The sequence below is a fragment of the Leptinotarsa decemlineata genome, unplaced genomic scaffold (assembly GCF_025532065.1).
Source record: "Leptinotarsa decemlineata unplaced genomic scaffold, Ldec_3_MD MMD2_tig00000133_RagTag_RagTag, whole genome shotgun sequence".
Classification (NCBI taxonomy): domain Eukaryota; kingdom Metazoa; phylum Arthropoda; class Insecta; order Coleoptera; family Chrysomelidae; genus Leptinotarsa; species Leptinotarsa decemlineata.
This window is the reverse complement of record NW_027412542.1, coordinates 9,007,574-9,061,301: the sequence shown is the minus strand read 5'-3', so window position 1 is coordinate 9,061,301 and position 53,728 is coordinate 9,007,574. Positions and strand designations below refer to the sequence as shown.

Below are 53,728 nucleotides of genomic sequence, written 5' to 3'. Positions count from 1 at the left end.
TATTCCATCTAAATTACAATAGCTGTCTCGTTTTGTTTTGGACCTGAAGATGGTAATCTATCAAGCATAAAAACACCACGAAAATGTGGAATTTTCATTTTTTGTGCATAATAAATGAGATCGAGATCAGTAAGAGGCCTCTGAGGTAGGGGTTCATTAGTTTTTTGTTTTGTTTGTGGCTTTGTATGGTTTAAATATAGTCCTAAACCTTTACGGTATGTTTGAGATATATTCCACTTCCGCGTTTGCCTAATGCTACAGCCTCCATGGTTTTTATTGTGACGATTGGCTTCCATTAAAGCCGCTCTGCTGGCTTTTGCCGAATTCACGGCCTTGGTAATACCAGCAGCGGCTCCGCCAAACTTCCTAGTGCGGATAGTCCAGCAAAAATTGGTATCAATGGTAAAGTCCACCGATCTTGGGAACAGGAATTATGCGTGGTGTGCGGATTTTCTTCTTTCCACCGGCAGCTTTAAGGTATTTACGTGCCGCCGCAATGCACAGTGATAGCTTTTTTGCTATTATTCGTCACAAATTGATTCCCAGCTTTCTTCAATACATTTCGCACTTTATGGACTATCCCAGCACCAAATGCAACTTTTTAATTTTATTTTTCTTCGTTTGTTTCTCTTACATTTTTTCTTATTGGTACTACAACCCATGCCCATATGTCTTTTCGCTTTCATAATGTTGGTGACAAGTAATGCAGCTGCTCTTTCCCCAATACTCGCGCGTTCTTCGATTTAACCCTATCCCAAGCGCTGTATTCAAGTTCTTTGTCGGCTAAATGTCTTGCTGCAAGATCGGATGGATGCTTAGAATATTGAATATCGTGTTTTTTGCATTCAATATCTAATTTATTGATTCCAGGGTCGTTACGAGCTAAACGTTGTTTGTACCCGGTCCACAGTATTGATAACCTCCCGGTAGATGTAATTCGAAAGGAAGTTTGTTTATTAAATCATTAACAAAACCACAACCTCTTTTAATTTTACGATCACTTTCAATACGTCCGTATCGTTTGATGTTACACATTGAAATGAATAAGCTAATAACATTTATATAGTCTCCAACCACGGCACGATGCGCATTGTAAAACAGAAAGAAAAGTTTGCTGTAGATAATCTAGATGAGAAATTTGGTTGTGGATTGAATGGACAAAGGGTATTCAGACATGGTCCACTACTTCCATCATCAGTTCGAGGACTCATTATAGGACCTTCAAATTGTGGAAAGACGAATGCAATGATATCCACTATTAACACATCCACAAGGACTGAGATTTAGAAATGTGTATCTCTATTCGAAATCACTCAATCAACCTAAATATCAGTACTTGCGAAGTGTTTTGGAACCTATAAAAGGATTAGGTTTTTATACATTCAGCAATAATGCAGAAATAGTGGAACCCTCCGACGCTAAGCCTAATTCTGTTTCATTTTCGATGATGTGATATGTGAAAAGCAAGATATTATTAGATCATATTTCTGTATGGGACGTCATAAGGATGTTGATTGTTTTTATCTAGCACAGACATATTCACGGGTACCCAAACAGTTAGTGCGTGACAATACCAATTTCATTATAATGTTCAAACAAGATGAGACGAATTTACATCACATTTATTCAGATCATGTTTCACCCGATGTAACATTCAAACAATTCCAATTGATGTGTGTTAAATGCTGGGAGGACCAATATGGATTTCTAGTCATTGATAAGGATAGAAAAAATAGATGAAAGGTAGATATCGCAAAGGATTCGATAGTTTTATATACCATGATCTTGTTTTGGAACTTATTCGATCACTGAATATTGTAGTGGTCACTTCACCAACGAATTAAGCTTTAATTCAAAAAAAGGGCATTATGAATACAAAAAAAGATCCTGAAATAAAAACAATGAAATAAATTTGAAACGTCAACTAGTAGAGACAACAGAAGCTGTCAGGCAGAAATTCAACTCTATCAAGAATGATAATATTGAAAATCGTACGACACTTGAAAGATTGTATGAGCCCATAATGAAACCATTGAATGTTTTATCATCAAACGCTACTTCTAAATCACCAGTGTTATCACCAAATCATGGAACTGTTCAATCTACTTCAAATTATCCCATGAGTACTCCAATAGGAAGAAAACAATCTTTTGGTAGTGTATCATCTGTGAATAGTGACACGAGCACACTTCAAGACGATATGAGAACAACTCTATTCGAAACACCATCATCGTCCCACATCGATTCCTCGGATCCTGACATCTCACCTGTTATGAATGAAAGTGGTGAAGATGTTTTGATGAAACATTTGAATAATATAAAATCTAGAAATCCAGCATATGATGGAACATTTGGCGTACGTATGGATCCAATTACACAAAAGCTGAAAATGGGAAGTCTAGTGGTAAATTCAAAGATGGAAACATTTCATTTTGGGATGTAATAAAGTGAAAAAATATGAATGCGCAGGTAGTCCAGAATTGTATGATATGATTTTTTTGAAGAATCCACAAGATGTTGATAATGAAGAACTCGTCAAGTATATTCCAAAATATTGAAAATAACGAATGCTCCATATAAACAATATCATCTGAAGAATGGTTTTAAAAATACAAATTCTAAAAAATTTCGTGAAGTTATCAAACCTCTATTAGACTCACGACAATATCCAATAAGAAGTAGAAGTAAAATTGTTGGAGCACTCAAACGAGTGAAAATGGAGAAAATATATAATTCTAAAACCTGTGAATTATGTGTACTGGAATTCACCGAAAGAGTTAGTTGCTCGCCTACGACTATTGGTAGCTTCAAAGTCAGCCGGACATACCGGACATGATAATGAAATAATTTCAATAATTGAAGAATTACGTGAAGAAGGTATAATATATTAACATATTCACATGTTATGATCACTGTCACATCATCATTCAATGCAGTAACATTATCACCTTTTCTCTTTAATCATATTGAAATAGAATGACTAATGAAATAAGTGATGTCAAACGACAAGTTGTTAATGAATTACATAAACCTGCAAGACGTAATTTTCGTAGAAGAATAACCACCATCAAAGGTTTTGCAGATCTATGGCAAATAGATTTAGCTGAACTGCAACCTTATGCAAAAAGTAATGAAGGATACCGATATATACTTGTAGTGATAGATTGTTACTCCAAATATCTGTGGACTGTAGCAGTTAAAGATAAAACAGGTAGTACAGTAACTAATGCAATGAAACATGTACTGAAAGAAGCCAAATACTCCCCCAAACACATACAAAGCGATCAAGGGAAAGAATTTTTCAATAAAAGCTTCTCATCTCTCATGCGAGAATATAATATCAATCATTATTCAACATTTAGCACAAAGAAGGCAGCTATAGCAGAAAGAGTGATTCGTACAATAAAGGCATGGCTCTACAAGGAATTTTCGATGAGAGGTCACCACAAATGGCTTGATATTCTTCCAATTATAACTAGTAGATATAATAATAAAGTTCATCGTACAATAGGTATGGCACCCATCAATGTTGATTCAACAACAAAATTAAAATTCAAGGGTATCAATGGAATTGGAGGAAGACAAAGTAAACCCAAATTCCAATAAATGATATTGTACGTATAAGTAAATACAAACATATTTTTGAAAAGTCTTACACTGCGAATTTTACCACGGAGCTATTCAAGATTGTTAAAATTAATAAAACCATCCCAACGACTTATAATCTTGAAGATATGAATGAACAGCGATTAGAGGATGTTTTTACGAAGAAGAGTTATTACGAACCGAGAATCCTGACGTATATCTGATTGAGAAGGTGTTGAAGAGAAGAAAAAAAAAAGTATATGTAAAGTGGTTAGCCTTCCTAGCGAACAAAATTCTTGGATTGATGAATCAAATATGGTTTAAATGTATATAATAGTGACTTTTATGAATAAAGTAATATTAAAGTTCATTATTGTTTTCATTTCAATTATAAGTATGTGAACTGAAAAATATTGCAGCGGTAAACATTGCCCCAGCCATTCGCAATGTTCTGTGTATACCAAACCAAATTAATTGTATACTCCATTCCCGCTTATATTTTTCAACTCACGATATTGAAAACACATTATCATTCCCAAAACTAATCGCCGTCACTTTGAAATGCAGTATCCAACTCTTTTTGCCAATATCTCTCACTGATAATGCTGTCTCATAAGCTTAGTCGACTCCTCAAGCTCAGCCTGAGCTTGCATTCTCGAACGTTGATGGAATTGCTTATCTTTACCAATTTTTGAACGGAGTTCATCAGCATCTTTAGACATTCTAGCCAATTCAACCTTCGCTAATGCAATCTTGGCATCTAATGCTTCAAGAGTTTCATTATTAGCATTAATAGCTCGCTCACTCTTTTCAAGTTCAGCAATAGTCATCTGTGCCTTTACAAGACGGCATTTTGCTTTCCTTTTCATTTCCCCAAACCGATGGAGGGGACTGAAAGAAGATAGCGGTTCAGCTTTCAAATCACTCTTCATTTCTTTAGGAGTACCTTTTGGCTTCCTCTTCGATCTGTCACTTTTCGTTGGTTTTTTCTGTCGCACAAACACTTTTGGATTCTTTCTTTTCTTTAAAGTCAGTGACAATCGATGAAGATGCCTTAGTAACCTTCCTCTTGATTGTTCTAGATTTCTTATCAACACCAAGAGGAAGGGTAGATGAAGAGTGTTTGAGTGATGATAATTGCGAAACGATCGGATTTTCAATAATAATTGCTCATTTGGTTCTGGCACATCTGCAAAGTTAACGAAGTCGTTAATATCAAAATCATTTATCGAATCTTGACTCGATAAATGTAATACTGGAATATTTTCAAAATCAGTCTGATCGATATCAACAAGTGGTGAACCATCTTCAGCAATCAATAGCGGCATAGAGCTCATGATTATTAAGGTCTGAGGAATGATATGTGATAGCAATAGAATGTGGATAGGAAAGGTGATGATGTTACTGAGACCTCACCATTTATAGAAGAAAATAAACTAGCGCATGCGCTCTTTCATCAACTGGCACATGCGCTCTCTCACTAAACTATTCACGCATGTAACAATCTTTGTCATTTAAGAGGAAAACTTTGTGTTGCATGCATGTATTTTTAAATGTTAGAAAATAATACAAATAAATTCAAAATATATATATATATATTTATTAATAATAGAGGACAATAACGATAATAAAAAATGAAAAATGTTAATATGTCTCTGTGGATGTGGAACGTTCTTTGACTCTATCCTCAAAGTTGTTGCTCGTGCGTCAAACACCAACATTGAAAAAAATGGATTCTCCTATTGGGGTAGAGTTGACCAACCTTCTCACACAGATCCCAAGTACTTCTACATGCATTGATACATGATTCCAACAATTCATGGAATATGTATCACAACGCAAACAACGTTGCAGTGGAGTTGGAACGGCAGCACAGGTACCACAAATATTTCTACAGATACCTATATTGTTAAATATTATAGGTTCGGAACACTTCAGACACTGTAACTGTTGTTGACGATAATCCGATTTTGTTCGCTTCGGTGGATGAGAGGAGGCGATAGTTGAATCCGCAACACGCAATCACTACACATACCAGTACATGGATTGATTGAATCCTTAGGTCTACTTATTTGACAAAAGTAGCACACAATAGCCCCTGCAATCATCATTGGGTAGACACACACTTTGGTTTTTCATTCCACTCTTTTGAAACGGCATTTTACTAATTCGATTAGAAATATTAAGAGATGACTTACAGAAACTCTGAATGCTCTCTCCTATACCTACGATCTCTATTTATACAAATCAACATCATGTGGAAGTATAGTGGGATAACTTCTCCTACTATTCCACTCTAAACGAGTCAAGTGGGAGTCGCATCACCTCCTATATAAGTTGACTTGCAAACCTAGAGTTCATTCATTCACTCTCTACAACTGTGAGCAAACAACAACAACAAGATGAATTCTGCAAAAATAAATGCTGCATTAAATAGAATAGCTGCTGTTGATGAAAACAATTGGATAGACGAATCAGATGATGAGGATGTCAATGTTCCGCTAGAGGAAGTAATAGTTGAAGCAGAAGATGTTGGAGTCGATGAAGATGAGATAGACGAAGTTGAAAACGAGGCCAACCAAAGCGACGAAGATGATGACGTGATGGAGTTTGAGAGGGTCATGGATGAAGAAGGAGATGATGAAGGGATAGAAGCTGACACAACTGAAGGTGATGGTGCTATGAGGATCGGTATGCGAACACTCAATGTCAGTGAGACACTGGAAGATCCCTTGGATTTGTATTGTGCATTGGATGCATACGTATTGATCAGCACAATAGATGGAGAGAACAAAAAACTATGTTGGTGCTGCTTTCGGTTTTATTCGCATAGAAACAATAATGGAGGGTGGTATGCCCATGTCAACACCCACAACACTGTCTCAATTATGGAAATGGGACAGAATTGGTGTGAAGCTTGCGAGAGGCCACTAACAAACTTCACCCGAGTATCTACATGTATTATATGTAATAATGTCCAACCTGTGGCACAATAACCGTGGACCTACTGGTCAAAAAAAAACAAACAGCCCTTTTCAGGGCTACATTATTCACACAAACAGTAGTTAGTTGTATTAGTATTCATAGATTATGTGACAAATGAATACTTTGACTAATAAAAGTCTAAGTTGGAAATTTGTTAGTCTTTGAATATCTATACATTTATGACAAATAAATTACTATTTGTATGATATCTATACATATATGACAAATAAATTACTACTTTGACTGAAAAGTCGAAATTTGGAATTTGATAGTCATTGAATATCTATGCATATGATGAGTACTACTTTAAATGAAAGTTGAAGTTGGCATTTGTCAATCATTCATATGCATATAATGATGAATACTTTCACATACATATATTTCGTTTGAGATTATAATGTTAACATAATGTTAACAATGGTATGAATCTGTTTCTGTTTGAAAGTATAATGGTAGCTCTGAAAAGAGCTATTTTTTTTTATTGTTTCAGTCTTTAATTGTAGCCCTGAAAAGGGCTGTTATTTTTTTATTAATCCATGCAATGATATGGACTAACGCTCCTCATCATCAGAAACAATAATTATGGTATCGTCATCTGAATCAGATGATATACTAATGATATCATCCTCATAGTAGTCATCTGAATCAGATGATATACTAATCACATCATCCGCATTATTATCGTCAACAGCATCTATGTCGTCCTGAATACCTTGTTCCACTCGTTCTGCGAAATCATCAGGAAGATCATAGATTCGCTGCAGAAATTGAGCGAAGGTTGTACTCAAATGATCAGACGTTGAATCTATTTCATGTACTTGGATGGGTCCTGTACTCGACATTGTGGAAGAATGATATAGAACTGGGATTGTTGCTATATTTATATTGGAAGAAATGAAATGGAGGGGGTGAAATGTAGAACAGTGTTTGAGATTCGAAAACATCAAGAATGAAACTCTGAGCGATTATTAGGAGAAATTCTAGTGATTATTATGGAAAAAAAAACTAATAAGAGGGAGAGGAAGGGAGGAAGACACTGCCCCAGCCTCGCAGTGCCTCGTGTACACCAACCAAACAAAAAGTGTGTACTCCGTGGAAGGAAAGGAAAGGAAATGATGGACGAGTAGATGATTATATGTCATCATCGGAATTGAGGACATCATCATCGATTAGGATTGGGGATGGCGGAGGACTATCCTCGATGAGGATAGGGGATGGTGGAGGACGTCTAACGTCAAGCTCGTCATCAGCATCATCATCACCAGAGTCGTCGTCGTCATCATCGTCGTCGTCGCTACTCATTGGGACAATGTCATCATAAGCAGGGTCCCACCATCCGTCAGGATCTGGATATTCCGAGTCATCCAAGTGTCCTTCGTCACTGCCAGTGACATGCTGAACTTGCATCCTGATGTCGTGATCCCGGTATTCGTATGGCGGACTGTGGGGTTCCGTGGTGGAAGAGACTACCTGTACCTGGCTGTTATCCCAGTAATTGAAGTTGTACCCCTGATCCGGGCAGCTATAGGGTTCGGAGGTTGAATCGGGTTCCATCTCGATGCTAGCTGATCAACTGAATGTTTCATCAGATGATTTCTACTTTTATACTTTCGAGAGGGAGTGGGAGAGGAGTGGAACATTGAGTAGGGGTAAATTGTAGTGTGACATAAGACATATTCAATGAGTAGGGGTAAATTGCAAAGTGACATAAGACATATTCAATGAAAGAGATACTTGAATGGATAAAATACAAATGAAATATACTTGTCGATTTCACTATGAAACATGTCTATTTTTTATTTTTTAAATTTTCTTCACATGAAATTATTTACAAGTGATTAGAGAACACAAAAATTGATGTGAGGTATTTGTCTAGAAGAACTTGGAATTGAAATAAAAAAAATAATAATAATAATAAGAGGAAGTGAAGAAAAATGCTCCAACCATCGCATTGTTCAATGTGTACCAAACCAAAAAACAGTGTACACCCTTTATTTCACTTCCTTTTCCTTTATTCAATATAAACTTAACAAATATAAGCTTAAAACTACCATAATTAAATACTCCTAACTAACCTAAAACTAATCTTATATTTACACTTCATCTACAAAAAGAGTGTCCATAACTGTCACTATTTTTTTGTACAGCTTTATCGAAGAGGTCTCTGCTTCACACCTTTCCTGCAGAGATGCATAATTCCGATCTATTTCGGCCATTTCCTTTTGGATTTCCCTCGTCGGTTATCCATTTCAGCCATTTGTCGCTTCATGGTAACCAACGCGGCCTCGCTAGATCGGGCAGCTCGTTCTGCTTTCTTGCATCTCTGCAGAAAAACACTCATCTTTCACTAACCTCTCCGATAGGCTGTGGCACCAACACCTCAGGATCCGCCGGTGTCGCTGGCAGCGGTGGTAGTCGCGTCACCAACGGCGACAATATCACCAACTCCGGAGAAGGACTCCTCGGAATTTCCACTGCTGCTGGTGCTGCTGCTGGTGTGGAGGCCCTCTTACGAGAGGTCGAAAAACTACCTGCATAAGGATTAGTCCTATTGCAAGTAGCTCGGTACTTTGAAATAGGACCAACCTTTGCTGCAGGTCGTTGGCAAACCTTCTTCACAGCCCTGACTTCCTCCTCCTCGAATAAGTCAGGGCTAGAAGATCTGCACCTAACTCGCGAACGCGAAGTGGTTGGCTGGTCAACCGTCACCGCTCTCGAAGATGCTGCCTCCTCCTGGTCAGCGGACACCGGCAGAATAGACGCCACAGCATTATTCACCTCTGAAAAAGAAGAAATAATACAAAGTTAGTTGATATAAAAAATAACATTCCTAATTTACTTACTCAAATATCAAGTTGGTCGTTTGAACGTACTGCCTTGTTGTGGAGTGGACTGCTCTCGATGAGATGACTTCTCGAACTGAATGTTGTGGAGTGCTCTCGGAGGGTATCGACTTCGATGCGTGAGCGGTGGGAGAATGGTGGGCGCGCACATGCGCGATGAGGGTAGGGGTGTACATGCGCAAATGTTGGGAGTCGGGGGGGGCGGGCTTCGGGGAGGGAGAGGGCGGGGCTTCGGAAAGGGGGCGGGGCTTCGGAAAGGGGCGGGGTATCCGAAAAGTTGGTGGCGACGGGGGGGGGCGTGGCCGTTAGGGCCACGCCCACTGCCTGGGCTCCGCCCAGGTGGGTGGGCCTCCGGCCCAGGTAGGCGGGACATCTGGAGAGACATCTACGCCCTCTTCGCGCGCGCGTTCGTAACATAATATGCAACCGAACACCTAACCTAACGTATAAACGTATTAACGTAACCTAACCTAGTACGCTAACCTACCGCTATGCAACCGAACACCTAACCTATCGTATGTATTAACGTAACCTAACCTAGTACGCTAACCTACCGCTATGCAAACGAACACCTAACCTAACCTAACTAACCTAACCTAACCTAACCTACAGTAACTATTAACCTAACCTAACCTAAACTAACTATTAACCTAACCTAACCTAACCAGATATTTTTTATGTCTACATCACTTGTAAGTTTGTCAAATTTACGAGTGAAAGTTATCCGAGCCTCTGCAATTTTATCGTCAAATGCTTGCCGGGCGTCCCGAGCAATATTGCCTATTGTGGATTGTATTGCAGCTTGTAGGGCTAGAAGTATAACTTCCTTTGCTCCATTAATTTCCCCCTCAAGATATGATACAGTTACACAATCACTCTTGTCAATTGGTTCACTTGTATTTTTCAATATTTTCCTTTGCATGTCATAATGACCATCTTTTGTTAATTTAAAACCATTCCCAGGAGGACCTCGAATGACATTACCACCCCATTTTCTTTTTCTACCAAACTTATCGATTGTTTTAGACATTGTGCACTCTACGATGATTCTCTTCAAACTGATATTTCTGTCATTTACATTATACTATATATTGCAGTAATTGATTAGGGAAATAGAAATAATACAAATAAAATTTTAATCATTTTATATTCATTACAGTAATACATATACATACATACATAATACATCAATATCACATTACTTCTATCATATATTATTAATTATAAATGGCTACATAAATATCAATATTGAATTTTCCGGTTTTGAAGATATTGAATGATATTTCAATCATTGATCTCGGCAGATAATAAATTAATCAATTGATCCAATGGAGTCTCCTGAGATTGTGATTGTTGAATAATATTACTTATCCAACGAATGTTCTCATTTGGATCGTTTTCATAAAATTCAATATCATTATGACCCAAGGAAGAGTGTGGGTAGTATTCGGAATGATAAATCGTTTATCGTCGTGATATGATAATGCAACTTTATTTTTTAATTCAGTATACATATCATGTAACACGCTTCTAAATGAATTCATCTTTCTGAATATCATACCACCTTGTTCGACGATTTTTTGATAATCTTCGCATGTCAATTCATTCTTTATTACAGATCGTTTAACCCCTTTGGCTTTCTTAAATTCACCATCAACAGATTTCACATAATATGCTTTAGCACCTGTACCATAAAAACTCATGATTGGATCATTTGGAAATTCATCTTTGAAGTTACCCAAGACTGAACTTGTTACTGGAATATTGAATTGGTTGACTATACTGTAATTGGATGTATCAAATCTACTTATGTTAGTTTTTATGAATTCATAAAAATTTTCTGTGTTTACTTTAAGAATGAGCGAGTCGGTATCTGTGTAAAGTAAAGAGACATTTTCATCAAAGTGTTGTTTGATGCATCCATAGAAAAAGTCATACATGACTGTTTTAGATAATTCTAATATGGAAAATCCCAAATATAATGGTTTATCGTAATGAACCTTCACTCTACCCAATTGAATGGCAACGAAATTATCAGTGAAAATTGAACAATTTTTGAAATTTGGTTTGGCTATGAGAGTGCTGGCACCTATATTTTTCTTTATATTTTCCCAATGTGTAACGAGTCTAACATCAATTCGATTATCTACATTCTCCATTGTCTTTCCATACACCGCATTATTCATTAGTTTATAGAAATCTTTAACAGATTTGTTGTTAGACCTATTACGCATTTCAGTATTAAGATCTATATAGGGTTTCATCCAGCATGATTGTTTGAATTTCAATACTCTATGTGTATTCATTACAATCAATCCATTTTTGACAGCTTGCTGTAGATTCCTATAATGAACAATATATTTTCTTTTATCATTCAAATTTGGAATTAATTTGGGAATTTTCGATTGTGTACGAGGTGGTATTATTTTTTCGACTAAAAATGGAAGGTCAGAATGTTTATCATGCAACTCTTGTGGATAATGAATGTCCACTTCAAATACATACCCATACGGACTATCAGTACTCACATCCATCACATCGAGATTAAGAATTTCATTTGGTGTCAACCATGTAAATTCACTTGTTGGTAGAGGTTGTGACATACTGTGACCGTATAGATTTGTTGCATCTAAATATGTAATGAATGTGGAAGGTTCGTTGGGATTATAATTGGGTAAAAATCTATTATTTGCTATATGTTTCCTCTCGCTACATTGACTAATTCCACCTCGTATACCTTTTTGAAAAAAGTGAATCATATCAATGTCAGTTAGTAATTCCAATTCAACATTAGTGAACTTCAACATGGCATCCCATGATAATCCAGGTGCAGTGTAATATTGTGCCGGGTCTAAGTTATATATCTCTAAACTTGTGGTGCGGAAGTTTTCAAAAATATCACATAGTAGCAATACATCCGACTTCAAATACAAATCAGAGTATTCCCCAAATTCTGACACTCGAATAAATTCCAAACTTTTCTAGCCCTATCATAATCAGTTTCCGATATATGTTCACAATTGAGTGTGTCATAAAACTGATTTTTTGTCGGAAGTAATGGATAATTCAATTTGTCAATGTCATCAACAAAACTATATGGAAATACACCTTTCTGTCTCATCAAATTGAATTTCTCAATTTGTGGGAAATGTTTGTGCATCTCCAAACATTGATCGGAGGTCAAGTTTGCACCCAACTTCTCCAACGAATTAGTCATAAATTTATAACTATCGATAAATCTCATTTTGAGATAATTCTTCCTAACCACACCATCTTTATCGGTATAGCTGTGTGTAAAGAGATGCTTCGTGAAAGATATATATTTCTCTTTAGTTTGCGGGATAACATCAACTTTCTCTTTATTCCTATACAATTCTTTTATGAATAAATGACAATCATAACCACTTAAATTATGAAAAATGATAGGTATGAAGTTTGGTATTTTGAAATTTAAATTACATTTCGAGTGAGCGGCATGTGATCTTTTCTTTCCTGTGACATGACAATGATCTCTTACTTTGACTTCACCATCAGTAAATGCTTTATTACATATACCACAAGTTCTGGCTGCAACAAACTGTTCTTCTTCTTCGACAGTTTGTGTATCCATTGGTTTAGGGTTTCTGAGATGATTTTCATGTATCTCTTTCAAATCATCTTCAATGCTACTCACAAATTTCTGAGCTGCATCTACACCCCTATATGTAACAAATTTTGTCAAATCATCATTATATGAACACTTTATCAAATAAGCAAATGAATATGGGGCATGTTTGAATGTTTTAATCGTGTATGAACTTCCAGGATTTGGCTCATTCACATGAATCGGTTTAAGCACTGATTCAAAATCAGCATACACTACAAATGGCACCCTCATTTGCCTCTCAAAGTTTTCAAACATTAGTTTATTTTCCGCAACCATTCTACCATATTTATTGATCTTTAAATTAGTAGTTGGTGTTGTGGTACTAATGTGATTACAATCATACATATTATGACGTAAAAGCAGAAAAATATATCAAACATCCGTCACAAAAATATTTTTTCTGTCTATGAGCTGATAGTTGATTAGAAACTAATCTTGAAAGATCTTTGATCCAACAATAGTGACCATTACCGGAGTCATCAGTTATAAACAAATGTACTCTCTAAACCGTAAACATTAATTGAAATATCATTCCTATCTTCGAATATTTCGATACTCTTATTATTAACTTTTACCGGAAAATCCATACCTGTGACATCTAAAACAGTGGAAAAATGTGGATATGACGTAAGTTCGGACACTCGACTATCTGCAGGATATAATGCTGATGTTATAGCCCAAGCAAAACAATATTGATCTTCATTACGAACATTCACAACAGCTTTCTTCCATTGAATACATTGAGGCAGCTTCACATATGAACGTCCTTCCAGTGGACTGTATTTATTAATGTTGACCTCGAGAAACAATATTTTTTCACAAGTCCAACCTGAATTATAAAAAAAAAATATTACTATTCAATCTTATTGAAATTTAAAAAAAATAAATACCTGAGTCACGATCCTGGAACTCAGTCGTTTGAGCCACAATTACATCACGGAATCCATCAAAAACAGCATTCAAATCTGAAGATTGGTCCACTATTTTATTTTGGGAATTAAATGACTTCGTGTCCCTCGAATCATCAGTCTGAAGAATATAATTCCCAAAAACTTCCATATTCACCTTGATGCTTTTATGGATCCTGATGGCTGATTCCAGTAATTCAATGACCTTCTGCCTAATCTTATTGAAAAATGACATGTAGTCACTGGTTACAATCGAACTCTCCACCCTGTATGTAGCAATGCGGCAATTGAATGCATTCGTTATAATTTGAACACCGTCAGACAATTGAACACATGCATTATTTTTATGACTCATGGTTCTTCGGTGAGAATTCACTTGGCTCATAGGAATTGTCACATTACAACAATTGCACGTATACATAGGTGTTGCATTATCCACTCTCACCCGTTTCACTGCAGGCCCTCCTTGGCAACTCTGGAGCTGATGCCGACGAAGATTATCACTACGAGTGAAAGATTTACCACAGTCACAGGAATACATTTTATATAATAGTTCTCACTAACTCACTTGATGTAAACTGACATAGCCAACACTCGTACGCTTCTTAAATACACTCTGATAGGACCCGTCAAGACGTCATAGCCAACCTCACTTCTCAACTACATGCGCCAAGATTACCTCCCAACTGAATGCGATAACAGATGTCGATATACGAGCAAGCAGTGGTCGTTGCGGTCTCGGAGAGGGTAGACGCTAGGCAAACGGTCCTCGGCTGCCGTTGTGTCACCATCGATAGCGGGGCTAGAGCGAACCTTCATCGCTTCGGGAGAGGTGAGGGCAGACCGATGAATACGCATTACTCTGCCACACGTCGTGGAGTGAACATGTCGCTCTCTAGCCGTTGAACGGTTATTGCTGTGACGTCACTCCACTACTAACTTGGTGCCCTAACACCGATGGAGCATTTATTACTTGGAGGATCTTCGAAGTATGCAGACGTATGTTTGTACATAGACAAACAAGCACATGATGAAACCCTGTACCGTGCATTCTCCTACACACACACACACATAAACACACAAAATCTCATATGAAAAAAAAATCTGAACGATCCATGCACCAGACACTTCAAGGTCACAACGCCTTGACTTCACTGCACAACAAAAAAAGCAAATAACACGTCATATTGGTGGGGGGAGGATTAGAACCGGGAAAAAAATTCTGAACGATCCATACACCACACCCTTCAAACAACAACCAATAAAAAAAGCAATTAATACGTCATAGTGGTGGGGGGAGGCCGAGAATCAGCTGTAAACAACTACTTGTTTTCAGGCAATAGGAAAATTACTTTGGCATATACATATTTTGAAAATATCAGTCAAAAAGGGACAACAGAGAATATACATTTGGCTGTTTGGATTATCGCAAGCGACGGCTTATGTTTTGTGTTTTCAATAATTTACAGTACCTACTTCGTATTCAGTGTTATCTTTGAAGCGGAGTTGTTTTGAGTCGTTGATCTTACTTTTACCATAATAAATCAAAATATCATTTTCATTTGTTACGAACGGTTTTAGTTCATTAAACCGTTTTAAAGTGATCTGACGCACTTTTGCAAAAAAATCCTCAACAATACAATAATATAGTCAATGTCATTCAGGTAGTTGAACCCGCCATCGGTCGCGTTGTTAGATTTTATCTAACAATTTTACTTTATAGAACACACTGTATACTGTAGTAATTTTACACGCTCAGGTATGCCTTCTTAATTTACCTGACCACCCTATTTATATTATTTCTTGAAGTGCAAGATCAGTTTTGAATAAATCGTGTTCATAGAAGGTACTGTTCAAATGTTAGCTAGTAACTAACACGCGACTGATTGAATAATAGAAAATTGTATATTGTCAGACAAAGTCTAACTTAACGACTAATTACGTTCGTTATTATTTTATCGAATTGTGAAAAAACATTTTGTTTTTGTGAATTTACACATTGTATCATGTGGTACCAAGAGCAGAAGCGGATGCAAGCTGTGTGGGATGAAATGTGGGAGAAAGAAGAAGCAGGAGTATCATATGATCCTGATCTATAGTCCAACGATGAAGCCGCAGGTTCTGAGCACAGTTTACATAACACCCATTCAGAACAATCAAATTCCGAAGGTAATACAGAACAAGAATTATTGCAGGTGATTCAAGCGATTTAGTATACACAGGAAAAGACGGAAAAATGGTTGGTCCACAAGCAACCACATTCCTGGTATGAAGCAAGTTGCTAAAACTTCACGAAAAATAATAGATTGTTGGAAACTTTATTTTCCAAACGAAATTATTGAGTATATAACGAATTCCCCCAATAAACAACTTGTCGAAATGAGACCCTTTATTAGCAGAGAAAGATATTGCCTTGCTACAGATTATGATGAAATAATAGTTATTTATGTATCGGGAATTATAGGGCCTTAATTACCGATGGCAAGTTTGCGTCCCGAGGGCCTCTGGCCCGAGGGACAGCAATTGCCTGAGGTTATTAAGGCTCATTAATTCCCGTGGTACATAGATAATTTTATTTCTGACCGATTTCAATAAAAATTTTGTTCATTTTTGAAACGGAAAAATGTATCAATTCATTACCTTCCCGCTATATTTGAATCAGGTACCGTTGATTATAGTAGAGTTTTCTTGTTGCTAGGTTGTTGCTATGTTACTTGTTTATAAACAGAACTTTGTTATCAAGCTGTGTTTGCGGTGAAAACGTGTTTTCTACCCCAAATATAATGGAGGATATTTTGAAAAAAGCTGAACAAGCAAGAGAATCATTAATTCCATCGAAAAGTGAAGCCGTATACCAAAAAGAATACAAGATATATCTGGACTGGCTGACACGGAAAAATGTTATGCCAAAAGATGTCACTGAAACTGTATTTCTGGCATATTTTCAAGAAGTGGTAAGGAATTTTCTATGAGAAATAAAACGGCGCGTATGTTGTCTACTTTGTCATCAGAAGAGGCAGGTACCTCGACTGTAGTGAACAGAAGCTCCAGCCATACAAAAGAAGAAATTGTTTTCATGGCGGAAGTAATTTTCAGGGAACATTTCAAAATTGTACATTTATTATTTGTAATGACGTGAATAAATAAAATATGGTTCAGTTTTCATTTCTATTATTTTTACTTGTGAAAGGTAGAGGGAATTATAAAATCTATAATTTCCCAAGGGAGTTATGACCCTCTTTATTGATAGCGTAACTATGACGATATAAGCTTATAATATCCCGGTCAGAAATCAACTCATTTATAAAACATCTTTAGGAGATAAAACAGCAGACTTTTTCGGCTTATAACTCTTACTGTTCCGTTTCAAAAAAGCCTGTAGTTCATTGAACTTGGTGATATCTCGTTTCTCATGTATAGTCACCCTCGATTTTAGCATTGACCATTTAGTCCATAAAGAATTTGGACTATACGTTTCTGACTGAAACGAATAAACACAATTACTATCAAATCTACCAAAAAACATAGAAAATTCCTTACCAGTTCTTGAAAATATGCCAGAAATACAGTTTCAGTGACATCTTTTGGCATAACATTTTTCCGTGTCAGCCAGTCCAGATATATCTTGTATTCTTTTTGGTATACGGCTTCACTTTTCGATGGAATTAATGATTCTCTTGCTTGTTCGCAAACACAGCTTGATAACAAAGTTCTGTTTATAAACAAGTAACATAGCAACAACCTAGCACAAGAAAACTCTACTATAATCAACGGTACCTGATTCAAATATACCGGAAAGGTAATGAATTGGTACATTTTTCCGTTTCAAAAATGAACAAAATTTTATTGAAATCGGTCAGAAATAAAATTATCTATGTACCACGGGAATTAACGAGCCTTAATAACCTTAGGCAATTGCTGTCCCTCGGGCCAGAGGCCCTCGGGACGCAAACTTTGCCATCGGTAATCAAGGCCCTCCTCCTTGATACATAAATAACTATTTTGGGAATGTTATATTTAGCTAGTGTGGGCATACTGCATCACTTCAACCGGAAGAGAGACCACGATGCCATTTTTTGCCAGATGTAACATTGTTACATCTGGGGTACCACAAAATTCTAATCTTGGAACTCATTCTTTTTAAATTTTCATTAATGACTTGGTAACCTCTTCGAATATTCCTAGCCTTTTATTTGCAGACGATCGTAAACTATATTATGAAATCGACGACATTATTGACTGCCAACGCGTACAACATGATAGATGTAATCAAACTTTTGTGTAATAATAATCGTTGGACCTATCCGAATGTCAAATAATACCATTTACAACAAAAAAGTGAACTTTAATGTACGATTATTCAATCAACAATACTACAATCAACCACGTACATGAGATAGAGGATTTTGGTATAACATATGACAGTAAATTAACATTCATAACACATATGAGGAATATGACTGCTGATGCAAATAGGATGCTTGGATTCATTTACAGAAATGGCAAATACTTCAAAAGTATTGCCACCTCAAAATTGCCATATTGTGCGTATTCTAGATACAAGTTAGAGTATGGCTCTGTGTTGTGGGATCCAGTTTACGACTATCAAAAAACATCAATTGAGAGCGTGCAAAAAAAGTTCCTAAAATACTTAAGTCTATAAGTTGATGGACATTACCTTACGAAAGGCATCGATCATAACATTTTGTTGACACAATTTGATATGACATCTTTGGAAAATAGGAGAGTATCCTTGATATGAAATTTTTGCATAAATTACTAAACAACAATATTGACAGTACGGTTCTTCTACCCGAAATCAATTTCTTAGTACCAAGAAGTGATGGTCGACACAATCTGAATTTATTGCGAAGCATCACGCACAAATGTTATGCTACCGTCACCATTGAATTTTATGTGCAGTAGCTTCAATAAAATCTGTAAACGTTGTGATTGATATTTATGTCGACTCTCTATAAACGCCTTGGTATCATGTATCCACAATCACTTTTAATAATACTATAAATAACATTTGTGTCAGTACTGCTACATTGCATGATTTGTAACTTTTTGAGTTATATACTCAATTTTCAATTCCTATTCTGAAATTCTACGTAAACGAATATTTTATATATACTTTGTTCTAGCATTTAATTTTATACATTTCTATATTTCATTATTTTCAATATTTATTTTAAATATACTCTGTAATAATAGCTTTTCCTGTAACTGGGTACTCCTTTTGGAAATAAATCGCTTTTTTTAAGAGTGCTTCGAATCGAGTACACTCAGCTATCAAAGTGTCGAAAGCAACATTGCAATACATCCTTGCACCGCTGTGTCTTTGTTTCGACACAAATCCCTCACCCTCACATCATTTCACGACCCTTAGGGCAGAATATCAAAGTCGAACTCAATTCTCAAGGTCAAACTCAATTTCCTCGGTCAAATTAAATTTTCGAGATCACAGGTCAGTTTTCCAAGGTCAGACTTAAATTTGAAGGTCATAACTAAAGCTAGTGTGACGCCCTCAGTCCCTTCAACGTCACATAATGTTCAAGGTCGCGTGACGTCGTCCATGTTTATATTGCATCATTCAAGATCCATATGAGGAGGTTCAGAACCGGTACTTGACAACTAATAACTGTTCATATTCCATTTGGTAATTTCAAAATGAAATTTATGTAGCATATCTTAGTAGCATGAGGTGAAAACAAAACAAACAAAAGCAACCATTTAGTGCTGAGGCTAAGTAGTTTTTTAAATTGGATGACAGCCCTCCTCAGGGATAATATTCATTGAAACTTTTCTTGAAGTGAAATCTGTTGACTTTTCTAATGATATCTATATTTTTTTGTAATTTTATTTAATTGTAAAAATTATTATTATTTTCAATACAAAAAAATATTTTATTTCATCTTCGTTATTGATTTGTTTTTTTTCATTAAGAATATTACAATATGTCAATTCCTATCCATAACATTTAAAAAAAGTGAGATTTTATTTTTGTCCACGTTTTAGGTGCTTTTACCGCTCTGTGCGCTGTCACTGTCAGCGCACTCATTCATCAGATGGCAAATTGATCAAAACTTGATTGTTGAGTTATCCATCGTAATAAACACGAGTTAATATGATCCATGGTCATTTGCAAAGTGTTTACTACGTCGCGGATATCATTGAAATGATTTAATTTTCATTCGCTTTTGCGGGTCTGTTAAAAGTGAAGGGGGAAACTTTTTCAGTTAGTTGTTTGTTGTTAAGATTGGCAGGTAACCAATTTTTCGAATAATTTGATCGTTTTCTTATTGACTTCAATAATGAAGAGAGGGTACACATACTCGTACTCTGTACTCGTACATCATCTTGTAAAATTTGAGTCACAGTCGTCTATTTATTGTTTTTTCCTGATTGAGAAGCTACCATAAACAAAAAATTAACACAGATACAAAAGTTTTAAAAAAATTCGGCCTGTTTCAACAAGTGTTTATTAATTTATACACAGGTCTTGGCCACACATTTTTCCAGAATGAAATTGCGAGATCAAATTGAAATTTCAATAACTTCGGAGTTCAAAATCGAAATTATAAAAGATTTTGTCTTCAAGATAGGAATATAATAAAAATTTCGGATGAAAATTGGAATTCAACAGAAAATAAACTATTTTAACAAATAAATTATTTACTTTTGATGGACTGTTTGGAACCTTTGGTATAGTAATGAATATTACTGGAGTTTTTTCCCAGCACGAACCGTTATTTTACCACCTCAACACGTGTTTAGATCACCAAGTGATCACCTTCAAGAGGAAGATCAAACTGTTCTCTCCTGTTCTTTGTGTAGGTAATGATCCATTCATCAACATTGAAGACGAAGTTACGTTGCTTGTCGATGACACCACAAAATGGCATTCTGAAATGAGAAAGCAACAAAATGAAAATATCAACATTTCAGAGGTCTTCATCGAATTTGAAAATGGGAGAAACGCTTCTTTCAGTACTTTGACAACATACTATATCTTTGAAATGACTACTTCATGACATTCCTCTAGAGTCTACAGAATTCAAGAAATGGGTTAGTCGAAAACTAAATTGTTGGCTTAACGTTCAGATGACATTCTACTATTTGATAAACATATATCGAATTCATACGAAAAAAACTAGAATTGACATGTTTACCTAGCATTTATGAAATCCAACTGTGAAAAACTTCCAATGGAAGCAAATATCTCGAAATTAACTTTTGCAAAGATGTAAAGATCATAGTAAGAAGTAATTTTGAGATACAAACTGAAAGAAAAATCCTTTTTGAAAAAAATTCTCTCTTGTGAACATCGAATCGCACAAAAAAATTAATTTCGAATGAAATACTTTATAATTGAATACAAACCTGTTGTTTGTTTTCCGCTTCAGCCTAGTTCGAGGAATGATACTCTGAAATCATCGACTTTATGTTGATGATGGACACTACGTTGCAATGACAACTGGCCAAACAGTCCGAAACCTGTCTACAAGTGTGTTCCAATAATTGTATGTTGTATCGTCAACAGCCTATGCAGGAATGACTTCAGTAAAGAATCCTGACACCTGTCGGATATAATCCAACGCCCTTCGTGTATTAACCAAGGGAGTAGTTGTTTTCTGATAGATGTCAGTCTATTAACCTACAGTGTAGGGAGTTGAGACTGGCCTGAACGAATTGTTCCTTTAGATGATTTGATTTATAGCCAGTCTTCAAGTGTGCCCACTGACTTTATGTGGAAAGTTATGTCTCTTTATTCGTTAAGTGAAAAATCATTATAATAATTAGAATGTATCAATAATACTAGTATCTCAACACCATGTTAACGCGTTATATAGAATTTTTTCATTATTTTCCTTTTTTTTTCAGGAAACAGCTAGTAAGTTTGAAATATAAACATACTTTTTTTCTCCATCGATAAGCAACGATGTTAAATCTTCTTTGAATTGTATTAATATCTCGGATGCGGCTGCATCAATGTGTGTTGGAATATCAATAAGAAGTTTCCTCCTCGAGTCAATACTGTGAACATCTGTCATGTATGTTACTCCCTGGACAGATTTACGTATATATTAGTTTTGTGGATTTCATAAAAGAATCCACGACGACGATTGAACATATTTAGCCAATCAATTACTTTCAGCTCATGTGAAATCCTATCTCTCCTTCTGAGACCGTAAATTTGGCGGAAACACGAGTTCTGAACTTTTTGTATACAATTGGCATCTCAGATCGTAATTTTGAGTCTTGATAAGTCTTCATTAATCATATTAACAGCATCTTCCGTATCATTCACCTTGAACAAAAAATACACACGAGTGTCGTTGGCATTTATATTATATAGATGATAATTACAGCATGTACAATCTATATAAAATAGAACAGAGGATGCTGCTTTGTGGCACGATTTGCTTCATCGTTAATCAACATTGAAAATTTCATTATCAACGTTCACTTGTTACTGACGATCTGATAAATATAACTCTCGAAATTCCACTGAAGCTCCACTCAATCGAGAATAATTCAATATCTCATCACACATACTTTGCTGTTATCTAATAACTCAACTCTGTCGTCACCAACAGCACTCAAGGCCGACGAATGACTGTATTCACTCCTGAAACTGAACAGTTTTCTATGAACGACATAGGTGTAGGTATGTTTTTCTGATATTTTTTAAATAACTATCGATGGGTTTGATAGAATGTTGATACTCCTCAACTAGCAAAAATCAGTCGCATTAGAAATTTTGGGTAATGGTTACACAAAATATGTTTTCCGACAATGGGAAAATTACTTTCGCATATACATACTTTAAAAAAATCAGTTAAAAGGGACAACAAAGAATAATCATTTGGCTGTTTGAATTATCGTAAGCGACGGCTTATGTTAGATGTTTTCGAAAATTTACAGTACTTCTTATTCAGTGTTATCTTTTGAGCGGAGTTGTTTCGAGTCACTGATCTTACTTTTACCATAATAACTCAAAAGGTGAACGAATGTCTTTCGGTTCGCCAACTGAAAAATTGTTATATTCTCCAGGAGGATTCATTGATGCAAGTATTTCAACAACATGTTCACGTGTATTAATCCATCTTTGCGTTATCTTTCACTTTTTTCATGGAACAGTAAATAAGTTTGAAATAGAAATATGCCTTTTTTCTCTTTCAATAGCCGACGGTATAAAATTTTGTTACTTTTTGTAATATCTCCAAAGCAGCTGCAATTTCGTTTGTTTTCATATCTGAAAGTTGTTTGATTGATTACCCATTCATTTTATGGAAATTCATATTGAATATAGGATAAAAAAAATGAGTTCCGTCCGATATCTATGGAGATTTTCATTTGTTACGACTAGTTTCATTAAACCCTTTTCAAGTGAACTGACGCAGTTTGACAAAAAAATCCTCAAAAATACAATAACATAGTCAACCTCATTAAGGTAGATTGATTGAACCTGTACCTGAAATAACAAAAATGTTGCCTGAATCATCAATACCCTATCTGAGATACCAAAACAATAACTATATTTATGACATTGATACATTTATTCTGATTCAACATTAATAAACTTTGTAGGAATGAATAGTCGAACAATTTGATATATCCTTCATTATCATGAACTCCTATAATTTTGTTCGAAAATATATAATTACTTTCATAATAATCTCCTTCAATTCTCATATAAATTGTACATTCATTGTCACCAATTACAAAATGGCGGAACATTTAATAATTTCCCAAAGACAAACACATTAATATCGATATTTCTAGAAACATTTCTTTTTATTTGCCATATAATGGCAATTTCAACAACCCGTTAAGGTTCGTTAAGTTATTTATTGTCTATGAAAAAGACAAAAAATTTCACTACGACAATGAGCATCATTGTTCAGTTAGAATATTCCATATTGAATCGCACAAAAGAAAAAATAATTTCGAATGAACTACTTGAATTGAATACGAACCTGTTGTTTGTTGTCTGCTTCAGCCTTGTTCGAGGAATGATACTCTGAGAGACACTACCTTGCACTGACGACTGGCCGAACAGCTCGAAACCGGTCTGCAAGTGTGTTCCAATAATTAAAAATCTATTGCGGTTATCTATGGGTATAAACATATATCGAATTCATACAAAAAACTGGAATTGACATGTTTTCCTAGCATTTATGAAATCCAATCGTGAAAAACTTCCAAGGGAAGCAAAATATTTCCAAATTAATTCTTTACGAAGATGTTAACATCATATATGTACATGAGTAATTTTCAGATACAAACTGAATGAAAAAATTTTCAAAATGTTATAAAGTATAAAGATGGGGATGTGAAAGCTAAAATTTTTTCCAAATTCATGTATTGAATTGGTAATTCCTAATTTCAATACGAATTTCAATACTTTTACTTCATCCTGTGCTGAAGAACCCTATTATAATTGCAGACTATCGAAACGTCGTGAAGTAACTTAGCTTGTGATCTTTTGATTTTCAATATTTTATCTTAGTTTTATTGCTCAATTTTCAATTATTTGCTTAATTTTTTATTTTATTGTAAATTCTTTTCAGGGTTTTTTTTCCTTCATATAATTGTCATTTTGATTTTCATTTGCCATTTCAGAGATTCCAAATCATATCATATTAGACAATGGAAGTCCGAACTAATGAAACTCACCGTGAAACATTGTCAGCCACCTTCAAGTATTGGGTTGAGGAGGAAGTGAAAAAATAACAACAAGTACTTTTCCGCTGCGCTCAAAAGACTCAACTATATATTTTCATTTTACCTTTCAGTGTTGACAAAATAAATGATTTCAATGACATGACGAATGTTAACAGAGGTAGCAAGAACAGCAACCAAAAAGAGCAAGGAAAGTCTTCTAAATAACTATAGACCAGTCGCTTTGCTATCAGTGATAGCAAAATTCATGGAGAAAGTAGTAAACCACCATATCCCCAAATATTTGGAAGACTTCAACATCTTGAGCGATCATCGATATGGCTTTCGGAAACAAAGATCAACAGGCCACATGGAGAATCAAGAGTTGTTGCGCTTGCTATATCTAAGGCCTTTGAACGTGTGTGGCATGAGGGTTCGCTGGCCAAACTTCGATGCTCTGGTTTGTCGAATCATTTCTGTGAATGGCTCTTCAGCTTCCTGAAAGAACGTTCCCTGTAAGTGGCCGTCAATGGATATCTCCTGAATACTTTCACCATCAACGCTGGTGTTCCCCAGGGATCCATATTGTCTCCAACCCTCTTTTCATTGTATATCGACGACTTTTTGGAGAAAACCAAGAGTCCAATATATTGCTTTGCTGTCGACAGCACACTTGTCTCGTCATTCCATTTGGATTCCAGGACATCGGCAACGAAGGCACATCTTCACCGTCACCAGAATGTTGCATATCTTGATGAGGATCTAGAAGTGATTTCGAAAGTAACCAGATTCAATTCAATGCCACAAAAATCCAGGCATTGATTTTCTCCAAGTAGAGAAATATCTCCGACTGGGTTATAATAATATCCGGTCAGACAATTTCGCTTTCTGCTTCGATAAGTTTGTTGGGGGTTAAAATGAACATTAATATGTCTTGGCACAATCATGTCGCTGGAATTGCAAAGGCTGCTTTTCAAAAGTTTTGAACACTGTTCCGAATCGAAAAACTATACACACCGCAGCAACTTTCGATGCTTTATAAAGCTCGAATCGGACCTTCTTTGGAGTATTGTTCTCATGTATGGATCTCTGCTCTGAAACATAGCCTGAAGTTGATGAATTTCATCCAGAAAAGAGATATCCGCCTGATTGGAGACGCGAACATCACGTGCAATCTTGATAGCCTGGAACATTCATTTCATTTCACCAAGAACGGTACATATCAGAAATACGCGACTAACTATGGCTGCTCATCGTTTTGAAGTTCAACTCAGTACACTTCAAACTTCACTGTTTAACAACTTTCTATCTAGAGAACTGCGTGTATGTGGAATGAACTTCCTGAGAACGTTTTTCTAAATAGATTTAATCTCCAGCGATTCAAATCCAACGTGAATCGCTACTTTCGCACAGGTACCGCTCTGAGAGCGCCATAACGATTTTACTGTAGTGTTTCTGTTTTGTCCTTGAAAAAAAACTATGTACAACCAGGACTAAACTGTTTCAAACTCAAAACAACAAGTTTTGCCTCATTTAAGATAGTTTATAAAAATGATCACACGCTCATCCCAAAAAACCGATGGCATGACCTTGCGTTCAGATGAAACATTGTTCGCCTTCTTTGGAGCCTATTCTTCCTTTTTATTCCACTGTTTTGATTGTTTTTTCGTCGGGTGCAAAAAGACGGACCTATGTCTCATTCATGGTTATGAAACGACAAAAGTATTCTACTTTTTTGCTGTGAAACTTCGCTAAAAACTCAAGTCTCGTACGGCCTCGTTAAAACTCTGTTATTCAATATTTCACTGTTGTAAACGAAGGAGCAGACTCATCCAGAGTAGAATCCAGTTCAGCTGTTGTGTGGATTGGGCTTAATCTTTCGAATAAAAATCTTGTACCACATAACGATGAACAATTTTATCCATTTTCACAAATTCACAAAGAACGTTCACTATTGATGCCTGCCAAACAAATACTAAACAACGCGCATCTTCAAACTTGAAACATATTCTTTAAAGATTGTATACTTTCTAGTACAATAATATTTTTCGTACAACTACCGCCATCTCCAGTCAGGCTTTGTACTTCTGGAACCACCTGGGTATCCACCTACACACCTACATTTCTTATATACAACTTACCACACTTATACTTGTATATTTGCAAATAATTTGAAAAATCCAATCTATTGATACCTATAACACACGAAACTCATTTTTTGATATTTTTCCTTCACCCCATTTCTATCAAAGTCGATTTATCACAGATGGCATATATCACTTTCTTCTCAAATGTTATTTTGGAAATGTACATTTCAATAATTCCATAAAGTCGTTATTTCCGTTCAATTTGTTATTATTATGGAATCAGAGTTTCATGATAAAATGAACCGAATAAACATTTTTTTGTTTCCAGACATATCCTGATATAAATCGTTATTTGATTCCAGATTCATAACTCAGTTGAATAAGTAATGACAATTTTCCTGTAAAACATCAATCAGTGAGATATTTGCAAGATGATTCAGTGGTTTCTGGGGGCTGCTGCATTAGCCGCCATTATCTATTACTTCTGCATTAAACCCTTAAGCTACTGGAGAGAACGAGGTGTCAAACAAAACGATCGTCCAACATGGTTACTTGGAGATGACTGGAAATTCATTATTAGAAAGGAGAGCTTTTTTGAATTCACTGTTAGGTGTTATAACCAATTTCAAGGCACAAGGTAAGTGACTTCAACTTGAAATATAATTATTATTCCTTTAAGTACACACTTTGAACGAAACTTCGGGACAACACTAGAGTGCTAGTTCAATTTCGACGGGTTTGTGTGCATACTGGATTAATGTTCAGGAATCACCCTGGTATTTGTAACAACTTTTCATTAACCTGGCTCACTTGTAATCAGGAACATTTCGAAACAGATAGATAATCTGTTTCCCACTGCATGTTTATTAAAATATAATATTGAAATTATTTCAGCTGAAAATTGCAAAGCTGGATATTCGAAATCTATTCGTTGAAATGTAAAAAACTACTGGAATTTGAAATAATTACTCTCATGGCAGATTGAATAATGTAATTTTTTTAATAATTATTAGATATCCTATATTTTATCGGAACGAAGCTAATATGATATTTTGATAAAATATGATAGATAATCATCTCCTGAAACTGAATATATCACTCATGATACACCCTATATGATAAAAAAAAATAATGATAGTGATGGACGGTTTTCAGTAGACAAAAATAGAATAGGAGACACATGGGGTTGAAAGTGAAAAGTTGGTCCGATAATATCGTGAAAATTAGGAGCAAATCCTGAGAATTTTTTATATTTTTACTGAGAATAAATCGGCATCTTCAGTAATTTATATATAAGATTCGATATTTCGAAGTATTTTACAAGTTTACTGATAGTAACAATAATAATAAGGACGTAGATGAAAGCGTCCAACACCATTTGGATGCTGGAGAGACGTATATTTACTTCGGAATGGAACTACGCCTCTCACAAGAGGTAACAGCAGAGAAGAACTCTCTTCGCGGCAAGTACCAGTACAAACTTCGACAGATCTGGTCATCGGAAGTGTCGGGGAAGACAAAGTTGCTGCAACAAATATGCTTGCCGTTTCAATCTTAATCTACTCGTTTGGAGTAGTGACGTGGACTCGAGAGGAGCAATATCAACTTGACGTAAAGACCCGAAAAATAATGCATTTCTATAGGAGTTTGCATCCCAAACCGTTTCACGCTTGTACTTTCCTCGACAACAGGTAGGCCGTGGACTTTCGTCGAGAGTGTCTTCATGACAAAATGGTCTGGATGTAGCCTGTAAAGTCGGCAAAAGTGCGGATTCCCTTCTCTGCATGATCCGTGACCATGAGGCATCAGGAATTGGAGCATTTCTCTATAGGGCAGCTGCCCGAACAGCTGATGAACTCGGTTCAGTTTTCGACACTGAACGAAATGATCACAACTCTGTCACCGAGTTGGAATCCGTTCAGTAAAAGGCTCATATAAAATCCGCAGAGATCATCTCACTTCTGCGGCAACACAGGAATGAGCCAATACATGGGGTCTTCTTCAATAACATTGAAGACCTTGGCTAATCAAAGCGCCTGGCTTTCGCTTTCCCCAGCTCGAGTGGGCTGAAGTCGGTAACTAAGGGTTCCATCATGGCATGCCAGGATGGTATCTTCAGAACCTTAGTCTACCGCAGTCGCGTGATGGGCATAGATTTCCTGACACAAGGTGCAGGGCCTGCCGCGAGGCGTCCAAGACCCTAATGCACTTGCTATAAGCATGTTCCGCATATACGGTCCATCGACATAACGCGGCTCCACCATCTACGGCACTCTTACGGTATTAACGAAACACAGTTTTTGACCTACGCTCCGGGATATATTGAATCCGTTGTGGGAAACGAGAAGTGTCCAATTTATTGGAACTATTTATTCCTCACCCTCAGGTTCATACGAGCTAATAAGCCTGATGTAGGCCTTCTCGACTACCAGAGCAAGACGGTATTTGTCGTGGAGTTTTTAGCTTCTGGCTAGAGGAATATCGTCCAAGAGAAGGAAAAAAGCGAATAAAGTATCGAAATTTTCTCTTTGAACTCCGAAGAGTCTATCCAGATCAATATGTTAAGATGGTTCTTCTGATTATTGTAGTTCTTTGTGAAATGATGCCAGTTCTCCTCTCGAATCTCAAAATCATACCAGTTCGCCGCACTGAAGCAGAAATATCAACCGGACAGATGCAGAAGTCTGTCTGGCTAACTGCACTCACCACACGGTGTGGGGAGTGGTCGTTGGTGATGATGCTGGCGCGCCCTCCCGAAAATATCAAAGCTTTGTTGGATATGACCTGACCAGCGCAAACTCAAATTATGATAATGATATCAAAACATCGCATTAGCTTATCTTGCATGATAAACAGGAATGTCCACCAACACCTGAGGCCTTTAGTGAGTTGCGCCAACACTCACCCAAGCAACTGCTGCAGAATCGGACCGGCAGCCCAGGCACACCTGGGATCGCACTAGTCTTCCTTCAGTGCCGGTCGTGAGTCTACAGGGCCAACCACTCGGTAGATCCAAAACTTAGTTCCTGGTAATCGAGGAAGGGGCCCGCCCGTTCGCACAGCTGGACGGTAAACTCGCATCATGCCACCAGTGGAGATATTCAGAACACGCAGGGCGCACCACAGAATTAGGCTCTTAAAACCACAAGGACTGGCTTGTTTGGATATAGAGGTTCATAATATTCTAACAGGGGGCTAACATCTGGCAAATCAACACCGCCGTGTACAGTGTGATCCAATCGCTAACCGAATCGCAAGGACGAAATCCCGGCCATGAGGCTAAACGATGGGTACACAAGGAGGCTGATAACACGTTAGCGAGAAATACGCGTCTCGTATCTAATGTTTTCACGCCCGCGGTGTGGCAAATAGCCACCAAAAACCGACGTTTCTATCACACTTCGAGTCGTGGGGTGCTGCTGACAACACTGTGAGGCGAGCGAGAAGTATCGCTGAAATCCTAGCGCAGTTCGAAGCTTACTTTCTGCAGAAAGCTTCCACAAGCTGAGCTCAATGAACTGCGAAACCCGATGGCCTCGGATTCCGTTCAAGAAGTCCTTGTGGACTTCAAGAACTCTTTTACTACAGGCATAGATGGGCTGAATACTTATTGGTGAAAAAAATTACCAAGCATCCACCACCATCTGGCCAAAATTTTCAACTCATGGCTGAACATAGAGCAGCCGATTTCGGATTCGGATTTAGTCAGACAAATGCAGAAGGATATCAATCTTTGCTCACTATGCTTGCTCAGGGCACATAATTCTCGGACCCAATGATCCCTCACCCCACGGTGTCGGGAGTGGTGGTTGGTTGATAATACTGGACCGTCCTCCTGACCTTACTGAAATTCGGGTTCCTTCGAGATTCAGTTATGGATATGTTATCTATGGAAATCTACTCATAAAAATTGACTAAAATCTAATTTCAGAAAGTGCAAAATTTCCATTGTCGATTTATATTTTTACTTAGAAAATTCGACCATATACAGGCAGTATAATTTTTGTTCATCACTATATACAGGGTGTCCCTGGACTTCCTCTTTTCCTCTCGGGAATGTATAGATGGGGTCAAAATATCACCAGTACTTCATATAACTTTTTTTCCTAAAATCCTTCGTTACCAAGTAACGGGCCCTCGAAGTTACAAAATGAAAAATGTTTTTCTTTGATAACTTTTCAAGTGAATATTCAAAATCATCCAAATTTTGGTAATTGACTAAACAAATGAATTCCTTCGATGAGCTTTCATGCAGGAGTCAGTTGTTTTGCTACAAAGTCAGGAACGAACTACCCCCGATGGTCCACACCCCAAAACTTTGAAATGACAGATATTTTTCAATATTTTTCAACAAATTAAGGTTACTTGGACAATTTTATGAATAAAAGTACTCGTGTGGAAAGTCGATCGGAGCAACGAGTCTTGATAAAAATGTAGTTTCACTCGACGACATCAAACCCGCTCTTCCACCATTATTTGAAATTAATAATTATCAAAGCAGAAATAATAATGATAACGTTAATTCAACAACATTTATCCTGAGATGTCTACCATTATTCGAAAATATTAGTTTTTAAGGAAAATGGAAATGATAGGTAAATTTAGATTCGTGTTAAAGAATTTCTCCCATAAAATTATAATTATCAGTGAAACTCCTCAACAGTTTAGCTGTGAAGAAGAATTTGAAACATTCGAATGTTGAGTTTCATGAGATTCAGATAACTGATCAACACGAAACGTGATTATTCCACACGTATTATGTACATACAAAATATGGAATGAATTCGATATTTCATAGTAGAGTAGCTTGTTAGTTTAAAAACACCACGAATCTACAGAACTTGATATTTCTTTTGAAAAAATATCTGCTATCACAATTGTGACTTGAACTTCCATATAGGTACTGTACTTTTTGTTTACGACTTCATTTTAGCATACTTTGTATTAACGTTATCATTATTATTTCTGCTTTGATAATTATTGATTTCAAATAATGGTGGACGAGCGGGTTTGATGTCGTCGAGTAGAACTACATTTTTATCAAGACTCGTTGCTCCGATCGACTTTCCACACGAGTACTTTTATTCATAAAATTGTCCAAGTAACCTTATTTTGTTGAAAAATATTGAAAAATATCTGTCATTTCAAAGTTTTGGGGTGTGGACCATCGGGGGTAGTCCGTTCCTAACTTTGTAGCAAAACAACTGACTCCTGCATGAAAGCTCATCGACGGAATTCATTTGTTTAGTCAAATACCAAAATTTGGATGATTTTGAATATTCACTTGAAAAGTTATCAAAGAAAAACATTTTTCATTTTGTAACTTCAAGGGCCCGTAACTTGGTTACGAAGACTTTTAGGAAAAAAAGTTATATGAAGTACTGGTGATATTTTGACCCCTTCTATACATTCCCGAGAGGAAAAGAGGAAGTCCAGGGACACCCTGTATAATATTGAAATGCCAAATTCTTTAGACTCTGTACAGATACCTGGGTCGATTTCCTAATTAATTAGATGTAAGGAACATATATCATTTGCATGTACCACGCATCATCATTCTTCAGCCCTGTTTCAGAAATCTTTCACTTATTTATCCTCATCAACCGACTTCATTCATCTAAATATCAATTTTAACGCCATTTGAAAATACATTATTTTGAAGAGCCATGATAAATTATAAAATAAATCCGTTATTTATGAATTATTTACTATTTAATAGGTTTTGATGATTGCTGTGTTATTTAGATCACTACTTCATGTACAATTTTGTATTTCAATAAATATGCTTTTGTAATACATTACTATTCAACTGTACTCAATGTTAAGTGTAGAAATAGCTCCAGGCTAAACTGCACCCATTTCGAGTGCAGAAAGGAAATAAAGACGATTCATTTTCATAGGACGTATTTGGAAACTAGTTTTCTTTTTTTCCAACTTAATTTGGCGAATGACGTCCTCATTTATTGACAGTTGTGAAGTGTCTACATTCTGCTATCCCTTTGTTTCCAGATATTATGGGATCTATGAATCCGGTCAACCTACTTTATTGATAAAGGATCCAGAAATACTGAGAAAAATCACTGTTAAAGATTTTGATCACTTCACCAATCACAGAAACTTTATTCCAGAGGAGGCTGATCCATTATTTGGCAAAAATTTATTTTTTTCAAAAGGTATGTAGAATTTTCCTGATAGAAATCTGAAATAATGTAAATTATTATTATGAATACTGTTTTCGTATTAAACACGCCTGGAGGAACTATTGATAGTGGAACACGTGTTGTGGATTTGTGAACTGTTCAGTGAAAATTCAGTTGATTGCTCAACCGATTTTGAAAAATTCTGTCACCTCAGACAGCTACATTATCAGTGAGTTACAGGGGCTACATTTCATCTGACAAAAAATCGGTGATCTCTAATTGTAATAATATAACATGTTGCGTTGTGCGTCGAATCATCCCTGGCTCCATGCAAACCGAGCGTCACCGTCACCGTTAGAAAACAATGGCCCAACTGGATACTGAACATAGTGAAGCGTAAATATTATCAGTACTCAACTGATTCTCTGTTTTTGGACGATTCTGAACATTAGAACCTGAAAACCAGAAGAAACATTGTCTAAGAATAATAAAGTAGCCGGTTGATCCTGTACCAGCGTGACTCTACCTTTTGACCCGGTGCAAACCTTATCGATTCAATAGTTTACACAAACACAATATGGTCTTAGATCAAATTTGTCTATCCAGGCAATAAACGAGTTGGTAGAACATATCGCATCATCTTTTCAATCTAACGATATTACTGGTGTTAGCCTAAAAAAACCTAAGTGAGGCATCTGATAGCATCAGCCCTCAAACTTTGATTTGAGAACTGGACTCAAATGTTTTACTGAAACAATGTTACATTCATTCCTTTTGAATACAACACAGTTTATTGAAATCAATAGCAGAGTTCAGCATAGGACATATCAAACATGGAGTATCACAAGCAACTATTTTAGGACCTATCATTTTTTTGCATTCATTGATTAGTCACCAACTTTGTCTACGAGCACAATTTTTTTTTCAATATGCCAACGATAGGACATTAATATACTCAGACAGAAACGTTGATGCAGCTTATGTCGAACTGAATTGGTTCCGTGAAAAAAAATATTTTCAGCAAAGGACGCATGTCAGTTCTTCAATAGAAGTTTGATACTGAGTACTGAAAAGTGTTACCAATTAAAAGTTATTATTTGGACACCATTCACAGAAGTTTATAGGAATGTTTTACATACGTGAAACTGAAAGGATATTTGAAGCCTGCATGAAAGAACATAGACACAGTTTCCAGAATGGAAAAATGACTTCCACGTATGCTAAACCTTCTTATAGAGGGACACTAGTTCAATTACAAAAGTGAAAAATTATCAAAATTGAATGAAGTATCGAATTTGTTTGTACAATTCTTTTCTGGAGAATTTGTTCACATCACGTTATCAAACTTAGCTCTCCTAAAATATTTGTGACTTGTTTTCATCTATTCGTACTATTAGATATATAGTGTCGATTTTTTTTTTTTTATTAAAAGAAAGTTGCATCAACCGCTAGGGTTATTAGCAACGGCATAATACAAATGCCTAGTATATGATATTTAAAATTAATTCATATATGTCGTAAAATGTGTATATTGTCAAATATAGAAGATAATCATGAAATTATTCAGATTCATTTGAGTAAATATATGAATTGAAAGATATTCCAACCTCACTTCAATATTTTAACACAAGAACACTCAGTATTCAGAATTCCATCTTTTGATATTTCAAGTTCATAGACATCGAAATTGATCTGATCACAGGATATGGAATATAAAACAATCTCCAAATATGCAAACTTGGCACAGATTTGCATGCTGTGCATTTTACCTCAGTACAGTGACCGGATCAAAGTCGCAATGTCAGCGTATAATTCTTTATAAATATTGAGGGAGGTCAAGATCATGGATCAGAGTTAACAGTTAACAGTCAACAGACAGTATTCATTTACGTATCGATTGGGTCTTCAGAAAATGCAGCACATCTCCTTTTCTTCAATCCTGCTGGGTGGCAGTATTATGTAAGTTTTTTGATTATTTTAATGTATTTTTTCTTATTAACATTTGAGTGTGAGTTTATTTAAAGTATTTTTTCCGTTCCTTTTACAATAAACATTCAATTAAGTTTTAAATGAGTTCTTTTATTATTTGAATGAATGAATGAATGGGTGAAACAGCAAATAAAAATCCTCTCGTAAATAGCCAAGCGAGAACTGAGTTGCGACACGTGGTGGAGGCGCCTCTTTCGTTCTCGGGGCTTCATTCTTCATAATGGGCCTGCGAAACTAATTTTCTGATACAAAAAGTTGAATTGTTCAAGTATTAATAATATTCTGTGGTAATTAGCTGAAAAGTGTATTTTTCTTTTGGTTGAGAATAATGAGAGAATTTAATAGCTGTTTCATCCAGTAAAATTACAGTTTTTCCTTCTTTTTAATATACTTCAAATGAATGTTTTTTTTTGATAGTTTGATAATTAGTTTTGAATATGTTATAAGTTGGTTCTTGTGCTTCAATTTTTTTTAATCCAAATACAACCTATCATTTCAGTCAACTTTCCATGTTTCCCTTCTCCTCAAATTATGAGTAATACACTTTCTAATAACTGTCCATCAGCTTAGAAAGAAAAGTATTACTGAAGTTGAGCAATCATAAAGAATATCTGTTCATTCAGCTTCTTAAGATTGCCAATGGAATAATTTGAAAAAATTTTCATTTATCGTCTGTAAATTTTGAAAGTATGAGCGGTACATTTTCCAATATCTGTTTCATCAGCTTGGAACTGTACTGTTGAGATTGGCTAAACGTATGGAATACCTGTTCATCCAGCTCCGTACGATTATTCATCACATGATTTCGAAATTTTGCATTCGTATCTGACTTTTTGGAATATAAATGATACACAAATCAATATCGGTTACATCGGCTTGGGAATGTGTATCATAATTTCAATTAGTTGGATTCATAAGATATTCCTTGTTCCCAATCATCCTTTAACAATTTATTGGTGATGACTCGAAAAAAATTATAGTAGTCATCAACATCAGCTATTAGGTAATTAATACATTTAATTTAATCAATGAGTATATTGATACAAGAAAAAGGTCCATTTTTGAGTTTTATTAACTTTTTGAAAACTGTTGAGATAAGGAACGCCATCATGATCGCCAACATGAAAAAATCCTCATTTTTGACATACAGTATAAATATGAACCCCTGTCGATTGGTTTATGATGTTGTTTTCGATACAGCGCAACATAAAATATTTAAAAAATCCCTCAGATTTACTATTTTCAGTAAATTCTGGGAATGGTTTTATTTTAATATGCCCGCCAAATATTCAAACTTTTTCCTTTGAGTTTGAAGAGTAATAATTCATTTGCTATAAATAGTGATCAGTCTCGCAGACTGATATCAAGAGGTAGTAAAAGATGATGGTCTTCAAAAATTTTATTAAAACATGTTTTACATGGCAATGTTACACTTCATACATACTTACCTCTCTTTCACAAAATGTTTTGTTCTCAAATACTATTGCTCAGTATTTTTTGCATAATCTTAAGGGCCTCCCCTATAACAAAATTAAATTTGTTAAATTATGCTCGGTAGGGCATATCCAGAGTACATATAATATTAAACAACAATTAATTTATCTAGTTAGGTATCTATTATACGCAAAAATTCCAGAACTGTGAACTGTTTTATGGATGAGTATTCTGACTCAAATTAAAATATTCAATTTTAAACATAAAAGAATCCAGAATAATTAGGATATAAACATTAGAGAATAGTAATTAAATAAAAATGCAGATACAAAATATTTTTTCAGTTGCAATTAGTTTTTTAAAATACAATTTCACATACAATTAATTAAGGAAAAATAAGCAGTAATTACATAAGAAAAGAAACATAATTGATAACAAATGCATTATTGACACACCCCTGGCCAGAAGAAGTACAAACAATTCAATGTCACCACATACTTTTATTTTTTTATTTTGTATGGAAAGTGATAGGAAATAGCATCTCAGACTGATGATCTACAAACAGTGAAGTTTGTAATATTATGAGAAATAAAAGAAGCGTATAGATATATTGAAAAGGTGAGAATTGATAATTATGTATTGAAGAAGAATCATTTATATAGGTAGACTATACACACAAGATGAAAAGGCAGACTGTGGAGGACGCTCCCAAAACTGCATGAAATTTTTCATTTTTGAAGGTGTGTAAAATATGTTAGATGTTCATGAGAAATGATGATGATTATAATATGAATTTTGTATGAGGCATGAAATGAAATGCGCATACATGAGGTCTTCGGAGGAAAGACAGGTACGATGTTGTAGAAAGTACGACACAGAAAGTTGTCTTAAGAAAAGACAAATATGATGTTTCAAGATGTAGAAAGTTACTACGTCATGGTAATTATGAAGAAAGGTGAAAGAGTATATAGAGAATAATAATAATATATGCAAAATCTGAGAGATGCAATTTACATGTGGTTTCTAATATATATTTATCAGATATAATTCAATATTCGTCGTTGGTACTAGCCAGGAAAGTAGTTGTTTTCGATAAATATTTCCAATAGCTGTTTATTTTCATTGAAAAGAAAATAAATTGCTATTGCTATTTTCAATTTCCTATTATTCAGTGAAATGTATATCACATGAGGTGACAATTGAATAGACAGGTGACAAATACTGTAAGGAATCAGTAAAAAATTGTACAAAAAGAAATTAATGTTGAAATGGGTGTGTCATAAAGAACCAATGGATTTTGAAATTATGCTCAAGCATAAATCAAAAGTATGCTTCAAAATTGAAAAAGAAATTTGTAAGGTATCTGCTATTTACCACAGACAGCACGATGACCTAGGGAAACATGAAGTTGAATCATCATGGCTCAAATGAATGGACTATAGGAATATCGCAGGCACTAGTGCCATATTCAACCAGAAACAAATACTTACGTTGTTGCGTTACCAGTTGTTCAGAGTAGCTGATAAACAGTTCCTGTGTGGGCAGACATCTTCCACAGACATAATATGTGAATAGAATTGTAATACTCAAAACAATTCAGAATCACCATCATACCGTTGAGTACCAGGATAATCCAAATCCCAAGCAGTCTACAGAAAATATTTCGCAAGTAATTTATGAAAACAACGCTAGTTTCATAAATGCTGACACAACAACCACAAATGATGATGTTTGAAGTTTCCAAAAAGCACTCGACGAAGTAAATTTCTATATTCCTGGGCAGCTAATAACTTGATCACACTATTACACGATGAACACACAGATATAAATATATTTCAAAGTGTGAAATCAAAATCACTTCAGTGAACGAAAAATGCCGCTAAATATTCACATATTCATCAAATTATATGTATGTCATATGTCATGTCAAATCGTAACTCTTCTTCTCTATACACAATTGAGAGAATAGGCATGGAACAGGATGACAAATACATTTCACAGAAACCATAAAAACATGTTCTGCGAGTACCAGAAAACGCAAGGCACAACGTAATGCGTAATTATAGTCCAGTACAATTCAACCCACTACTACGTTGCCAACGTTTCCATCCAGTTGAGTTGTGGTAGCCGAGCAGCCGTCAACCAAAACAGTATCAGAACCAAGACACGGAACGATGTGCGGACAGATTGGTGGAGTGACACAAAGACAGATAAAGTTCAGTGCCGGACTATGACAATATTAGTGTAGGAACTCCTAGTTGCAGAATCAATTGGACAATATAGTTTTTTCTAACTTTTATAGGACATATAGTTTGTAATTGATGTTTATGATCATATTTTAAACCCATTGTTTTTTATTATTCAAAATATTTTTATTGAGTTGTGAGTTTTTGTTTTTCATTACCACCCAGAAAGCTGGGGGCCAGCTTTAACGTGGAGGGGAGATGTGTCAAATATAGAAGATAATCATGAAATTATTCAGATTCATTTGAGTAAATATATGAATTGAAAGATATTCCAACCTCACTTCAATATTTTAACACAAGAACACTCAGTATTCAGAATTCCATCTTTTGATATTTCAAGTTCATAGACATCGAAATTGATCTGATCACAGGATATGGAATATAAAACAATCTCCAAATATGCAAACTTGGCACAGATTGCATGCTGTGCATTTTACCTCAGTACAGTGACCGGATCAAAGTCGCAATGTCAGCGTATAATTCTTTATAAATATTGAGGGAGGTCAAGATCATGGATCAGAGTTAACAGTTAACAGTCAACAGACAGTATTCATTTACGTATCGATTGGGTCTTCAGAAAATGCAGCACATCTCCTTTTCTTCAATCCTGCTGGGTGGCAGTATTATGTAAGTTTTTTGATTATTTTAATGTATTTTTTCTTATTAACATTTGAGTGTGAGTTTATTTAAAGTATTTTTTCCGTTTCTTTTACAATAAACATTCAATTAAGTTTTAAATGAGTTCTTTTATTATTTGAATGAATGAATGAATGGGTGAAACAGCAAATAAAAATCCTCTCGTAAATAGCCAAGCGAGAACTGAGTTGCGACAATATCTTTGAGGGAAGCTATCAATTGTTCAGTGTCACAATTTTCACCAAGTATGTCTTTCATTGTTTGTGGGATGCGATGAGTGAGTCTGTCGATGTGATATAGCACGCATTCTGTTAGAATGTGTTTTACACTCAGGTCTGTTCCACACACTTCACATCTTGGTTTGTCACCACCTGTTATGAGGTATTCATGTGTTAAGCGGGTATGTCTCAGTCGCAAACGAGTCAGGATAACTTGGTGTCTTCTGTTTTTGGGAATATTTTTCCATGGGAGTACTGATGTTTTTACTTCTGCTTGCTTAGAGGTGGAATTGTACCACTGATGTTGCCAATTGTTAATGATTTCTTGTTTGTAGAAAGATTTCAGGTCAATGTGATTCATTTTGAGTTCAGTATAAGTCAATGGATTTGAGATGGCCAATTGATCTGCTCTTTCCTTGCCTGGGATGCCCACATGAGGTGGGACCCACATGAATCTGATTAGTGCTTGCCTTTGTTTGAGTACATGAAGCTCTTGTTTTATGGAAAGTATAATGGGATTTTGGGTGTTTGATTGATTCATTGCCAGAAGAGCACTCATGGAATCTGTAATGATGAGACATTTTCCAATTTTTTAAATATTTATGTACTTCAAGGCTTTCCATATAGCGTATGTTTCTCCAGTGAATACCGTGCTCTCTCTTGGTAGTTTGTACGAAGATTGAAAACCTGCGATAATGAAAGCTGATCCGACTCCGTCAATAGTTTTGGATGCATCTGTGTAGAGAAAGTTGAAGTCTGTATATTGTTCTAGAAGACGATGAAATTCTACATTGATTATTCCGTGGTTCATCTGACTTTCATCATATTGTGAGAGAGTATGGTCAATTATGATTTTGGTCGACTATCAGTCCCAAAAAAATAATGCTTTCAACGTACTCAATATATTTTCCAAACATCATCAGTTCAGGTGGGTGTTCTTCAGGTCTTTTCGAGAAGTGTACACATTTTGTCTTTTCAAGTGATATTCGAAGGCTTGAAGATGACGACCATTCCTCTAGATTGTTCATGAATCTCTGTAGATTATTATGTATTGAGATCGGATTCTTTTCCTTGCCAAAAACTACGAGGTCATCTGCATAGAGTCTTGCTTTGAGAGGTTTTGAACATTTGTCAGTAATATTATTGATTGCTATGAGAATTTTGGAGGAAGACAACGCCCCATTGGTTCTGACACGGAATTCGCGGAATTTCAGGAAGTTTGCAATGAAATGCATGATGTTTTCTCCAAATGACCACTTCTGTAGGATGTCTAGAATTGAGTACCGCCATACAGTATCATATGCTCTAGTGATGTCGAAGAAGACTGCAATGCAGTCTTGATTGTTTGCTAATGATTCGTGAATTTAGGACTCAAGATCAACCAGATTATCCAGTGTGGAATGTTTTTTCCGAAATCCGCTCTGTTCAGGTATAATGAGATTTTTCTCTTCTAGCATCCACATAAGTCTTCGATTGATTATTTTCTCTAATAATCTGCTCATTGCACAACCAATAGAAATCGGTCTATATTCTTCTAGTGATGATTTGGGTTTACCTATTTTATATATGGGTATTATCACTGATTCTGCCCATCTCTGAGGGAATACGTATTCATTCCAGATGCGATTGTATATTCTCAAAAGAATATCAGTAGTGTTTTCTGGTAACATACGTATGAATATCATAGGAATGTCATCAGGTCCAGGAGATGAGTTCTTAGTACAATTGAGGCAATCGAGGAGTTCATCGACTGTTATTGGGCAGTTCAGTAAATCGTGTTCCATTTTTTGATATGTTATGTCTGCTTTTTCATCATTTTTTTTAGTAATGAAGGCAGAGGTATAATTATTGTCACTTGAGTGCTGGTTATAGGTTGATGCTAGTGCCTCTGCAATATCTTGTGGTGAGGTTAAAATTGTATTGTGTATGTTTTTTAAGTTACTTATGGGATTGTGAATATATTTTCTTGAAACTTTCTTAATCATATTCCAGACATCTCCTATAGGGGTTGATTATTGATCCCAGACACACATTTTTTCCATGACTCGAGTCTGCTTTTTTTCATTATATACCTAGATCTTGCTCTCAGCCTTTGAATTCTATTTGGTTTTGAGGTGTTCTGTGTCTTTTATAGGTATTCAATGCTTTCTTGGTCTGCTTGATAGCTTGGTTGCACTCGGAATTCCACCAAGGTAGTGGAGGAAGATTTCTGATAGTTCGAGTTTTTCCAATGCATATTTCTGCTGTCAGTTATGATCTGTGAGAATTGTTTGATCATTTCATCTATGCCAAGAGAAAATAATTCATTTTCTTCCAAGCCTGATATTCGTGATTCAAGGGTTGTACTAAATTGGGCCCAGTCTGCGTTATTGAGGGACTATTTTGAAGACAGTGTGGATCATGGATGTAATTTTTGATTATTTATTATAATAGGATAGTGGTCGCTACCATATAACTCATTAAGAACATCCCATTCGAGTGACATGTACAATATTGCCTCGCAAATTGAAAGATCAATAGCTGATGACTCGCCATTGCCTATATTGAAGCGAGTATTCCTTCCATCATTTAGCAAATTGAGGTTCAAATTATTCATAATGGTTTCAATTTTCCTTCCCTTTGTTGTGGTTCTTTTTCATCCCCAGATATGGTGTTGTGAATTGAAGTCTCCAAGTATCAAGCGGGGTGTGAGGATTTGATTGAAAAGGTCTGCAATGACATCAATTTCTGGATCCTGGTTTCGTGGTATATAAATATTACATATATGTAGTTTTTCGGTCCTTCGATCGACACTGCAACTGCTTCTATGTCAGTTGTCAATGGGATATCATGTGCTTCCAATGAATTCCTCACGTAAATGACTACTCCGCCGCTGGCGTGTTGAATATTAGGTCTGTTTTTATAGTAGCAAGTATGGTTGGATAATTTGTGTACTGTATCATTCCGAAAATGAGTTTCTTGTAAACATAAAATTGATGGGTTATATTTTAATAGAATTATTTTCAACATTTCTATTTGGATATAAGATTCCATTGTATTATTGAATTGAATTTACGGTTTTTGAAGTTCAAAAGGTTTCTTGGGATGTGTCGCTGTCCTCTATGTCACTGATTAGCTCAGATTGTAATTGTTTCTTTATTTCATTCTGAACTTTTGTGCATCTTGTTTTGATTTTCCGTTCAGTTGGACGTATTATGTAACTGATTTAGGAGGCCGGTAATATCTGATGTGTATTGTTTTGCAACGCTTAGTGGATCAGCACAGCCATGGATGTTTTCAAAAAAGTTCTTCATTTCTTCGTAGGTCAATACATATTGCTGGGATTGGTCTTCAAACATCGGTTTGATGGGACCTAGTAGTTTTTTTATCGGTTGCTTTTCGCCTGTACTCGTTCTAACTTTTTTATTCTGTTGTTCTACAATGGGTTTGACAAATAACACTTTTTCATCAGTTGTAATCGGTTCTGGGGTGGTTATTTCGTGTCTACTCCTTTTTGTTGAAGACGAGGCTGTCATTGCGCAATCATCTTGTGTGAGGTTTTGTGTAATATTCTGATCAGTAGTTGTGACGATTTGACATTGTGCTGCCAAATGTCCCTCTTGCTTAAATTTAAAACATAACGTGTCGAAGGATAGGTAAATACGGTAGGCAGTTTGATCGTATGTTATGACAACGGACTGAGGAATTGTTGAGTGATCAATTGGGGAAATAAAGGTTTGTCTGCGGAAGCTCAATATGTGCTTATATTCCGGATTAGAAGTCCCTATTCTGAGGAAAGTGATGGGGAAACTAACGTCAGTCCTATTTTATGGAGTTCATCTGCAAATACTTCATGGGGAATTGTGGGACACACATTGGATATAAGTAGTTTTTCATTTGGTGTGATTAGTCTTCTGGCGATGTGGATTTCTTGATCTATGGTGATTTTTCCTTCGTTTTCATTCATGAACTTGTCTACGACTTCTTCACTTGATAAGTATACACAGATTCTATTATTGGCAATTCTCGAGGAAAATAAAATATTTCTTGGATGAACAACATTACATAAAGCTATGAGGTAGTCCTCCAGTTTCAGGTTTTCGAAGGCAGTGAACAGAATTCCTTGTTTTTTACAAGGGTGCTTGGTTGGGTTCATTTGACTCACCACGGATGAGAACAGTCTGGTACTGGTACTTTGGGGATTTCTGTAGTCAGAAATCCCCGAATTAGTTTCTTCATTCATGATTGAGAGATTGATATCGAAACAGCCTCAGTGCGCCCTTGCACATCTGCGCCAAGAGCACTGATAAGGCCTTGTATTTGGTCTTGAGTACAATGATTCCTGCTTCGCTTATATTTAAAAGGATATTTGAAAACTTATAACAATGGACTCACAGGAATGCAGCTGATGTCCTATCTTTGGAACTGATAGATGTTTCACACAAATTTGTAAACTTTTAATTCCGACGTAAAAATAAAAATTTCTCAGACTGATAATAAGTACACTTACTTGTTCTATATCAGGGCCGAACTCCTATGGTGTCGAATTTGAAGTCGAGGTTTCGAAGAAACAAATAATAAAAATATGTGTACTTCATGCGCTTTCGTGGATGCTAGTAATATGTTTTATAATTTTTAGGTGAAAAATGGCGAGAAATGCGACCTATTCTCAGCCCAGCGTTCACCAGTAGCAAAATGCGAACAACGTTTGTTCTGATTTCGAAATGCACTAAGGAATTTGTCAACCATTTTCTCAAGAAAAACCAAAAATGTATAGAAATGGAAATGAAAGACACATTTACCCGTTTTACTAACGATGTTATAGCTACCTCTGCCTTTGGTGTGGAAGTCGATTCACTTAAAGAACCAGATAATGAATTTTATCTGATGGGAAAGGAGGCAACTGATTTGGGAGGATTCGGAATAATGTTCAAGTTCATAGCATATTCATTGGTTCCTGAACTTATGAAGGTACATAAAAATGCAGTTTTCAGCCATCTCCCCATATAGAAAAACTGAATCAATCTGATTTCCGTTATCTAATGACTCAATGATATTTCAAACAAAAACTCCAATTTCAGTCGAAATTTTTCCCATTTAAATGCAGTCCAATGTATGTTGGATTCATTAATTGTGAGACAAATAGATCAAAACTATTTCTGTACAGAATAGAATAACCCTGAATTGATTGTCATGATTCTATATTCCGAAAAACACTTCATCGTGGGATAACTGAACAGAACAAGAACGCAACTCGTGTTTCGCTTTACAATATCTCTTCTAGGGGAATATAGCAAAACACTCGTTTCAAGTGAAGACACACCTGAAGAAGCTATTGTATAGCGAAACACATGTTTCGGTTTGTAAAACTGTTTAGTGAGAATCTCATAATGAAGTTTTTCTTGAATACATCATGAATTTTCATCGAGTATCGGCGGATTCCATTACATATGTTATGATTGTATTTATCTATTCACTGATACTTTCAATGAAAAAAATTATACGTGAATAACATTTAATTTATAGCACGAATAGGCAAAAACTGACTCAAAAAGAATACATTTATCATTCTACAATAAGGTAGTAGTTAGATTTCTAAGGTTGAGTTATACTTTTCTACCGATTGCCAACAGAACAATTTTAATTTTGCCGATTATAGAAAGTTATTCCGAAAAATGTGTTTGTTTTCAAGTATAGTTCATTCGTTGGATAAAATATAGAAAAATAATCATATTTGTAGAAATTTATACATAATGTTATAAGTATTTTCCACAAAAATGTTATGTGACTCAGAACATGTGAAACCAAAAAAGCTCTTTGCTATTATCGGTTCTAATTCAGAATATCGTTGCAGTGTTCCTAATATACCTATTTTCAACATGTCATATCAATATTTCATGAGTTTTTACTTAATTTGGTTCATCACAAAAGAATTTGGTGCAAAGCCTCCAATGAAATAGCTCCAAATATCACTTTACTGTGTTTTTCGAATGTGAGACCTTCATGTTTCATAAGTCCAAATGAAGATTCGACTGAACGGATGTTTGACGAATAACCAGAGTAAAATTCTACCCAAAACCAATCCTTGAAAAAAAAGCCCTTATGATTTGTTTCAGTTCCTGCGGATAACATTATTAAAGCAAGCAGTTATCAAATTCTTTTGCGATCTGGTTGATAATACCATGCAAGTCCGGGAGAAGAACAATATAATACGACCTGATATGATTCATTTATTGATGGAAGCGAAAAAAGGAGTTCATCACAAAGAGGAGAACTCAGACGTGAATACTGGATTTACCACATTTAAGGAAGCTGACTTAGGTGAGCATTGGATATTTGTATCATATTCACCAGAATGAAAAACTTAATGTTATCACCTGAAACAAATAATAAATCTCAAAAATATATCTTTTCCACAGAAATATTATACAAAATAGATAAAAATAAAACTAGTTCCCAATGGAATTGTCATACTCAAAATAGAAAATGCTTTATTTTTTATTGAGCTGCTAACAAAAATGAAGTGGAATGAATTATGAGTAGTTGTTTACAGCTGATTCTCGGCCTCCCCCCACCACTATGACGTATTAATTGCTTTTTTATTGGTTGTTGTTTGGTGAAGTTTTTTTGTTGTGCAGTGAAGTCAAGGCGTTGTGACCTTGAAGTGTCTGGTGCATGGATCGTTCAGATTTTTTTTCATATGAGATTTTGTGTGTTTATGTGTGTGTGTGTAGGAGAATGCACGGTACAGGGTTTCATCATGTGCTTGTTTGTCTATGTACAAACATACGTCTGCATACTTCGAAGATCCTCCAAGTAATAAATGCTCCATCGGTGTTAGGGCACCAAGTTAGTAGTGGAGTGACGTCACAGCAATAACCGTTCAACGGCTAGAGAGCGACATGTTCACTCCACGACGTGTGGCAGAGTAATGCGTATTCATCGGTCTGCCCTCACCTCTCCCGAAGCGATGAAGGTTCGCTCTAGCCCCGCTATCGATGGTGACACAACGGCAGCCGAGGACCGTCTACCTTGCGTCTACCCTCTCCGAGACCGCAACGACCACTGCTTGCTCGTATATCGACATCTGTTATCGCATTCAGTTGGGAGGTAATCTTGGCGCATGTAGTTGAGAAGTGGGGTTGGCTATGACGTCTTGACGGGTCCTATCAGAGTGTATTTAAGAAGCGTACGAGTGTTGGCTATGTCAGTTTACATCAAGTGAGTTAGTGAGAACTATTATATAAAATGTATTCCTGTGACTGTGGTAAATCTTTCACTCGTAGTGATAATCTTCGTAGGCATCAGCTCCAGAGTTGCCAAGGAGGGCCTGCAGTGAAACGGGTGAGAGTGGATAATGCAACACCTATGTATACGTGCAATTGTTGTAATGTGACAATTCCTATGACCCAAGTGAATTCTCACCGAAGAACCATGAGTCATAAAAATAATGCATGTGTTCAATTGTCTGACGGTGTTCAAATTATAACGAATGCATTCAATTGCCGCATTGCTACATACAGGGTGGAGAGTTCGATTGTAACCAGTGACTACATGTCATTTTTCAATACGATTAGGCAGAAGGTCATTGAATTACTGGAATCAGCCATCAGGATCCATAAAAGCATCAAGGTGAATATGAAAGTTTTTGGGAATTATATTCTTCAGACTGATGATTCGAGGGACACGAAGTCATTTAATTCCCAAAATAAAATAGTGGACCAATCTTCAGATTTGAATGCTGTTTTTGATGGATTCCGTGATGTAATTGTGGCTCAAACGACTGAGTTCCAGGATCGTGACTCAGGTATTTATTTTTTAAAAATTTCAATAAGATTGAATAGTAATATTTTTTTTTATAATTCAGGTTGGACTTGTGAAAAAATATTGTTTCTCGAGGTCAACATTAATAAATACAGTCCATTGGAAGGACGTTCATATGTGAAGCTGCCTCAATGTATTCAATGGAAGAAAGCTGTTGTGAATGTTCGTAATGAAGATCAATATTGTTTTGCTTGGGCTATAACATCAGCATTATATCCTGCAGATAGTCGAGTGTCCGAACTTACGTCATATCCACATTTTTCCACTGTTTTAGATGTCACAGGTATGGATTTTCCGGTTAAAGTTAATAATAAGAGTATCGAAATATTCGAAGATAGGAATGATATTTCAATTAATGTTTACGGTTTAGAGAGTACATTTGAGAAGGGTAAAATGAAGTATGAAGTGATTGGTCCATTGCAATACTCACAGAGAAGACTCCGGAGACATGTCAATTTGTTGTTTATAACTGATGACTCCGGTAATGGTCACTATTGTTGGATCAAAGATCTTTCAAGATTAGTTTCTAATCAATTATCAGCTCATAGACAGAAAAAATATTTTTGTGACGGATGTTTGATATATTTTTCTGATGAGAGATTGCTTTTACGTCATAATATGTATGATTGTAATCACATTAGTACCACAACACCAACTACTAATTTAAAGATCAATAAATATGGTAGAATGGTTGCGGAAAATAAACTAATGTTTGAAAACTTTGAGAGGCAAATGAGGGTGCCATTTGTAGTGTATGCTGATTTTGAATCAGTGCTTAAACCGATTCATGTGAATGAGCCAAATCCTGGAAGTTCATACACGATTAAAACATTCAAACATGCCCCATATTCATTTGCTTATTTGATAAAGTGTTCATATAATGATGATTTGACAAAATTTGTTACATATAGGGGTGTAGATGCAGCTCAGAAATTTGTGAGTAGCATTGAAGATGATTTGAAAGAGATACATGAAAATCATCTCAGAAACCCTAAACCAATGGATACACAAACTGTCGAAGAAGAAGAACAGTTTGTTGCAGCCAGAACTTGTGGTATATGTAATAAAGCATTTACTGATGGTGAAGTCAAAGTAAGAGATCATTGTCATGTCACAGGAAAGAAAAGATCACATGCCGCTCACTCGAAATGTAATTTAAATTTCAAAATACCAAACTTCATACCTATCATTTTTCATAATTTAAGTGGTTATGATTGTCATTTATTCATAAAAGAATTGTATAGGAATAAAGAGAAAGTTGATGTTATCCCGCAAACTAAAGAGAAATATATATCTTTCACGAAGCATCTCTTTACACACAGCTATACCGATAAAGATGGTGTGGTTAGGAAGAATTATCTCAAAATGAGATTTATCGATAGTTATAAATTTATGACTAATTCGTTGGAGAAGTTGGGTGCAAACTTGACCTCCGATCAATGTTTGGAGATGCACAAACATTTCCCACAAATTGAGAAATTCAATTTGATGAGACAGAAAGGTGTATTTCCATATAGTTTTGTTGATGACATTGACAAATTGAATTATCCATTACTTCCGACAAAAAATCAGTTTTATGACACACTCAATTGTGAACATATATCGGAAACTGTTTATGATAGGGCTAGAAAAGTTTGGAATTTATTCGAGTGTCAGAATTTGGGGAATACTCTGATTTGTATTTGAAGTCGGATGTATTGCTACTATGTGATATTTTTGAAAACTTCCGCACCACAAGTTTAGAGATATATAACTTAGATCCGGCACAATATTACACTGCACCTGGATTATCATGGGATGCCATGTTGAAGTTCACTAATGTTGAATTGGAATTACTAACTGACATTGATATGATTCACTTTTTTCAAAAAGGTATACGAGGTGGAATTAGTCAATGTAGCGAGAGGAAACATATAGCAAATAATAGATTTTTACCCAATTATAATCCCAACGAACCTTCCACATTCATTACATATTTAGATGCAACAAATCTATACGGTCACAGTATGTCACAACCTCTACCAACAAGTGAATTTACATGGTTGACACCAAATGAAATTCTTAATCTCGATGTGATGGATGTGAGTACTGATAGTCCGTATGGGTATGTATTTGAAGTGGACATTCATTATCCACAAGAGTTGCATGATAAACATTCTGACCTTCCATTTTTAGTCGAAAAAATAATACCACCTCGTACACAATCGAAAATTCCCAAATTAATTCCAAATTTGAATGATAAAAGAAAATATATTGTTCATTATAGGAATCTACAGCAAGCTGTCAAAAATGGATTGATTGTAATGAATACACATAGAGTATTGAAATTCAAACAATCATGCTGGATGAAACCCTATATAGATCTTAATACTGAAATGCGTAATAGGTCTAACAACAAATCTGTTAAAGATTTCTATAAACTAATGAATAATGCGGTGTATGGAAAGACAATGGAGAATGTAGATAATCGAATTGATGTTAGACTCGTTACACATTGGGAAAATATAAAGAAAAATATAGGTGCCAGCACTCTCATAGCCAAACCAAATTTCAAAAATTGTTCAATTTTCACTGATAATTTCGTTGCCATTCAATTGGGTAGAGTGAAGGTTCATTACGATAAACCATTATATTTGGGATTTTCCATATTAGAATTATCTAAAACAGTCATGTATGACTTTTTCTATGGATGCATCAAACAACACTTTGATGAAAATGTCTCTTTACTTTACACAGATACCGACTCGCTCATTCTTAAAGTAAACACAGAAAATTTTTATGAATTCATAAAAACTAACATAAGTAGATTTGATACATCCAATTACAGTATAGTTAACCAATTCAATATTCCAGTAACAAGTTCAGTCTTGGGTAACTTCAAAGATGAATTTCCAAATGATCCAATCATGAGTTTTTATGGTACAGGTGCTAAAGCATATTATGTGAAATCTGTTGATGGTGAATTTAAGAAAGCCAAAGGGGTTAAACGATCGGTAATAAAGAATGAATTGACATGCGAAGATTATCAAAAAATCGTCGAACAAGGTGGTATGATATTCAGAAAGATGAATTCATTCAGAAGCGTGTTGCATGATATGTATACTGAATTGAAAAATAAAGTTGCATTATCATACCACGACGATAAACGATTTATCATTCCGAATACTACCCACACTCTTCCTTGGGGTCATAATGATATTGAATTTTATGAAAACGATCCAAATGAGAACATTCGTTGGATAAGTAATATTATTCAACAATCACAATCTCAGGAGACTCCATTGGATCAATTGATTAATTTATTATCTGCCGAGATCAATGATTGAAGTATCATTCAATATCTTCAAAACCGGAAAATTCAATATGACAGAAGTATTGTGATATTAATGTATTATGTATGTATGTATATGTATTACTGTAATGAATATAAAATGATTGAAATTTTATTTGTATTATTTCTATTTCCCTAATCGATTACTGCAATATATAGTATAATGTAAATGAAAGGAATATCAGTTTGAAAAGAATCATCGTGGGTGCACAATGTCTAAAACAATCGATAAATTTGGCAGAAAAAAAAATGGGGTGGTAATGTCATCCGAGGTCCACCCGGCAATGGATTTAAATTAACAAAAGATGGTCATTATGACATGCAAAGAAAAATATTGAAAAATACAAGCGAACCAATTGACAAGAGTGATTGTGTAACTGTATCATACCTTGAGGGGGAAATTAACGGAACAAAGGAGGTTATACTTCTAGCCCTACAAGCTGCAATACAATCCACAATAGGCAATATTGCTCGCGATGCCCGTCAAGCATTTGACGATAAAATTGCAGAGGCTCGGATAACTTTCACTCGTAAATTTGACAAACTTACAAATGATGTAGACATAAAAATGTCTGACATAACAGCGTCTACAAATAAAAAATTTGATGCTATGTCAAACATAACAGCGACTACAATGAAAAAGTATGATGTACTGGAAGAGAGAGTTGAAGTTTTGGAGAAAAGCCATAAAGTCAGGCCATCAGGTGGAGTGGGATATCCAGGACTGAACATTGATCCAAATATTAGAATAATAGAACCAAAACCAAAAGCAACAGATGACGTATTAATTGAACCAACATGGTGAATAGTGAAGTGGAATAGCCTGCCTGGGCAGGGCCTGATTAAGTTAGGTTAGGAAAAAAAATGTGTATTTGAAAAATTAATAATGAAAGTTATCAACAAGTATGTTCCCAACTGTTCCCAACTGTTAAAATTTGAAAAAAAAAAAATTAATTTGAAAAAAAAAGCAAATTTGAAAAAAATTTTTTGAAATTTGAAAATAAATTTTAAAATTAAAAAAATAATATTTTTTCACAAACCTCAAAAAAATTTTGATCGTCAAGATTCGGAATCTTTCTCAAGATTACAACCCGTTCTTTTCTCGAAAAATATCGATCCTGCGAAAAAACCGGGATTTGAACCACTAATATCAATATTTTACTTTTTTTTATGAATTATTAAAGGTTTATAATTAAAAAAAAAATTTGATCGTCAAGATTCGGAATTTTTCTCAAGATTACAACCCATTCTTTTCTCGAAAAATATCGATCCTGCGAAAAAATTAATGGAGACCAAATTTGTTGGAAATTGAATTCTCTACAACTTTTGTCATTACTATTTTTCGTGTAAAATTGAAAATAAGTGTAATAAATTCAATATTACATAATGAGATTACAACCCGTTCTTTTCTTGAAAAATATCAATCCTGCGAAAAAATTAATAAAGACCAAATTTGTTGGAAATTGAATTCTCTACAACTTTTGTCATTACCATTTTTCGTGTAAAATTGAAAATAAGTGTAATAAATTTAATATTACATAATGAGATTACAACCCGTTCTTTTCTCGAAAAATATCAATCCTGCGAAAAAATTAACAGAGACCAAATTTGTTGGAAATTAAATTCTCTACAACTTTTGTCATTACTATTTTTCGTGTTAAATTGAAAATAAGTGTAATAAATTCAATATTACATAATGAGATTACAACCCGTTCTTTTCTTGAAAAATATCAATCCTGCGAAAAAATTAATAAAGACCAAATTTGTTGGAAATTGAATTCTCTACAACTTTTGTCATGACCATTTTTCGTGTAAAATTGAAAATAAGTGTAATAAATTTAATATTACATAATGAGATTACAACCCGTTCTTTTCTCGAAAAATATCAATCCTGCGAAAAAATTAATAGAGACCAAATTTGTTGGAAATTAAATTCTCTACAACTTTTGTCATTACTATTTTTCGTGTTAAATTGAAAATAAGTGTAATAAATTCAATATTACATAATGAGATTACAACCCGTTCTTTTCTCGAAAAATATCAATCCTGCGAAAAAAATAATAGAGACCAAATTTGTTGGAAATTAAATTCTCTACAACTTTTGTCATTACTATTTTTCGTGTAAAATTGAAAATAAGTGTAATAAATTCAATATTATAATAATGAGATTCCACCACTCATTTCTCAAAAAATATCGATTCTACATACACACTGAACATTAAATACCCCCATTATTGATTTTAATAATATAGATTTACAAAAAATAAAGATTTTTTTCTCCAGTCACAATTCAAGTAGATGATCAATGCCGGTTCTATGACTGAAGATGACCAATGCCGGTTCTATGACTAAAAATTTTTAATTTTATGTTTCATTAAAAAAAAAATTTAACAACACACTGTAGTCCCGCCCACTCTCCTCCACTTTTAGCCCCGCCCCCTTCCCACCATTGCTCGCCTCACCCCACAATTGCGCATGCGCGCCCCCACCTCACTCCCACCACTCCCACTTCTGCCTACACCCTGAGGAGCACACTTCTCGGCATTCAGTACGACAAGTCTTCTCATCGAGTGCAGTCCAGCTACAGCAATCTACCACAACACCAGTCTAATACAGCAGTCTTCTACAGTCTACAACAAGCGAATTTTGAGTAAGTTATCAATGTTACTTTTTCATAACAACTAACTTTGTATTACATTTTCAGAATGGAAAACTACACGCAGGAAATCGACAACGCTGTGGCATCGATCATACCTGTGGATGTTGAGGTGGAGCGACCAGGCAGCCCTGACATGTTCGAGGGAGACGAGGTGGCGATGGTCCAAGAGGTGAAGGCTTCAACTTCGGGTGGTGTGCAGCGGCCACGCAGCCCTGTCTCATTTCAGGAAGACAGGTTGTTAACAAAGCCAAGCGGCAATCTGCAGCTAAGGTTGGTCCTATTCAAAGGTATAGGAGTAAATGCAATAGGACTAACCCTTATGCAGGTAGTTGGTCGACCGCCAAAAGGAATCCTCCGAGACGTCCCACACCGCTCACATTGACAGTGGAAAGACGGAGGGCATATAAGCCGGTGCCGAGGGTGCCATCTCCAGGTGAAATCCTCACCCAATTTGCATTATTAGCGATGTTGACACCCATGGAACTCACACCGGTGCCTGATCCTGCCATGGAGGTCGTGCCACCACTGTCGAAGCCTGCCGGGGAGA

At 35.6% G+C, this 53,728-nt stretch overlaps 3 protein-coding genes and 1 long non-coding RNA gene across 5 annotated transcripts; 3 read left to right on the top strand and 1 right to left on the bottom strand.

Annotated features, from left to right (window-relative positions):
• Positions 1–20,076: 20,076 nt before the first annotated feature.
• Positions 20,077–45,741, top strand: LOC141481291 (cytochrome P450 9e2-like). 2 transcript variants are annotated; one of them, XM_074172686.1, is made up of 5 exons: positions 20,077–20,236; positions 27,088–27,362; positions 32,735–32,898; positions 44,007–44,338; positions 45,484–45,741. In XM_074172686.1, exons 2-5 carry the CDS (start codon positions 27,157–27,159, stop codon positions 45,724–45,726), a joined length of 945 nt encoding a protein of 314 aa, XP_074028787.1. In that variant the 5' UTR covers positions 20,077–20,236; positions 27,088–27,156; the 3' UTR covers positions 45,727–45,741. The 2 variants fall into 2 exon arrangements, with proteins under 2 accessions (XP_074028787.1, XP_074028788.1); XM_074172687.1 differs by lacking the exon at positions 20,077–20,236 and adding an exon at positions 22,502–22,641.
• Positions 20,112–24,135, bottom strand: LOC141481292 (uncharacterized). Its single transcript, XR_012464871.1, has 4 exons — positions 23,954–24,135; positions 22,341–22,608; positions 21,354–22,281; positions 20,112–20,876 (listed from the first exon to the last, which is right to left on the bottom strand). It is a non-coding gene; the product is annotated as an uncharacterized lncRNA (long non-coding RNA).
• An 18-nt stretch (positions 45,742–45,759) lies between the features above and the next one.
• LOC141481290 (uncharacterized) lies at positions 45,760–48,883 on the top strand. The gene is made up of 2 exons (XM_074172685.1): positions 45,760–47,174; positions 47,235–48,883. The coding sequence occupies exons 1-2, from the start codon at positions 46,616–46,618 to the stop codon at positions 48,875–48,877; spliced, it is 2,202 nt and encodes a 733-aa protein (XP_074028786.1). The 5' UTR covers positions 45,760–46,615; the 3' UTR covers positions 48,878–48,883.
• A 2,525-nt stretch (positions 48,884–51,408) lies between these two features.
• LOC141481234 (uncharacterized) lies at positions 51,409–53,563 on the top strand. The gene is made up of 3 exons (XM_074172444.1): positions 51,409–51,425; positions 52,927–53,172; positions 53,227–53,563. Exons 1-3 carry the CDS (start codon positions 51,409–51,411, stop codon positions 53,561–53,563), a joined length of 600 nt encoding a protein of 199 aa, XP_074028545.1.
• Positions 53,564–53,728: the final 165 nt, after the last annotated feature.

Bases quoted from the DNA above. Each gene is read 5' to 3' on its own strand.
- LOC141481291 (XM_074172686.1), top strand. From the start codon at position 27,157: ATGATTCAGTGGTTTCTGGGGGCTGCTGCATTAGCCGCCATTATCTAT. The intron at 27,363-32,734 runs GTAAGTGACTTC...CTTTGTTTCCAG, and splicing joins AACCAATTTCAAGGCACAAG to ATATTATGGGATCTATGAAT. The intron at 44,339-45,483 runs GTACATAAAAAT...GATTTGTTTCAG, and splicing joins TGGTTCCTGAACTTATGAAG to TTCCTGCGGATAACATTATT.
- LOC141481290 (XM_074172685.1), top strand. From the start codon at position 46,616: ATGTATTCCTGTGACTGTGGTAAATCTTTCACTCGTAGTGATAATCTT. The intron at 47,175-47,234 runs GTATTTATTTTT...TTTATAATTCAG, and splicing joins GTTCCAGGATCGTGACTCAG to GTTGGACTTGTGAAAAAATA.
- LOC141481234 (XM_074172444.1), top strand. The intron at 53,173-53,226 runs GTAAGTTATCAA...TTACATTTTCAG, and splicing joins CTACAACAAGCGAATTTTGA to AATGGAAAACTACACGCAGG.